Raw genomic sequence first — 72,089 nt, 5'->3', positions numbered from 1 at the left:
ATGTTTGCTTTGATATTTCTGAATGTTTTTCTTTATTTTTTCTCGTTTCATCTCCTCACCAGATGGATTTTTGTTTCGTTTTGTTTTGACAAAATAACAATATTGTGTTTGGGCACAGACGTTACAAAGTAAAACGAGCTGTCGCAAAATACCAATAACGAAATATCGTTGTGTCAAGTGCACTTGATTGACAAGGTATTTAAGCTAAAGTCTGTATGCTAACAGGCGGCTGGCTGTTCACAACATGCATATTGTGACATGGAGTTTGACACACACACACATGGAACTCTCCTCAAAATAGACAAAATATTAAACAAGTGTTGTTGTGAAATTGCACTTCTATGCGGCACATGCACGCTAATACACTTGGGAATAATGTGATAGAGAGTGTGTGTGCGTGTGTTTGGATGTATATGCTCGCATAATTGGATTTTCTCGCGATAACATCCTGTCACCTGCCGAAAGCATGTCCAAGACTTTTACCTTTGCTCAAAATTTATTCGATGCATACACACCCGTAATCACCTGGGTGTTTCACTCTTGTTTGCCGCTTCATAAATATGCATTCGAACCATGTGTCGACTTTTGGCTGGCTGGCTGTATGATGTTAGATGTTAAATTGACATATTAAAAGAGAAACGACATCTTTCTCACCTATCACTTTATGTAGATGATAGCGGGTGTACTCTACAGTGTATTCCAATCAGTGACTGCATTATAAATGCGAGTGATAGTGAGCTGGCAATAGTATGTGTGCTATTATATGTGATATTCTTTATGTAATGTTCCATTGGAGCATTTGGGCGAGAAATTGAATGGACAAAACGAACAATTGGATTTGGGCCAAATTACATCTATGGATTCTTTGTTCTATAAGAAATTATTTGCACCTTCAAAAATGATTCTTTAATAAATCCACGCCTATTGTAGTCCCTTAAAAATGATTCTTTAATAAATCCACGCCTATTGTAGTCCCTTAAAAATGATTCTTTAATAAATCCACGCCTATTGTAGTCCCTTAAAAATGATTCTTTAATAAATCCACGCCTATTGTAGTCCCTTAAAAATGATTCTTTAATAAATCCACGCCTATTGTAGTCCCTTAAAAAAGATTCTTTAGAAAATCCACGCTTATTGTAGTCCGACTTTATGGACTTCTGACTTCTTTATGAAAGATTTTCCCATACGTTGCTCATTCTGGAAATACGCCTATTGTAGTCCCTTAAAAATGATTCTTTAATAAATCCACGCCTATTGTAGTCCCTTAAAAATGATTCTTTAATAAATCCACGCCTATTGTAGTCCCTTAAAAATGATTCTTTAATAAATCCACGCCTATTGTAGTCCCTTAAAAATGATTCTTTAATAAATCCACGCCTATTGTAGTCCCTTAAAAATGTTTCTTTAATTAATCCTCGCTTATTGTAGTCCGTCTTTATGGACTTCTGACTTCTTTATGAAAGATTTTCCACGTTGCCTTCTGGAAATTGTAGTCCCTTAAAAATGATTCTTTAATAAATCCACGCCTATTGTAGTCCCTTAAAAATGATTCTTTAATAAATCCACGCCTATTGTAGTCCCTTAAAAATGATTCTTTAATAAATCCACGCCTATTGTAGTCCCTTAAAAATGATTCTTTAATAAATCCACGCCTCAGTTGGCCCTTGAAAAATATTCTTTAATATATCCACGCCTAAGTTGGCCCTTGAAAAATATTCTTTAATAAATCCACGCCTCAGTTGGCCCTTTAAAAATATTCTTTAATAAATCCACGCCTCAGTTGGCCCTTGAAAAATTATCTTTAATAAATCCACGCCTCAGTTGGCCCTTGAAAATATTCTTTAATAAATCCACGCCTATTGTAGTCCCTTAAAAATGATTCTTTAATAAATCCACGCTTATTGTAGTCCGACTTTATGGACTTCTGACTTCTTTATGAAAGATTTTCCCATACGTTGCTCATTCTGGAAATACTCTCAGCTTGAAAATTCGTCTATTAAAGTATCCTTTCTAAATTGCTCTTCTATGAAAATCGCCCCAAATCTGGGGAGATTTTCAGTAGAAAGGTTCATATCTGCACACGTTTGAATAACATCACATACATATGTAACCATTTATGTTTGGCCATATCAATTGAACAAATTTCTCGATGTCACCGATGTCACAATAAGATCACAAAGTGAGTCGATGAAACGCTTCTAAGTGTTGCTGAATTTCAATTATTAACTTTGACAAAAGCCTTACAGCAGCTGTTGCAACTTGAGTGTGAGCTCCATGCCCCGTCAATACACACAAAATGTACACACACACCTTTGCACCCAGTGAATGACATTCTAACGGCATTATTAATTTTTCAGCAAATGGGTAGTTGTCATCACTTCACAGCTTCACTTTACAAATAGATTTAAACAGCAGTAAAGTGGATTCGGTGATGGATGGATGGACGGACCAGCCGACGGACCGACCGACCAGCAGTCCGGTAATTGTATCGTGTCGTAGTCATCACTTATGTAAGTCAAATCTGAGGGAGTGAATATCCGTGTGTGTATGTATGGGATTGTGTGACCACAAACTATGTACAAGATCGATAGAATGACTAGATAACAACAACAACAGCAATCGTTTGACTACACTATGGCTAAATCTATACAAGGGTACGTATGAGTATTAAAGTGTAGAGTTTTCGTTCGTACAGCTGCAGCAACACTCATACGCCAAAGTGACTTAAATTCTTCGTTCTTTCTGGGTGCTCTGCGATGGTGTTAGAATTTATGAAAAAACAACCAGCACAGCTACTAGCTACCATTCATCGGATTCTAGGCAAGAGGCTTTTGTTATTTGCTGAATTGCCTGAAATGACTTTTGACAATTTGAAATTGTCAACTGTCGTCTGGTATTCTATTCGAAAGATTGCTAAATGGACTTGAAACTTGTTTTGCAGATAATTCAATTAGGCTTTTGTAACATTTTGTGTGCGTGTGTGTTTGATTTTGAGGAATATGGAAGTGACTGCTGTAGTCATAGACAAAACTTGTTGTTCGTATGCGATTTGTTAAGGAGGCGACACAGCATGATCTCTGCACAGAAAGAATTCATTGTAAATTGAAAGAGTTGAAATTGCAGAAACCAAAAATGGGAAATTGACACGAAAGGAAATACGTATTTCGGTTATTGAATTATTTGGTATGGTGAAAACCTTGAATTATATTCTAAAGATTGTATTTAATTAACATATATTTAATTGGACTTTTTTGTAATTTTAAAACTGAATAGGGGCACTAATAAAAACGTTTATATGTATATACGTTTATCTATATATATAAAAGAGTTGCGTTATAAGTGACTGACTGATCATCAACGCCCAAACGAAACGGCTAAAGCTAGAAACTTGAAATTTGGCATGTAGGTGGGGTTTAGTGAGTAGGCGTGTGATAAGACGTGATTTTTGGAAATTCGTACTAAAAGGTACTAAAAGGTACTAAAAAGTACTAAAAACTGTATTACGCGGGAATGGTTAGATGTAGAACTTTGAAATTTGGCACGTAGCTTTGCCTATGGAGAACGGACTTGAATGTGTGAAAAAATTTTGGAATTTAGTACTTAGATGTACTAAAAAGTTTTAAATATTGTATTTGAATGGGAATGGTGAAGATTCATATCTGAAACTTGGTATGGAGCTTAAGCTATTACAAAGAGAATACTGTGCAAAAATATTTTTTGGAAATTAGTACTAAAAGGTACTAAAAAGTACTAAAACAGTATTACTCCGGAACGGTTGGAAGTAGAACTTAGAAATTTGGTATGCAGCTTTGTCAGTGATAAGCAAATCAGAATTTGTGAACAAGTTATGGAAATTAGTACTAAAGGTACTAAAATGTACTAAATATTATACTACGATGGAAAAGGTAGGTATAGATATCTAGGTATAGATATCTAAAAGCCATTAAAAATAAAATGATGTGCAAAAATATTTTTTGGAAATTAGAACAAATATGGTACTAAATAGTACTAAAAACTGTATTACGCCGGAACGGTTGGAACTACAACTCTGAAATTTGGTATGCAGCTTTGTCATTGATAAACAAATCAGAATGTGCGAACAAATTTTGGAAATTAGTACTAAATTTACTAAACAGTACTAAATATTATACTACAATGAAACAAATAGGCATAGATATCTGAAATTTGGTATGTAACTTAAGCTATTACAAGTAGAATGATAGGCAAACATTTTTTGTTTTTTAAATGAGTTCTAGAATATATTAAAAAAGTTCTGAAATTTCACATATAGCTTTAACTATTACAAATAGAATGCTATGAATGGTAAAAATATAAATGTAAATTTAGAGTACAAAAATGTCCAACTATTAGTACAAATAACAGGCTTGGTTTATTGAAAATTCGTACCAAATAGCACCAAAAATACACACATTGTATACGGCGGTACAGCTGGATATAAAAAAATGCTTTTGGCAACTTTGTTTCACATTTGTACTTAAAGTACTAAATATTGTGTACGACAGAACAAGTAGAGGTAGAGTCCTGAAATTTTGTATATTTTGTTTATACAAATTAAAATAGTTTTTTTTTCTAATTTTTAGTAAGAAGTACTAAATAGAAAAGGTTAGAGAAAGATATCCGAATTTTAGTATTACTTTTTGACTATGGCAAATAAAATGTTTTATCGAAATATTTTTCAAATATTTTTAATAAAAATTACTAACGGTTATATGAAATATAGTTTCGAATCCCACATGAATCTATACTACAGCGAATGATAATATGAATTTTGGTTAAAATTTCCAATGTAGTGAAAAACGGTCAAGACTTCAAATACAAATAAGTGAAACTATGCAAACAAGCCGCTGAACATCACAAGTACTAAAGTGTAGGCACTTTTTAATGCTAAAGTTTCAAAATTTTCTGAAATAACAGTACTGATATTTCCAATGATGTTTCCAACCACACTGGAAATATATTATACAGCATCGACCTTTTGAAGCCCATTATTCATGGCTGGATCATTATTATGATCCAGCCATGAATCAATTCCATTGAGTATTTTGTAATACGTAACGCACCAGAAATACTAAATTTCTGCAATTTTAATAGAAATCTTCACTATAAAGGCAGGTCTCTGCATAAAAAATGATGCGCTGTGCAAGATTGTAATTCGTACTATAAGGGTACTACTATAAGTACTAAAACGAACTAGATATTTTACCATTAGTATTAAATTACCGAAAGGGACAAAAAAGTTAACAGAGTATTATAGAAATTTTTACATTAGTCCATCGGGAGGATCGAGAAAATTGTAAACTTACAGAAAATATACAATAAGTAAGTTGTACATGATTTAGTAGGATAGAAGCATTACTTTTCTGTGCGAAAGAAATACGGAGTAAGAAATGAGATTAAAACAAACATATTAATGTTTCAAAATTTATACTTAATCCAAAAGTATATTGTGTATCTAAATTAATGTTAATTTATTTAACTATAAAAAGTTTCGCTAACAACGTAGCGGGCCTATGCTAGTCTATATATATAAAAGAGTTGCGTTATAAGTGACTGACTGATCATCAACGCCCAGACGAAACGGCTAAAGCTAGAAGCTTGAAATTTGGCATGTAGGTGGGGTTTGGTGAGTAGGCGTGTGATAAGGCGGGGTTTTTGGAAATTCGTACTAAAAGGTACTAAAATGTACTAAAAACTGTATTACGCGGGAACGGTTAGATGTAGAACTTTGAAATTTGGCACGTAGCTTTGTCTATGGCGAACGGACTAGAATTTGTGAAAAAAAATTTGGAATTTAGTACTTAGATGTACTAAAAAGTACTAAAACCCTATTACGCGGGAGCGGTTAGATGTAGAACTCTGAAATTGAGTATGCAGCTTTGCCTACGATAAGCTAATTGGTGTGTGTGAAAATTTTTTGAAATTTAGTACTAAGAGGTACTAAAAAGTACTAAACATTAAATTTGAATGGAATCAGTGAAGATTCATATCTGAAACTTAGTATGGAGCTTAAGCTATTACAAATAGAATGAGGCGCAAAAATATTTTTTGGAAATTAGTACTAAAAGGTTCTAAAAAGTACTAAAACTGTATTACTCCGGAACGGTTGGAAGTGGAACTTTGAAATTCGGTATGCAGCTTTATCAATGATAAGCAAATCAGAATGTGTGAACAAATTGTGGAAATTAGTACTAAAATGTACTAAATTTTATAATACGATGGAACAGGTAGGATTAGATATCTGAAATTTGGTATGTAGCTTAAACTATTACAATTAGAATAATTTATAAAAATATTTTTTGTACTAAACTGTATTAAACTTTTTTTTGTACTAAACTAAACTGTACTAAAACTGTATTACTCCGGAATGGTTGGAACTACAAATGATAAATAAATCAGAATGTGCAAACAATTTTTGAAATTAGTACTAAAGGTACTAAAATGTACTAAATATTATACTACTATGGAACAGGTAGGGATATATATCTGAAATCTGGTATATACCTTAAGCTATTACAAATAGAATACTATACATAACACTTTTTGGAAGTTAGTACTACAGTGATGATAAAAAGTATTAAATAATAAAATAAAATCCAACTGGTAGAAATGGAAATATGAAATTTATTATGTAACTTACTCTATTGCAAAAATATTGCTATGCATAATTCTTTTAAAACTGGTACTAAATACTGTACTATAATGAAACCGGAAAAATATAAATCTGAAACGCGGTACATATGTATGTGCCTATACTATGCTATACAGTAATATATTATTGCAATTAGTACTAAAATGGTACAAAATATTAAATTATAATGGAAAAGTTAAAGATTGAAATCTGAAATTTAATATGCAGCTTAACTAATAAATTGTAAAAAATATAAATGTAAATTTAGAATACAAATATCCAAATCTTAGTATAAATAAGAGGCTTGGTTTATTGGAAAATCGTACTAAATGGCACCAAAAATACAAAATATTGCAATGTGTGGGGAAAAATAGAATTCTGAAATTCGGTATGTAGTTGTGTATTTTATAATCAAATAGAATACGAATGGATGCAAGTAATGAATGTTGTGTACGGTAGAATGGATAAAGATAAGAACTGTTATTAAATACTTATCTGGAACTATGGCTATAAACATTGATACATAAATATTTTGCATAAATAAGTTCTAAAATGTACAAAAAAGTATAATTCATTGTATACGGCGGTACGGGTGGATATAGAAATTGGGTAAAAGGCTTTTCCTATGAAAAAAATGATTTTCGCAATTTTGTATGACATTTGTACTTAAAATACTAAATATTGTATACGACAAAGGGGATAGAGGTAGAGTCCTGAAATTTTGTATGTATATTTAGCTATAACAAATCAAAAAGGTAATTTTTTAAATATTTGTAGTAAAAGGTAATAAATAGGGAAGGTTAGAGACAGATATTCGAATGTTAGTATTTACCTTTGACTATGACAAATAAAATGTTTTATGGCAATATTTTTCGAACATTTTTACTAAAAATTACAGTTATATGTTTCCAATCCCACATGGATCTATACTACAGCGAATGACTATGAGAATTTTTGTTAAAACTTCCAATGGTTTCACTCCAACATGCCGCTGAACACCACTAAAATGTCTAAAATATTAGTACTGATATTTATTTCCAATGATGTTTCCAACTACACTGGAAATATATTACACAGCAGCGACTTTCGATGTAATCATTATTGGGCTGGATCTTTATATCGAGGATATACTAAAAACCCGAAATTTTTTTCAATTGAGGATTTTGTACTAAATTTCTGCAATTTTAATGGAAATATTCCCTATAAAGGCAGGTCTCTGCATAATAAATGATGCGCTGTGCAAAATTGTAATTCGTACTATAAGGGTATTACAATATGTACTAAAACGTCCTACATATTTCACCGTAAGTATTAAATTAATGAAAGGAACGAAAACGGTCAAAAGACGTATTATTGTACTATTTGCATTGGTCCACCGAGAGGATCGAGAAAGTTGTAAACTATCAGAAAATATAAAAATAAGTAAGTTTTACTCGATTTAGTAGAATAGAAGCATCAACGTTTCTGCTCAAAAGAAAATCCGAGTAAAATCTGAGATTTAAAAAAAAATGAAGACATAAAAACTTTCTAAAATGTTTCAAATTTATATTTAATCCAAAAGTATATTGTGTAGCTAAATTAGTGTTTATTTTTTAACTATAAAAAAGATTCGCTAACAACGTAGCGGGCCTATGCTAGTACACGTATAGATTTAAAGCGTTATAACTCTTATAAGTCGTTGTCATTCGAGTTGTGATCCATTTCTTATTGGCTTCAGGAGATGATCGAAAATATTGTTGTTTGCCGGTGTTTAATTTAGATTTGTATACAAATAATACTTTTTATTGCCCCTGTTGTGATCTTCAATTATTAGTTCAAATGTATGCGCTACGGTTTATGGCAACCTTGGGTTAGCGCTTTTGACGTTCTAACATAATTATTTGCCACATGTTTTGCCGCCTTATTTAAGCATCAAGGAGTACAATACTGTCATTCGGACAGACAACTACACATATCGTTGCGAGCACATATCGTTGTGCATAGAAAGGTAATTTCGTTACTATCTACTCAACCTATCAATGAATATTGAATTACAATTAAGAGAACTATTGTTTTTTACTTTCTTCTTCCACTTTCACGGCTCTATTACACCCCCTACCCTACGGTTCACTGCTAGACGCATTCGGCGTACCGACTCCCTTCGGCGGAGCCCCTCTGAGCTAAACAACCGAGTTTCTGGTGCCAGAGACAGTACATTAATATATTTGTCTTTGCAACCATATTTTCTTCTAAGGATTAAAAATCTTTTCAGGTTTGCAGGAAATTAAGAAATTGTTTTTTTTTCTTTTTCAATCTTAAAATAGTGTCCTTTATGTGTATGCTCCAGGATAAAGGGGATATTTTCTGTTGGTAAAACAGTATGTTTACTTTCATTTTCGCCCCTTCAGACATTTTACCAGTAAGGAAAGTAGAAAGTCGGTCTGGGCCGACTATATGATACCCTTCACCACTTTGGGTATATTCTACATATGTATCCTAACAATTAACATGAAATTGAACGAATTTAAATATGCTATGCTAAATTTAATTTTATTCGGGCAGATTTACAGGCGTTTTCGTACAATGGGATACATTTATGTAAATCGATTTACAGTACACTTATTTCACGCTATTCTGTATGCCGCACTGTTCAAAATTTAACCTCAATTTGATACGAAGTGCAAAAATTCGTGTCAATCGGACAAACATTAGGATTTTGGTGCATAATTTACCTAAAATCAGACGAAAATATATAAGTGGGACCAATATCCAAATCTGAACCGATTTCAACGAAACTTGCCAGGAATTAATTTAAATTAATTTCCGATTTTCACAAAACTTAGCACACATCATTCTAGGCTCAATTCAGTACGCTATGCCAAATTTCTTGGAAATCGAATGATATATAGGGACTTTGTGTGATCATTTACATTAAATCGGGCGAAAATATATATGGGAGCTATGCCTATATCTGAATCGATTTTCACCAAACTTAACACACATAATTCTAGGCATAGCGTACTTAATGCCAAATTTTGTGGAAATTTTGTGGACCATTTACATTAAATCGGGCGAAAATATATATGGGACCTATATCTAAATCTGGACCCATTTTTACCAAACTTAACACACATCATTCTAGGATTTATTCAGTACATTATGTAAAATTTCGTGCAAATCGAAGCCTATATAGGATCTTTGGTGCACCGTTTACATTAAATCGGACGAATATATGTATATATATATATATAGGGAACCGATTTTCCCAATTTCAATAGGGTTTGTCCTTGGACCAAATAGAAGAGTTGTGTTAAATTTCTGACATTCCACAATATCGAGAATGTGCTGCATGCACATTATCGACAAAATTGCGTTGGCGTGATCCGATATGAAGGAGCTCGCATTGTCATGGTACACAATGATTCATCTTTTCTTGTTCGTTTTTCGAATTGGCCGTCTTAAGATGATCAAGCGGAACATTTCCATATGATCAGTTTAGCAGAAGAAACAGGCTATCATTTGGTTCGAAGAGCTTTATACAAGAATAATTTTTGTAAAATTACGATCTAATAGTACTAGGCTATATTTAGTACATAGCTTGGCGTACCCAACTATGGTGTAAGTGTATTATAGATTTGTGTGGCCACAAAAGGTTGTAACGCCGATCGTATTTCTATCATATCTCTAGCTGAGTCGATCGACAAATATTTCGCCCGTCTGTGCATTACAATTTGTAAACATGGTACAGGCATCAGTTATGGACTAATCGCCATGAAATTTTGTATGTAGGAGGGGTTCTGGCCATGGAAGACCCCTACTGCCTTCTGATCGGTTAATATTAGGTTGGGGAAAAATAAATCCATTACGCCGGTCGTCGAAAATGTCGATAAAATCGGAGAAATGATCGAAGTTGACCGGCATGTTAGCAGTCGTAACATCGCCCAGGAGTTAAAAATCGACCATGGAACTGTTTTAAACCATTTACGCAAAGCTGGATTCAAAAAGAAGCTCGATGTTTAGGTATCACACCAATTAACAGAAAAAACAGGATGGATCTGCGAAGCCTCGGTCAAACGGAATGGGATAGACCCATTTCTTAAGCGTGGTCAATTAGCAGTGAAACACCTCAAATGGTGGCCAAACCATGACTAACGGCTGGGAAGGTTCTGCTATGCATTTGGTGCGACTGGAAGGGGGATGGGGGCCAACAACAACTGGACCGTTTGAAGATAGCAATTGACCAGAAACGGCAAAAATTGGCCAACAGGAGAGGTGTAGTAAGGTGTCTACAGTGACTCGCCAGAAACTTCAGGAGCTTGGTTGGGAAGTTTTAATACATCCGCCATACAGTCCGGACTTGGCACCAAGCGATTATCATATTTTTCTTGCATTACAAAATTTCTTTAATGATCAAAAATTGGTATCTAGGGAGGATTGTGAAAATCGAGTACTAGAGTTTTTTCGGCAAATAGATAGCAGGACTTCTATGAGAGAGGCAATATGAAGTTACCTTTAAAATGGCAACAAATCATACAAAAAAAAAATTCTTTTCCCCATTCCAATATTTATAGGGATCAAATGGACCAAAAACTTTATTTTTGTCGGTTTTTCTGGTCGCTCTAGAGGCTACAAGCATGACTTTTTTGGTGAAGATCGGTCAATATTTAGCAAGTCAAATTAACCCTTTCGTGAGAAAAATTACAAAATTTGTATTCTTTGACATATATATTTTGCTTAAGGTTATGGCCAAGGACGACACTTATAATTTTCGATGATGATCATGTGGTATTTCGGTGATAAAATGGACCGAAAACTGTTTTGTCTGGTTTTCTAGTCGGTGTAGACGCCACTATTATAAGCCGAAAATCGAATAAGTTGATCACTCTGTGATCTGACCAACTAATTCGAAAAACTGTCCTGATAATGACTATTGACGGGCCAAATGGATTTGTGTAAAATAACAACATTTGAATTTTATGGAGTAATTTTTTTCTCTTGGAAAAATGTTCGCGAAATATTTTCCAGGCTTGGAATATAGGTGTAGTTGTGTAGGGTATCATATGATCAGCCCCGTTGTTGTTTTTAATGGGCGAACATTTCGATCCTTGAAGCAGTAACAAAATATTTAAATCGAATTTTGCTTGAAAGCAAAAGATTTTCATAGATGGATGAATTGGGTCATATGCTCTTAGCGTAGTTACTCATCACTACAAAACAACAAGAAATAATATAATTGCAATTTTTTTATTAAGGGGACCCCCCCCCCATTCTCGGGGTCAAATATTTTTTTGATATAATTCGAATCTACACTAATTCAAGAATGTCCCTACAAAATTTCAAGTAAAAATCTCAAGAACTCTTGAAAATATAGCCGATTTATTGTGTCAGCATCAAGGGACGGCTAAAGAGGTTCTCAAACTTTAAACGCGTTTTTCTCTTTTGTGAATGGCGTGCACGATAACTCAAAAACTAATAACCCAATCAATTCCAAATATTTACACGTTTCTCTGTGAGTGTACCTCTCTTTTATGCATTTGTTTATGAATAACTGTAGCTTTAGTGTGATGGTGCTTGACTTAAGCTAGGTTTTACTGCCGTATAACATAATCGATTTTATATATCCTTCGAATATTTTAAGCTTGTTTAGCGCCACCGAACACAAAAGTTTGAAAAAGTTTGCCTTAACTTTCGTGGCAATTGTTTTCTTGATATTAATCACATGTCCAACATTACGAGCCAGTCTCTCAAGCTCATATAATTTTAACTACTTTTTGGAAGACAGATATCGTCATAATCTAAATCAGGGAGTTGTTGTGAGAGACTCCATTTATACGTATTCTCTGAGATTCGACTTCGTTCATTATATACAAGCGATACAACATATTATAATATTTTCTATAACATTAGAGGCAAAGATATGGAGCAAGTAACAAGAAATTGTATGCAGGCTCGAGATTTAGCATTAAAGACCTGTGTTGGTGCTGATGTGTATGGTATCACATGTAGTCTTCTTGTTCTTCATGATGATTTGGTTCGATACAATGCATATCGAATTTATCTCACAACACATCTCCTCTATTATTAATAGTTCTAGTTCTATTCTATTCACTAAGAATACCCATTTCCATTCATTGTAAATTTAGTTTCCTTTCTTTGGAAAGCATTGGAAAATCTTTCAAACTATTTATTTATGCGAGCTAAAGAATTATTTTCCGTTATCCACGCACTTTTGGGTTATCCATTAGAGAAAAGACGAGGTAGGAGAAAAGGACATAGAAAGTTGGTCAGAGAATAGTTATGAATAGTTGTAAATGTATTTGCAATCATTCTTCTCTCACTCACTGACTGACTGGGCGACTGACTGAACAGTTTCCATTCAATGGGAATATCCGTTGTCAACAATTCCCATTGTTAAAATGGAACTTCCTTGTAGTTTTTTTTATCAATTTTCCATAGAAGAAAATAAATATCAACAAAATAGAAAACAGCAGCAGCAACAACAAATGGAAATACATTTCTTTTGTCACTGAGAGTGTACATGCATATATGTCTATGTCTATGTGAATGTGTTGGTGTGCTAAATAATAGACATGAATGCGAAATAAAAAAATAAAAAACTGTCATTGTATTGTGAACGAGAGCGAGAAAAAAATTCATGGCTCGAACACAAAAATGTGTATTGCAGAACATTTCTTCTTCAACTGACATTATTACAATTATTGTTAACGTTGTTGCTGCCGTTGTCATGACTGCCATTGTTGTAGTACAGCTGAATATAAAATCGTATCTATTTATATAATTTTTTTTCTTTTTTTGATTTTGGGATGTGCAAAATTCTAAACCTCATTCCACAAAAAAAAGGAAACTCAAGACTACAACAAAACTTTATTCGAGTCTTGCCAAACATCAAAACAGGAAACAGATAACACTGTCAATAGAATTTTATAAAAAAGAACGGAATCTCAATACACTTAATAGTGGTATAAATCTGCATGCTCCACAAACAGGGTGCCGCATAAAATATATGTGTGGAAATTGAATGTTAAGAACCTTTAGAAATATTTTTAATGCCCTCTTCCCCAGAATCTGTATTAATAAAAGAGCTAAATTATTGACTGGCTATAGGATTCCTAAACGCCCAGACGAAACGATTGAAGAAACAGTATTAAAATGTTGGGCATAGGTCATTCGTAGTGCAAATGTCTTAGTTTAGTTTTTTTCTTGGAAATTCATTAAGAGTGACGATCACAGAAGGTGTGTAGAATACATGTACCAAAGAGTTTTGGAGATTCTGAGAATCTAACTATAAGTGTACAAAAACACTAAATATAAACGGATACAATGGAAGAGTGTACTTATGTATACGAAACGTACTAAACCGGGTTAGCTACTCTCATCATCCGTTGAAATAGTTAGCTGATATGTGCCCATAAAAAGTATAAAAAAAAACAACCAAAAAGAAATAAAATCCCCCTAATGTTGACGACCCCTGCAAACGTGTAAAGGACTACGAACAGGCGTAAGTAAATCAAATGATTACGCACTGCATTGCAGCTGCCATGAAACGGGATTTGGCTGCAGGAGAATAAAAGACCTCGTCTCCAGATTCACGAATTGCTATAATCCGTATAAAATCCAAATTCTTCTTCATCAGTTTCATTTGCGCCCATGCTCCAACGGAAGACAAGATGAACAGACCAAAGACATTGAAATGACATTAAAATTCTGCTAGGAGATTTTAATGTAAAAATCGGAAGGGAAAATATTTTTGGTCCCACCGTCGGAAAATTCAGCCTCCATTAAGAAACATCCGACAACCGTATGAGATTGATTGACTTCGTGGCAGCAAAAATGGTAGTTAGCAGCACCAGACTTAAGCATCTCGATATACACAAGGCCACCTGGATTTCTCCTGATCAAACAACGAGAAATCAAATTAATCATATTGTGATAGACGGAAAACATTCGTTCAGTATTTTAGAAGTTCGATCGATCCGAGGAGCTAATATCGATTCGGTCCACTACCTTGTAGCAGCCAAGGTTCGCACTCGTCTTAATGTAGCAGCAAAGGTGCGATCTAATGTAACACGGAAACTCGATGTCGAAAGCTGCAAATACAACAGGTAGCAGAAGGCTACTCCGCTAAACTTACCCACCTGCTTGACGAAAGCTCTCCGTGTCCCGATAATAATAAAGAATGGCAAAGAATTGCCCACTCAATACAAACTGCAGCAAAAGTAACACTTGGTTACCAAAAACCAGGATCAAGAAACCAGTGATACGATCAGGAGTGTCATAAAGCTACTGATGTGAAAAACGAAGCGTATAGGGCAATCCTGCTGACAGTAGTAACACGTAATGCGAGGGAGAATTATCGGAAGGAAAGGAGAAATGCATTTTTAGAAAACAGAAAACAAATCGTAAAATCATAACGAAGTATGGAGGAATAATTCATCAAACCGAAGGCACATCCTCCTGGTTAGATGAAAAAGGAAACCTGGTGACAGATACAGACAGCGTGTTTGGGATCTACATTTTGCAAAGCTTCTGGTATCAAATAGTGGCGTTGAAGAAGATACCCCAGAACTAATGAGATATGACGTTATGGATTGTATACCACCTAGCCAAAATGAGGTCAGAATAGCAATCAATTGGCTGAAGAATAATAAAGCTGGTCAGGAACATGCACCAGCTGATTAGTACAATTTGGCTAGAGGAATGCATGAACGATGATCCTGTGTCCGTGCAGAGAAAATGAGACAAGGCTATATGTGCCAACTATAGAGGAATAAATCTCCTTCCCATCGAATATAATGGGTCCAACATTGCGAGGTGGCTGTTACCGATCTTGGAGAATGGAGAAGGATTCTGCCAGAGTGGGTATGGCAGTAAATAGCGAGACGACCAAGCTGATGGTATCAACGCCCAAGACGTCCAGTAGACTCGGATCAACTTTGGAACTTGAAAACTACAGATATGAGATAGTCAAAGATTTTATATACCTCGGTACGCGATAAATAAAACTAATGACATCAGGATTGTGTTGGCCAGCAGATGCTACTATGGTGTAAGTAAGCAATTCAGTATCATGGCCACCTCTAGCCAGACCAAACTCACACTCTACAAGATGTTGATACTACCCAAACTGGTGTATAGATCAGAAGAGAATGGAGTGTTTGAGAAAGATCTACGGACCGATCTACGACAACAGTGAATATCGGCATCGAATGCACCACGAGCTATACCATCTACACACGGACATTGATAAAATATCTTATCGAGCTGCAGCGACTACGGTGGCTGGGTCATGTTGTGCGAAAGCGAGCCTACTGATGGTTCACGCAGAAGGGGAAGGCCACGAATTCGATGGAAAGATCAAGTGAAGGATGACATATCAAAGCATGGCCTTTCAAATTTTTGGATTTTTTCTCTAAGCTAAATTTGTAGATCTTATAAAGCTGAAGAGAAAAAAGATATTTCAAACCCACCAAGTCGAAAAACTTAAAACAGATTTAAACAAAACTCTTGGCTAAAATTAAAAAAACAAGATAGGGGTTTTTCTTCTACTTTCAGATTTGGGGGTATGGTTATATGTGGGCGATACCATAACCCGGATCTCTATGTACCATCGATCAGCATTTTATTCTGGGGTCTTCGACGATTATTTCGAGGTTTTTCCAATGGAAAGACAAATTTAATTTACACTCCACCTTAAAAGGGAAGCCATGGCAAAATTTAAATCAAAATATCTTCCTTCGAAATGTACGCATATTATGTGTTCAGTAGTAAAAATTGCAAAATAATTTATATTTCTAAATATTTTGAAGTTCCCTGCCACTAAAATTATTAATATAAGTTGTAACAACCATGGTTAAATCTTGAGAGCAAAGTTCAACATATATGTACATATAAAATATAAGGAATTTATTTTTCAATTCCTAATTAAAAAGGGTTGCCATCATAAAATTCTCAAATGAAACTTATTCAATTTATTTATTCCATGTCGTGAGTGGAAGCGAATAAATAAATTGAATAAGTTTCATTTACATTTCTGTCACAAAATTTAAGGGCACCCTGTCTAAGATAATAGTTCACATCCATTGATGTCATTTTCGGTCGGTTGGTTGGCTGTCAATGCCCTTTTTAAATGACACGTATCGGACAGGCGAACTTACATACAAAAAATGTTGCAATGTTCTTATTTGCATGGTGGTCTTGAGTATTTCATTGTTGTTCTTGTTATTATTCGATTGTGCTTCGAAAAGGGTGGGGTCTCCCAAGATGCTGACTGGGTGATAAGAGAGGTCCACTTATACGATGTCAATTTATTACTTTTATGTTTTTTGAAATAGGTTATCGTTGTTGTCTCTTTGCAAATCTCACCGGATAACATTCTGCTTAAAATATTGTAGATGTCAAAATGTTGACAATCAGTTTAGATGCATAGACAAACCATTTACACACACAAATATATTTTAATATATTGATGCTATTTTGTGGGAGGTGGGGGGGGGGGGTTAAACATATTGAAAATATCAATGGCCTCAATTATTTTTGGTGCTTTAACATGGTTACGCTTTAATGAAATCCACAGAAAGAGTGGACAAACTAATTTGCATAATGTTTTTGTAGTTGTTTGTGTAAATATGTATAAACTTTTAGGAACATATTAATTTAAATAATTTAATTTTAGAAATTTATGTGGAAATCGACTGACTCTATTTAGTAGTTCTGTGTTTTCAAAAAAAAAACTTTTGTAAAAGGATAAGTTTGTGGTTTTTTTGTGATAAATTGAATTTAAAAGTTGATCGCTTTTTTTTCATTTTGCTGAAACCTAAAAATCATTTTATACATTTTACATATTTGGAATAATTCCAAGAATTAAAATTCATTGGTGGTGTACTGTAAATTATATTTGTGGTTTTTGTGATTAGATTAGCTACACTGCTAATCTAGAGTCACAAAAGGAGGACACTACTATTAGCACGGTATTTTTTAATTATTTACAATAAAGAAAAGTTTTGGTATTTCGGCTTGTTGGCATATATATATATTCAAGTTTTGGCAAAAAAGTCGTGCTCATTGTCGGTATGTGGAAGGTTTGGATGCGAACTTGACGTGGTATTCAGTTTGTAAATAGGGGTTTACACTTTGGATTTTTGTGAGCAACTCTGCAGAGTTCTTAGGAGAGAGAGCTATGAAAAGTGTAGAGGGGAAATACATTCTTACCTTGGAATGCATATAAACACATTGACGACACCTACTTAGTGTATAGAGGCTATTTTTGTTTAAAGATACTAGAAATTTTTCATAAGAGCGATAGAGCATGTATAATTTAAGACAGAACTTGGAAATCATATTTATTGCTAACTAGCATATGTCCGCTACTTCATTAGCAGATGTGAGAATTATTTAAAAATTTCAAAATTTTTACTTTGCTTTCACAGAGAATTGATTCCAGGAATGAAGCTCTATCATTTCACCCAAAATTTTATTTCCCGATTTCAGGATTCCAGCTCTTTCGGTTCACCCAAAATTTAAATTGTACCAAATTTAGTACACATTAGTGTACATTTCCAAAACCTCCCAACATAGCCTAATAGTACACCCCAACAGTGATCCTAACTTCAAATTTCAAGATTCTAGTTCACCTAAATCCCCATTTGGTACTATTTAGTACACATTAGTAAAATTTTCCAAAACTTACTACATAGCCCAATCCTACAACCCAACAGCTAACTAACTCCTAACTCAAAATTTCAGAATTAGTACAAATTTCCAAAATTTCCTACATAGCACAATCCTACACCCCAACAGTGATCCTAACTTCAAATTTCAGGATTCCATCGGTTAACCCAAAATTCAATTTGTACCAAATTTGGTACCATTTAGTACTCATACGTATGAACTTCTAAAACTTCATCCATATACCAATCCTACAGCTCTATCGGTTCCCTCAAAATCCTAATTTGCTACCATATAGTACATATTAGTACTAATTTCCAAAGCTTCCTACATAGCCCAATCCTGCACCCCAACAATGATCCTAACTCCAAATTTCAGGATTTCAGCTCTTTCGGTTCACTCAACTCCACATTTGATGCCATTTAGTACACATTAGTACAATTTTCCAAAATTTCCTACATAGCCTACTCCTATATCCTAACACCGATCGGAAGTCTAAATTGTATGATTTCAACTTTTTTGGTTCACCCAAAATAGAAATTGTACCAAATTTAGTACGCATAAGTACGATTTTTTCAAACTTCCTATAGTATACAACCAATGGAAATTTTATTTGCCGATTTCAGTATTCCATCAAAAATCAAAATTTATATTGTACTAAATTTAGTACACATAGTACTAATTTCTAAAACTTTATACAACTAACCAAATTTAGTACCATTTAGTACTCATAAGTATGAATTTCTAGAAATACAACTATACACCAAACCAACACTCCAATAGTAACCATATTTCCGAATTTCAGTTTTACAGCTCTATCAGTTCTCCCAAACCCAAATTTGGTACCATTTAGTATGAATTTCCAAAACTTTCTACATAGCCCAACCCTACACTCTAATAGTGATCCAAACTCTAAATTTCAAGAATCCAGCTCTATCGGTTCACCAATATCAACATTTAGTACCATTTAGTACGAATATCCGAAATTTTCTACATCTCAACATACATGGCACTAACTCCAAATTTCAGTCTTCCAGCTCTATAGGTTCACCCAAGTCCAAATTGTATCACATAATAGTACGATATAGTTTTTTTTTACACAATAGTTTAAAATTTCCAAAAATACGTACATATCCCAATCCTACACTCCGACGGTAATGTTTATTTCAAATATCAGGACTCCAGCTCCATCCTTATCTCCAAATTGAAACTGTACCAAATATTGTACCATATAGTACTTTTCGTATACATGAGTACACACTTCCAGAACAACCTCCTTATATTGTCCCTACTTCTCAACATTGATTCGCAGTACAAATTTCTAGATTTAGCTCTTTCCGTTCACATGCTATACAATTGTACCATATTTAGTACATTTTATTACTTTTCAGATACTTATAATTCTAAAAAATCCTTTGGTTCAGTCTATTCTACACTATATCGGTGACCCTCATTGCAAGTTCCAGAGTTATAGCTCTACCGATTCGCCAAATACTAATGGTACCATATTTAGTACTTGTTAGTACTTTTCGTTCTGTTCCAATACCCTGACACCTTTGGATAAAGAGTGACCCCCACCCAAAATTTCAAGATTCTAGTTTCAGCCATTTCGCCTACGGAAAATTCAAACTTTTGTAAACGTTACAAAAAGTCAGTGAGGTTAGTAGACCTCTTGACTTAAGAGGTTGTAGAACCCCGAAATATTTGTCCGTTTAGTATTACGGTTGCAGTTCAAAACTCGTTGCAACAAATCGGTTCTGGTCAAGGAGGATGATAATCCGAAGAAAATGAAATTTAACACAGAGTAAACAAGCAAATCTACGAATTTAAATAGACTTCCGAATTAAGTTGAGAATGACGTTAGTCCGAACTCTATGCCTTTCTCGCCTTCTAAAATATGTACTTTCCGGGTCGATTAGATCTCTCTCTAATCGACCCTCTTCATAATTTCTTTTGAGTGTATTACTAACACAATTGTAAAAGCTCAACAACTCTTCCACTTACTTACCATTAAACTTGAACTGATTATCGGCCTATGCCTATCTATTCTTATAATTTACCGCTACGATAATGAACCGGCCTGTGGCCGCCAAACAGGATTCGTTTGAAGGCCTGCCTAAACTCCGGACTAAAAATCGTGTAGATGACGGGATTCAGTGTTGAATTGAAATAGCCCAGCCACAGAAACAGCGACGCTACACCATCGTTAATTTCACAGGCTTCACAGAGCGGCAGCAGTAGAGCCATGACAAAGAATGGCAGCCAACAGACGACAAAAGCTCCCGTTATGATGGCCAGCGTTTTTGCCGCCTTACGTTCACGTTTCGCTTCTAGTGTTTCTTTCCGTTTGGTGACCTTATGCATGGGATTTGCTATGCTGGACAATTGTTGGGGATTTTTGGGTCGTGGCAACGGTGTCGCCTGTTGACTGGAGGTCGAAACGGAAGCCGGTGTTGTGTGCGAGGTATGTGCCGTGGGGGCAGATGGTGTGGCGGCGTTTGGTGTTTGCGGTGATAAGGCTGATATGGAGGTGATGGTTGTGGCATTGGAGGCACTGGTGCCAGCACCACCGCCTCCTCCCGCTCCCACCACTGTTTTATTAGCCGTTGTGGCTATTGTTGCTGTCGTCGTCGTCGTCGTCGCCACCGCCACTGTCCCTGTTGGTGGAATGGCAGCAGCCATCGAGGCTGGCACCTCGTTTTGTGTTTGTTGTTGTACTTGTTCCAATTGTTGTTGCAATTGTGGATCGGCCAACACTTCGGTGTCATCAACTTGCTGCTGCTGATGATGATGGCTATTGTTGTGCACCACAGTTGAGGACATGCCATTGGCCGACACTGTCGTGACATTCACAGCATCTGCAGGCGTTGAGGCTGTAGTTTTAACCGGTTCCAGCGGATTTTCCACCACTGTCACCGGTTGTGTCAGACATTTGCTTGGCGCTGATGCTGATACCGATGAGGATGATGACGTTTGTTTCGCTGAGGCATTGCGTTGTTGATTAGCTAAAGCTACCAGGTGGGATACAGTGGCAATTTGTGTTGTTGATGATGTTGATGGTATCTGCAAATAGAAGAGAATAAATGATGAATTTATTGTGGGTTGATAATGGGTGTTTATATATCTCATAGGCGTTATGTTGAATAAAAGAAATGTTTAAGATTAGTTAATTGAATTTTCGTTAGTCTACATTTCTTAAAAGAGGCTTAGCTACACTTTAGGTATATAAGTATCTTTAAATTTGGCTTTGTAATATTTTTGAAAAAAAAATGAAATGTTTACATAATTGTGATGTAAAGAAAACATAGACCCATGTTTTCGTGTTATTGTTCTCCTATTGCACACTATTCACATTTTTTAATACAATTACCCAATTTGTTCATTTAATTCAAGTAGACAAATATTCAATGTCTGTTGACATTTTAAATATTAAAAAAACGAAAATGTTTTCTGCATTTTATCATTACTGTTTATTGTTGTGGTTGTTGACATTGTTAATGGTGGTGGTGGAAATGCCCCAAGAAAATGTTTGCGAAAATGTAATTTATTCCATTGTTTATCTTCGTTTCACTGTTGCTGCTTCTGGCTGATGTAATGATAATTTTTCATAGGTCATATCTCCTCAGTCTTCGGCGATTGGCATTAAGTGAAGAGCATTTTAACATTATGAGTAATAATAACAAACGCACACACACACAAACGCCTACACACGTTCGAGAATGGAATCCGTAAATAGGGTATAGTGTATGTCCGTATAATGTATTTTTAAATGTTCCATCTACAATGGGATGAAGTGTGCAATATGATTTGCATGCCATTTGTAATATCTCTGAATCATCGGAATTGTGTATTTTTAGACAAGTTGGTATTTCGTATTTTTTTTTTGCAAAGGTTTGAAAATGCCATGTCTATGGTTCAATTTAAATTGGTACATATATCAGATATTTAATTTCGTCCGATTCCATGTCAATGGTCCTTCAAAGATGCTACGATTAAATTTTGTTTGATTAAGTTTGTAATACCGATTGCAACATCTCGAAATAATCGTCGGAGATGCATATTGTATTTCAATTCTTGATCAGAATAAAATTCTATGACGATTTATCCATGCCCGGCTGTCTGTCCGTCCGTCTGTTGAAATCACAGTACTGAAGATAGAGCTTTGATATTTTGCTCATACCTGGCTACACTCCTATGATGTTTGGTATTGCAAATGGAGTATATATCGGTCCATCTTTAAGGTATCGGTACCGCCCAATATTCTGAAGTTTTGTGGGATTTGCAACGACAACTGGGTCGAGAATATCCCTACCAAAAATCAGTTCACGGTTGAAATAGCTCCCATGTAACGGTACCACCACATTTTCGTTATTATGAAGATTTTAATCGCATGTTACCACCAAAGTAACAGTAAGTTCGCATTGCGGTAGACTAACATTCATATATAAATTATATAGATTTAAAAGTGATCAGAATTCCAACTTTCCAGTATTTGTGTAACTACCCAAAGGTTCCACATTTAGTTCCATTCAGCACTTTTCCAACACATAATTACAAAAGTCTACCTTTATATATCAATCGTGCTTATAATTTCACTAAATATAGTACCAGTTAGTATCAAAAACCCTTTGGTATTTCCTTTTAACTCCCCGTTAGTGAGCCAAGCATTCCAAAATTCCGTTACCCAAGTACAAATTGTTCCAAATTTACTACATTTAGTACTATTTGTACACATAAATTCGAATTTCCAGAGCTGTCCCTCAACCGTACACTTAATCAGTAATTTAAATTAAAAATCTCAGAATTCCAGGTCTATCCATTCATCCAAATCTAAATTATACCAAATTTATAACCATTTAGTACTTTTCATACTTATAAGTAAGAATTTCTAAAACTACATCAATTCTACACTCTATCAGTAATCTTAATACCACCATAGTCCAAATTGTACCAAATTTAGTAGTTTTCGTACTCATAAGTACGATTATATTAAACTATCTCAATCGTGCATTCAGTCCTGTCAAAATTTAAGAATTCCAGCTCTATCTGCTCACCAAAATATAAATTGTACCACATTTGATACCACTTTTCGTACCCATAACCCAAAACTATTTCAGTCCTACAATCCGACAGTAATTTTAGTTGCAGGATTACAGTTCTACGCATTCACCAAATTCCAAATTGTAACAAATTAAGTAAATTTTGTACCCATAAGTAAGAATTTCCAAAGCTACCCCAGTCAGCACCCCAATAATAATCTTAAATCCACATTTAAGGATTCCAGCTCTATCCGTTCACCAACATATAAATTGTACCAAAATTAGTACCATTTATTACTTACAACAGTAATTTTAATTATAAATTTCAGGATTTCAGCCCTACCCGTTCACACAGATCTAAAGTGTGAATTTTCTTGGTTAACTCAATAATGTTTTTAGCAGTAATCTTTGTACACATACAATCCAACAAGAATTTTAATCTCAAATTTCAAGATTTCAGCTCTATTCATTCACACAAAAACAAATTGTAAAATTTTTGGTACCATAAGTACGAATTTTCTAAACCTCAAGCCTACACTCCAACAGTAATTATAATTCCAAATTTCTGGAGTCTAGCTCTATCCGTTCACACATAATTCAGTTGTACCACATATATTACAGAATAAGTACAATATTTCCATATCTCAATTTTACACTCCAACAGCAACCATTATTCCAAATTCAAGGTTTTTATTGCACCAAATCTGGTGCCCTTTAGTACTTTTCGTATATATAGAAAAGGAATTTCTAAAGCTATCTCCATAGCTCAATCCTCATCTGTAATCCTTATTCCAAAATTTCGTTTTTTAACTCTATCCGTTCACCAGAATTCCAAATTGTACTAAATTTAGTAACATTTAGTACTTTTCGTACCCATAATACGAATTTCCCAAACTACTCCAATCCTACAATCCATTTTAACTCTAGCTATATCTGTTCACATAAATTTAGTACCATTTAGTACTTTTTGTGCACCAAAGTAAGTACCTCAATCCTGTACTACAATATATAATAGCACGGGTAGTATCAGCGTTTTGTAAAGTGTGAGTTTGGTCTGGCGGGAGGTGGTCTGTTTCTAAACTGCTTACTTAGACCATAGTAGCATCTGTTGGCTATCACAATCCTTCTCCGAATTTCAAAACTGATGTCATTCGTTTTATTTATGGCGGTACCAAGGTATATAAAGTCTTCAACTACCGCGTAGCTGTAGTTCTCAAGTTCCACAGTTGGTCCGAGTCTACTGGACGTCTTGCGCGTTGATACCATCAGCTTGGTCTTCTCGCCGTTTACTGTCAGACCCACTTTGGCAGACTCCTTTTCAATTTGTTCAATGGTGGCTGTTACCGATCGCAGAGTTCGACCCATTATATCGATGTCATCGGCGTAGGCGAGTAACATGTGTTGTTTGGTGTACAGAGTGCCATTTCTGTTCACCTTTGTATCTCGTATGACCTTTTACAGTAGGATGTTAAAAAAATCACACGACAAACTATCACCTTGTCTGAATCCTTGTTCGGTATTGAAGGGATCCGATAGGTCTTTTCCTACTTTAACTGCTGACCTTGTGCCACTTAAAGTTATCCTGCATAGCCGTATTAATTTTGCAGGAATGCCGAACGTAGACATGGCTTTAAACACCTCTGAACGGATAGGGCTGTCGAATGCGGCTTTATAGTCGACAAATAGGTGGTATGTGTCGATGTGTTTTTCGTGGGTCTTTTCCAGGATTTGGCACAGTTTGAAAATCTGGTCAATGGTGGATTTGCCAGGTCTGAAGCCGCATTGGTATGGTCCGATGATGTCATTGACCATTGGCTTCAATCGTTCACACAGCACACTGGATAGCACTTTATATGCGATGGGAAGGAGACATATTCCTGTATAGTTGGCACATATCGTCTTGTCTCCTTTTTTGTGCACGGGAAACAGGATGCTGAGGTTCCAATCATTGGGCATGCATACATCTAGCCAAATTGTACATATCGGATTTTATGGAAACTGTCACATTTATTTATGGGATATATATATCCGAACGGAAACCTTGCCCAAAACTTGATTACAGATTGGCCTTGGGACGCATTTTAATGTGCCTGAACATTGAAACTAAGTAAGCCTAAATAAGGTGCATATCCGATTCTTTCTTGTCGAACCTAATAATAAGTTTATATCTTAAAAGTAAAAATAATTGCTGCATTGTTTTTTGCTGATTTTGAATCAAGGCTTTGTAATGGCATTTATATAACCAACCAAACATAAAACAGGGATTCATTTGTGGCACCATTTACTTGAATTTATGGCCAAGTTAAAACAAACACAGAGAGGCTACACACAGGCAGACTACTCAGCAGATTGCCACTTCAATGAACATTCATACACTTAAAAGATCGCTCTTGCTCGCCCCCCCCCCTCTCTTGGCAGCATTTAACTCCACTCATTTGCCTGGTCAGGGTAATTGCAAAATGGACAAGTAATGTGTTGTGGCCGTTGTTGTCGTTGTTGTTGGCGAGTAATGGTGGCTACTGCTGATGCTCAAGTTTGAAAAGCTTCATTTGGACAATCACTTGTTCGTACGTCCGTTCCTCACTCACTCACTCACAGACTGGTTCACTTAGTCATTTATTCATCCATTCACTTACAGTGAATTATACATATTTGACTCACTTGTGTGCCACTTTTGGTCCATTCATTTATTCATCCATCCATCCGTCTTTCCTCCGACCCATCCACATATACTTACAGCCACTTATTTTCATTAGGTTTTTGTTTGTTTATTTGTACTACCACTGTTGATGTTCTTGTTGCTGTTGTATGTGTGTCCTAATTGTATATTGTATGCGGCACCACACACACACACAACGCAATAAAAACAGATTTCGAAAATATATATATTTTTGGAAAAGTTTGAAATCATACATGCAAAATATTTCTGTAGAAATTCAGATCTTTTGCCTGGCCCACAAATTAGCATTTTAAATCACTGTCAGACGCACAAATCATCCAAATTGCAATCATAAATTTAAGAGAACAAATGCCTCTTCATACATTGCAAACATCACCACCTCCCCTCCAATCCAACACATAGAATGAAGAAAGATGTTTGTGGGTTGACACTACAATATTGCCATTGGCCATGGCATTCATATTCTGGCCGACAGTCAGTCAGCCAGTTTGTACCACTGTCTACGTTTTATAGTTTAAATAATTTATAATATGGTCTATGGTTAAGCAAATATTCATTCATTTAGAATAACATGTTTATGCATTCTCTTTAATTTGGATGGAATTTTGTCGCACAGTGAGTAGAAGAGGGTAGGAATTACTTTGAGGAAACGGTATGCGTATAAGTAACGTCAGACATTATACGCCATGTGGCACATATTGTCCATTTGCGTATGTGCATTATGTGGCATCACGTATACGCAATAAAATGGAGAAATATGGCAAGCATATTTTATAAGAATCATTGTCATCAAAAAACCAACTTCATTTGAACACTTAAAAAAAGTGTCAAAATGGGTATTAACAATTAAAAAAAAAAACCAGTGAGCGGAGCAGTATAGTCGGACGGGGCCGACCATACAATACCCTACACAACTACCACGGAACTCAAATTTTCTGCGGATGTTTATTCCGAGCCTGGGCAATATTTCGTGATATTGGCATCCTCTTGTCCGATTAGAGGTAAACAGCACCTCTTCCTCACACTGACATATTTTCCGAATATTACGAGTATTCAGTACAGCTATTGTCCAGATTCCCTTCACCGTGGGTTGTGTTGTGATGTTCGGCTTTCATTTGTGGTATATATATCGACTCGAAAATAACACAAAAAATTAAGTTTTCGGTCCACTTCATTCCCAAAATTATTATCTGATCATCACCGAAAATTATAGGCTTTGTCCTTGACTATAACTGGAACCTTATGGAACATTTCAAAGCGATAAGCGCTATAGTTCCGCGCTCTAGAGTGATAATGGGTTACTAAATAATATACGGATACGGAGATACCTGTAAATATTTAGGTGTAACTCCCACATCCGAGCACATACAACATTATAATGGGTATTAATTTAAAGGTCAACCACTCCTCTTGGATATAATATCAACTTCTCGGGTCTATGTCATTCAGGGGTAAATATATACGCTATAGAATACAAATTTTGTCATTTTTCACACAAAAGTCAGGGTTCATTTGACCCCTAAATATTAACCAATCTTTATCAAAAGAGGCATGCTTATTCTTTGGCCCGATCCCCTTCTCCATGTTCGGGTCATTATTGCGGCCTCTGGAGGGACCAGAAAAACCGACAAAAATTTAGTATTTGGTCCATTTCATCCCCTAAATATTAACCGATCTTTCCCAAAAACAATAGGGGTCTTCATTGGCCAGAAACCATCCTACATGCAAAATTTCGTGAAGATTGGTCCATAACTGTGGCCTGTATCGTGTTTACAAATTATAATGGACAGACGGACGGACGGACGGACACACATGTCTAGATCGACTCAGCTAGTCGAGATATGACGATCGGTATACTTAAAGGTGGGTCTAGGACCAATATTTCGCGGCGTTACAAACTCTTGGGGCTGCACAAAGCTATAATACCCTGACAACATAGTTGTGTAGGGTATAAAAACAGATGGAGTGTAGAATATATCAAAGGATTTTTAGAACATTCGAACTACAAGTATCCGAAAAGTTCTAAAGTGTAAAAAATTTGGTACAATTCATAACATGTGAATGTATAGAGCTAAAAACTTGAACTTTGAAATGCGAATTAAGGTTGAGAAGTAGGTTCGACATGTATACAAAAAGTACTAAACTGTACTAAATTTGGTACAATTTGAATTTAGAGAAAAAGATGAAGCTGGAATCCTGAAATTTGAAACTAAGATTGGGGAATGTGGGAAGGTTTCCAAGTTTATCTTATCAACATTTTTCACAGGGTACTGAGTTAAGTCCAGTTTGATATTTGTAAAGTTTTGTTGAAATCGGTTCAGATTTAGATAGAGCTCCCACATATACTTTCGTTCGATTTTAGGTAAATAGTCCAACACACACCCAATAATTGTCGGATTGAGACAAAATTTTGCACAGCGAACAGAATATGTCTGGTTTGGTGTATGTGAATCGGTTCAGATTTAGATATAGCTATCATATATAATTTCGCCGGATTTTATGTAAATTGTGCACATAACTCCCAATAATTTTCGGATTGAGGCAAAATTTTGCACACGTACTGAATTAAGTCTTGTTTGGTGTATGTGAAATCGGCTCAGATTTAGATATAGCTGTCATATATAAATTCGTCAGATTTTATGTAAATTGTGCACATAACTCGCAATATTTGTCTGATTAAGGCAATATTTTGCGTACTGTTGTAAGTCCAGTTTGACATTTGTGAAGTTTTGCTGAAATCGGTTATGATTTAGATATAGCATCCATGTATAGTACCGTCCGATTTTAAGGAAATGGTGCACCAAACTCCTAATATTTGTTCGATTAAGACTCAATTTTATACATCGTACTGAATTTAGTCCAGTTTGACGTCTGTGATGTTTTGCTTGACACATGTGAAGTTTTGTTGAAATCAGTTCAGATTTAGATACATCTCCCATATATAATTTTGTCCGATTTTTAGTAAATGATGCACTTAAACTCTCAATAATTGTCCGATTGAGACAAAATTTTGCACAGCGTACTGAATTAAGTCTTGTTTGGTGTATGTGAAATCGGTTCAGATTTAGATATAGCTATCATATATAATTTCGTCCGATTTTATGTAAATGGTGCACCAAACTCCCAATGTCTGTTCGATTTAGACAATATTTTGCGGAGCGTACTTTAAGTTAAGTTTGATATCTGTGTAGTTTTGTTGCAATCGGTTCAGATTTAGATATAGCTCCCATATATATTTTCGGCCGATTTTATGTAAATGGTGTACCAAACTCAGAATATTTGTCCGATTGAGAACAAATTTTACACAACCTACTGAATTAGGTCCAGTTTGATGTATGTGAAGTTTTGCTGAAATAGGTTCAGATTAAGATATAGCTCCTATACAAACGTTGTTTTGCCTTATCAATATTGCATCAATATAAGTTTGTTAAAAAAACATTTGCCACTAATAAAATAAAAGTATTAACTGGTACCTCAATGCAGGCCCAAGCACATAACAGTTTATAATTTGGTGGAACTTATTTCCTCAAATGTTTTTTTCAATAGGAGATCCTGTTTTGTTATTGCTCCAACGTTTTTACAATATCTTATTTGTCCCTTTTTGAAGGATTCTTAATTACAATATCATTTTGTTCATGTCCAACTGTCCCTTTGATTTTTATATTGACATAGAATGTTAATTAGTTAATGATCGCATTATTAGTATTAGAACATACACATATTTTATGAAATTAGAGGTTTTGATCTAACTAACTCAATAAACCATATGCCTTAAAAAACAATAATTTATTTAAACATTAAAGCTCGATACCAGGGATGGTCCGTGTGACGACTTTTTAGGATTTCGACTGTCAAAATGTTGTAAACGTCGAAAACGTCATTTACCTGTATAAAATGTAATATATGTAGTAAAGGTCATTTATTTCAATATTATTACCATATACAGTTATTTTCAGGAATATATATTATTTTTACATATATCTGACTATTCCTTACTAGAACTGATAAAAATTCTTAACTTTTTGAAGAAGAACATTTTGAAATTTTATATGGATTTAAGTAAACCATACGTAATTTCCAAATTGTTTAATGGAAATAGCTATTTTGTCAAAAACATAATGGTTTTGGATAGGTTTCCTACGTTTCTGACGTATGTATTATACGTCGGAAATGTATGTCACAGTTTCTGACGGACCATCTCTGCTCGATACAGAAATTGGGGAACTGTAAATATTACTTAATATATTTGTTTCGGCAGAATCCCACAATTAGTTTGCATATATTCCTTTTCTGACCACATAATTGTCAAAATTGGTGTAGACGTTCTTAAGTTATAAACGATGTGACTAACAAAACGTTCGATTATTGAAATTTCCCGACTTTTTGATGTTTTTCTCAACATTTTCTTCTTAAAACCATTCCAATGCAATGACAAACAGCAGAAGGAAAACGTCAGTGAAGTCAGTCCAGTCAATACACCATGTAAACATTTTTCACATCTTTAAAAATACATTTGGGGAACCATAATGGTACATATAAGTTAGACACAAACAGCATGTAATACGGAATTACCTCCATGTAGGATTCGAATTCAAATGTATCCTTCTCGAATATAAGAAAATGTTCAATAATACCTTCGTATTTTGTTGTCGTATTTATAATCGTATATAGCGTATATTCCTGGTGTTGTTTCCTATTAAGGACACTATCATGTTTCGGTCAGTGGCCCTGATATCACATGGGATATGTGTTGTATTTATAAATACAAAACAATTTGTTCCATTATTGTGCGCTTTTAAGCATCCTTATCCTAAAATACTTGGAAAGTAGTAACAAAATATACATTTAATTGACTTTAATTCGGTATTCCCCATAGGGTTAGAAACTTTCCTCATAATTGCCGGTATAGTTTTTGGTATAGGCTCCACATAACCTATACATACCATGCAAATTGCTTCACATAACATGACTTATATTTTCAAACTAAATAAATCTTGACAATCCAATTAATTGTGGGGAATTAACATATTTTGAGAATATTCTATAATTGACAATTACTTAAAGATATACGCTGCCCATTTTCGCCCAAAATATGTCCAAAAAGAAGTACGAAGAGATGAAACCATAAAGGTTCGATATAAAATGCGTGGAAATGCTAATATCTTTCAAAATATATTTTGCAATATTTTCGCGGATTTTTCTCAAAATGTTCTTTCATTAAAACCTTTCCACTTCGATTACAGACTACTAACAGCAATTTTAAGTCAAATCGTTCCATCCGTTCCTTTAAAATAATTTTTGCAAGATTTTCGCGGATTTTTCTCAAAATTTTCTTTTATAAAACCTTCCCACTGTAATTACCGACAACTTAGTAGTATACATTGGCAATATTGCCAATTTTGTAATATTCCATTTTTTAAAAAAAATCGGCTTTTTTGTTTTCGTTGTACATCAATGATTTTTGTACACATATAGAAAAAAATGTTCTGACTGCAAATCCGTTCGCGATCAAATTTTTGGTTGATGCGCACAAAAATTATAGAGGTTTTAATTTTGGGCATAAGAAAAAAATCTTAAAATTACGCCGTTTATTGTATTGACCAAAAACGTTGATATATCACTTCCTTCGTAAAATAAGAATATGAATATATTATAACAATCGCGAAAAAGTTGCACATCTTCGCGAAATATGAGAAAAATAATAAAAATACAGGAGATTACGTCAATATTTTCATTATATTAACGGCATGTATTTACCTAAAAATTAATTTAAAAATATTTTCATAATCTAAACACCATTATGAACCAATTGATATGAAAATCACGCAAGTCCGTGTAGCGCGACAACAAAACAAGTTATTGAGGAAAAATATTTGTTTTCTGGTTCGAGGAAATAATGTCATCGTATTTATTTTTTGTTTTTTTTTTTTAATTTTATACAAGAAATTTCAGAAAAAATGTTGGAGTTATTCTTCTATGTTACCCGAATTTCACCGACAAATTGACATATATAAAAATCACTTCTTGTGTATAAATATACACCTTAAATCTTAAAATAAAACTATATTATAAAATATGCATTTTAAATTGCGTCTAAATCGCGTAATTCTGGAAATCATTTGATGCGCATGCATCAATTAACCCAAAACTATTCTCACTTTCTCATATACTTAGGTAATTCCCGAGTTATGAAGGGGTGAACCTCGGCTTCAATATGTTAAAAAATTGGAAATATTGCCCATATATATATAACCAGTGAGCGGAGCAGTATAGTCGGACGGGGCCGACCATACAATACCCTACACAACTACCACGTAACTCTAACTTTCTGCGGAGTTTTATTCCGAGCCTGGGCAATATTTCGTGATAGTTGCACTCTCTTGCCCGATTAGAGGTCAACAGCATCTCTTCCTTACACTGACATATTTTCCGAATATTTCCAATATTTAGTACAGCCCTTCTAATTACTTATCCAGGTTCCCTTCACAGTGGGTTGTGTTAAAATGTTCGGCTTTTGGCAATTGATCGACACGAAAAACACACAAAAAATTAAGTTTTCGGTCCACTTCATCCCAAAATTATTATTTGATCATCACCGAAAATTATAGGCGTTGACCTTGACCATAACTGGAACCTCAGAGCTATATTTGCGCCCTCCAGTGTGGTAATGGGTTACTAAATAATATCTGAATAAGCAAGCACCTGTAAATATTTACGTGTAACTCCCACATCTTAGTACATACGGCAATTGGTATCAATTTAAAGGCCAACCACTCCTCTTGGATATACTATCAACTTCTCGCGCCTATGTCCTTCAGGAGTAAATATATACGCTATAGAATACAAATTTTGTGATTTTTCACACAAAAGTCAGGGTCCATTTGACCCGCTAAATATTGACAAAACAGGCATGCTTATTCTTTGGCCCGATTCCCTTCTCCACGCAAAAATTCACGATGTTCGGACCATTGTTGCGGCCTCTGGAGCGACCAGAAAAACCTACAAAAATTTAGTATTTGGTCCATTTCATCCCCTAAATATTAACCGATCTTTCCCCAAAACAATAGGGGTCTTCATTGGCCAGAACCCATCCTACATGCAAAAGATTGGTCCATAACTGTGGCATATATCGTGTTTACAAATTATAATGGACAGACGGACGGACGGACACACATGTCTAGATCGACTCAGCTAGTCGAGATATGACGATCGGTATACTTAAAGGTGGGTCTAGGACCAATATTTCGCGGCGTTACAAACTTTTGGGGCTGCACAAAGCTATAATACCCTGAAAACATAGTTGTGTAGGGTATAAAAATTGTTTGTTTGTATGTTAATGAGATTTACACAGTATGTCATGACGTGTCCTGACTTTTAAAATTCCGCGTGGATGCAGAGTTATAGCACCAATAGTGAACACACCTCAAATAGTTCTATATCTATCTACAGGATATTGTACATATTAGCATCTCTTGTATGTGTTCAAAGTGGTAAAGTGGTGGTTATTGGTTTCATATCGCTTATAGTAACAATCCGATATCGCGACTAATTTCTTCGGATCCTTGGCAGTCGTTCTGATTACGTATGTATATATATGCTTTACCTACAACTACAGGATCAGGAATCACCGAGTAAGGTATATAAAAACAGAAAGGAAATAAATATTGTAGTGCATCGAAATATTTGGTGAATAACCTATTGAGTCATATCCCATCTGCCACCCAGTTTCGAAAAATTTAACACATTTAAAACCCTTGTTCATAAACCATAAACAATCTTATCAAAACACAGCGTTTCACTTTGATTATAATTTCCATCATTCCACTGTTAATCACAAGTAAATAATTTAAATATTACATTTGTGTTAAATATGTGTTTTTACACCTGAACAATTTCGTGGCAGGCTCGTACACACACACGTGTTGACGCATCACGTATTTTTGCCATTTGTAAAAAAGAGACAAATTCATTCATGACATCAGTCCTTACATTTTTTGGAAATAACATCAGGTAGTTACACCCTAAATCAGTGTTTGTTTCATGATTAGCAATTCCGTTGATTTGTGAGCCACCAATACTCACACACGCACGCACTTGAGTCCCTGGGTCCTACTAAAAACCAATATTGGTTTGGAATTCATTCTCTGACTCTGCCGACGCACGCACTCTCACACATTTATTTTTCATCCTTAAATCATTTTGATTGTGGTTAACATTTTTTCTTTCATTTTATTTCGTTTTGTTTTATTGGATATTCATTTTATTTCTTTGTATTGTCGATTTGTTGTTGTCGTTGTTTTTGCTGTTGTTCTATTTGCAACGCTACTAACGGAACATTTACAATTTCATTATTTCCTGTCTTCCTTGTTTACGTGATAAAAAACGAAACAGGATACTAACAGAGATATATTTTGGCATGAGTGATGCCATCAAGGACTATCTTGTTGGAACATAAAAAACGCGGTACACACACTCGAAGTTAAATACATAAACGGAAAGTATGTAACGGCGTTGTTAAGATGAGCTATATCGAATTTAATATACACTTCAATATGAAATAAAAAAAAAAATAAACCCAACCACCGGATTTTAATGGTGTAGTATCTTATCAGTAGCTAAAATAAAAAATTGTCAGAAATTATCACGACAACGTTTAACGCAGACTTTTGCCGTACCCGTCGCCACCAGTTGGCGTATGGTGTGGTTAAGCGATTATTGACGCAATATTATACCCTGCGTGTAAAATATCTGTATAACTCCTTTATTGATGAATTCCCAATGGACCCAAATTAACTTCTGGGGTGCTCCTCTAAAACAACAAACAAATCCCAAGGGACAAAATCACTATTAAGTAAATATTGCAGATTCAGGACCAATAAAGATGGGTGTCGTTGATTTGCATGCAAGTAACTCCAATTTTGGTAATGAAGGTAAAAAAGAAATCACAGTATCAGAGCTTCCTTGAAGGAATTCTCTTTCAGAGAATTTAATATAGGTTTTTGACAACATGGTGATGAAGCATCATTCTATACCCACCGTGTGGGTTACCTGTTCCAGCGGCAAAATTAGACACGACTCCTCCGCTAAGACATCGGGTCGAATCGTTAGTCCACGATTGAGTTTCAAAATAGTCGTTTTTGGGATTTTCATTGCATCCAGAATAAGTAAATGTTTGTTCCGCTTTTTGGTCCGAAGATGTGATTGGACCTTACTTCTTCAAAATTTATGTTATGTTCGAATGTCTTCGTGATTTTGTATACCGTCCACCAGTGGAGTGTATATTAAATTAGTCATTCCGTTTGCAACACCAATATTCACCTGAGCGCCGAAATGTTCACCTGTTGAAATCACGGATAATTTGTCAATCCCACGGCAGCGGGTTCTACGACACCGGATTGACCCGATTTATTTCGGCCAGCGGCTGCCAACCCAGTTATATATGTTTGTATTGTTTTTCTGTTTTGGGAGCAACATATCCCGGAATGCTTGCTCCGGATTCTTTTGGTCCGTGCCGGGATCGAACAAAACCCCGGACCGTGGTTCTGTTCGGTTTGCCAGAACATCATTCACCACAGGTCAGTGTCGGTGAGATGTAATGGGTGCAGGGAGTGGGTGCACTTCAGGAATTGTTCCGGGTTGGCCCGGTTGCGAGACTACAGCGATAGGGATTACGTTGCCTCGTGCTGCGACAGCGCAATCCCCAGTGAGTCTTCGTCTACGTCGTCGTCTTCTTCGTCGGAGTACGGAACTCCACCGCAGTCTCCCGAACAGCAACCAAGTATGCAGCACTTAACACCGCACGTTGCTGTTCCCACCCCTGATAGTGCATCGTTTCTGCAATTTAATTGCAACGGTCTTCGAGGAAAAATAGATGAGATAGTGGATTTCATGAATCGGAAGAATATTTTGGTCGCGGCGGTGCAGGAAACCAAGCTCAATGAAAATTGTAGCCTACAGCGTTGTGATGGTTACAACGTTCTGAGGAAGGATCGCACCAGAAGTGGAGGTGGAGGCCTAGCATTCCTTATGCACCACTCTGTTCAATACAGGCCTATCTCGCTTGAGCTTGACTCTAGTGACCCATACATGGAATGTATGGGGGTAGCAGTTAAATGTGGTACTGCCGAGGTAGAGGTGCTTAACGTGTATATACCGCCGATTAATAGCTGTGAACCGCGTTATTCGCCCAACATTAGTTTTCTATTGGAAGGCAATAACCGTCTGGTGCTAGGGGACTTCAATGCCCACCACGAGTTGTGGCATTCCGTCCTAGGTAATGACCAGAGGGGAACAGTGCTGGCAGAGCAAATTGATAGCTCCACGTTCTGCACGGTAAATGAGGATGCCCCCACCAGAATAAGGGGAGAGTGTCACAGTTCGCCAGATATAACCATTGTGTCACCGGGTCTGATAAATGACGTCAGCTGACAGCCCGTCATTTCTCTTGGATCAGACCATCTCCCCATAATCGTCTCCATCAGCAGACCGCCCGATTTCGTCATCTCTGAACGCCGCACTTTCCTTAACCATAGGAAAGCCAACTGGCAAGGATTCAGAGAGTTCACCAAACAGCGCTTCAGAGAACTTTCCATTCCTTCTGATGTACGGGTAGCAGAAAGGAAATTCCGAGGCATCATCACCGCTGCAGCTGCTAGATTTATACCTGCTGGTCGAATACCCGAGATGAGACCCAATTTCCCAGCAGAAGCAGTTGTTCTGGCAAATGAGCGTGATGAGCTCCGTCGATCTAACCCAACAGATCCCAGGGTCAGGGAACTTACGTTGGAGGTCAGCAGTTTAGTCGCGGAGCACAAGCGGAATAAATGGTTGGAGCACCTGAAGAGTTGCAACATTGGTACCGGAGTAAGTAAACTGTGGGCAACGGCTAAGTCGCTCTCGAACCCTGGTAAGAAGGATGATAGGACCTCAGTCACATTTAACGACGAAACTGTGACTGATCCGAAGAGGTGCGCAAGTCATTTTAACCGACAGTTCGTCGAGCATCCCGAGAGCGACAAGGCGAAGAGAAGAGTACTTCGTCGTATAAGATCTCTTCCAGCCGAGGAGGTACCACCACAGTTTACAATGGGTGATGTTGCATGTGTCATCCGTAACGCGAAGTCATCAAAAGCGTTGGGCCCAGATGGAATATCCATGTGTATGCTGAAGCAGCTGGACGAGCCAGGAGTCGAGTACTTGACCAACGTCCTCAACTTGTCGATAGCCACCCACGACGTCCCCGAAGCCTGGACTATGGGCAGGGTGGTCCCGCTACTGAAGCCGGGAAAGGATGCCAGCAAAGGTGAATCGTACAGGCCAATTTCACTTTTGTCGCCAGTAGCGAAGACTCTCGAGGCGTTACTCCTCCCCAGCATTAGAGAAAGCTATCCAGTTGCGGATCATCAACATGGATTCCGTAAGCAACACAGTACAACAACAGCGTTGCACGCCATTTCCACGCATATAAGTAGAGGACTTAACCAGAACCGGCCGTGCGATAGAACAGTGTTGGTAGCGCTTGACCTATCAAAAGCCTTTGATACTGTCAACCATGCCACGCTGTTTGAGGACATAGAGAACACTTCCCTCCGGCCGAGTTTGAAACTTTGGATAATCAACTATATGTGTGGACGCCAGTCGTACGTGGAGTTCCGGAACAAGAAGTCCAAACCCCGTAGAGTTAAACAGGGAGTTCCCCAGGGTGGAGTGATTTCTCCGGAACTGTTTAACCTCTACCTTTCCGGTATTCCACGCCCTCCGGACGGCATTGAAATCGTTACGTATGCAGATGATTGTACGATTATGGCGTCGGGTCCCATTGTTGAAGACATATGTGTGAGGTTGAACGCCTATCTCATCGATTTGGCAGCCTTCTTCAAAGCGAGGAATATGAAAATATCCGCCTCGAAGTCGTCAGCCACACTATTCACCACATGGACTGCGGAGATGAGAATGCCGTTGAATGTGCAGGTCGAGGGGCATACAATTCCGACCACCAACTACCCCAAAATACTTGGGGTCACATTCGACAGCATGTTTAAATCGTCCGCGCAAACCACAGCTATCTGCGATAAGCTGAAAAGTAGGAACAAGGTCCTCAAGTCGCTTGCCGGCAGCACTTGGGGCGCAGATAAGGAAACCTTGTTGACCTCTTACAAAGCGATAGGTCGGTCTGTGGCTAGCTATGCGGTTCCAGTGTGGTCTGCGAATTCTAGTGATACGCAATGGAGAAATATTCAGACCTGTCAGAATGCCGCCCTGAGGACAGCGACAGGGTGCCTCCTCATGACACCAGTGGACCATCTTCATGAGGAGACGAAGATCCTTCCCGTACGTCAGCATAGCAATATGCTTTCGTTGCAGTACCTGCTCGGGTGTTTCAGGGACGATCATCCCAACCATCATATGGTGGATAGGACTCCCCCACCCAGGCGTGTCAGGAAGGATCTGCATGATCTAGAGAGAGAGGTCCAACGATACAAAAGGGAGCCTCTAGATCAAGTTGCCTATCGAGCAGGTCTGAATGGCATTCATACAGATGCAGTAGCCGCAGCGCTGAACGGTTACAAAGTGAATGCCGTCCTCGGAGCTCACCCCCCACCCATAGCAGCTGAAGAACGTCAGCTGCCTAGACAAACCAGAGTAGTTTTGGCTCAGTTACGTTCTGGATGGTGCAGTCGGCTCAATTCGTATTGGGCACGGATTGATGACCAGGTGCAGGATGTCTGCCCAGCATGTGGTACAGGCCCTCATACCACACTGCACTTGTTCAATTGCCCAGCCAAACCTACTCACCTCACTCCGGAAGATCTGTGGTTACAGCCAGTGGAGGTAGCTGCATTTCTGAATCTGGAGACAGAACTGGAGGAAACATAACAGAAAACATGCAATTCATATAAACTGCTACAACAACGACAACGGATAATTTGTAGGGTAAATGGGGAATATCGGTACACCCAAATATTCAGTATTAATGGGCTTTTTGACACGTTTTCAACCAAATCAGAAGGGATTCTTATTGAGCAGAAACTATTCCTACCAAAAAATTATCAATATTGGCCTATGTTTCCGACTAGCCGCCAATAATGGTATCCCCCATTATTTCATATTTTAAGGGGTTTCGGCATGTTTTTCAACCCAATTCGCTCGCCGAATTCAAATTCTTATGCGGTGTCATCATCTCAATACCTTCTGTTTCGCTAAATATTAAACCAGTAAGGAAAGTAGTAAAGTCGGACTGGGCCGACAGACGTCGCCTTTTCGAAAGAACATTGAACAAATTGAACGAAATATATAAAAGAACTTTTGTGCACCATTTCTATTAAATCGGACGAAAAAATATATGGGAGCTATATTTAAATCTGAACCGATTCCCACCAAACTTAGCACATATAATTTTAGATTTAATTTAGTACATTATGTCAAATTTCGTGCAAATCGAAAGATATTTAGGGACTATGGCGAACCATTTACCTTAAATCGGATATATGAGATCTATATCTGAAACGATTTTTCCGAATTTCAATAGGGTTCGTCCTTGGGCCAAATAAACGAGTTGTGCCAAATTCCATCCAAATCGGATGATAAATGCGACCTGCACTTTGTTTACAATTTAATATCAACAGACGGACGGACATGCATAAATCGACTCAGAAAGTGAACCATGGGTCTATCTCGTTTCCTGTTGCCTGGTGATTACAAACAATAGCTAAATTGTCTTAGAATTTTATGCTTTGTAGGGTATAAACTATCAAGATGGTGGAATACGTCTATATGGGGAGATTTGTTACCAAATATATTAGTTATCAAAACTCTTAAAATGCCTTGCAATGTCAAATGTTTTCCAAAAGTCAATTTTCTGTGACACAACAGCCGTTTCCATACGATCTTAGGTATCTATGTCACTATCTTAGACAGTCGAATTTGTTATCACTTTTCAAAGATTTAAGTTCATCGATTGGAAATCATTGTAAACAACACAACACATTTGTCGTACCTTAAACCGTACCGTTTATCATAAACAATGTAGAAGTTTTCAATGGAAATGTCCGAAGGCGTATATTTGTCGTTGCCAAGTAAGGTCTAGAAAATCCCAAACTTCTTCACCCTATTATTGACCAAAAAAGTGGAGGAATTTTACGGTTTCTCCTGCCAGCATACATGCTTCTAAAAACTTTAAGACGCTCAACTATTTTATAAAACGGGATATTTTTCCAATAGACTTACATTGGATCGCCTCCGATTAATATTTCGGGATGCTACAAGCGAAAATACTTATATAACTTCCCTATTTTTGCTTTTTGTATAAAAAAGGTACTACAGCCTCATTTGATAATGTAGGGCACACACGAAAAAACAAATAATTCAACATAAGTGCGTTTGAGTGGCATTTGAGCGTGAGCGATGTGCGTATGAGGATTTTATAGCCATAGAATGCGTTAATAAATTTTATGTTCTTCACAGGACCAACATGAATAATGTCCATCGTGGTTCTCCTTGCTCATGTCTCTTGGCCAAGAAAATAAATAAACATGGTCAAATTACTTGGCAAAAAACACCATCAACAACAACAACAACAACAAGGAAAAGAAAACATTATTAATGTGGCTGTGGCTAGGAGCAACGTTGCGAAGCGAACACCGACCATAGAAGATGTAATAAATTTCATCTTCATTTATTATTTACCTGAGTGCGTATAAATTTATGTTAATATAATGCTGTTGCCCCTACTTCACCACCCCATCCCACCTCACACAACCTCACCTCATTGACCTCCCGCTCAAGTATCTCTTGCTATTGATAAGCATTTCTTTATTTTAACTTTGTTGTTGTTGTTGTTGCTATTATTATAAACCATTTGGCCATGTTATATTATCGGCCCGAATATAAACGATGCTATTCATTGCATTCATAATTTATTTCATTTGTATTTTGTGAGTTACGAGAGATGGGTTGCAGATAGGAAGATATTCTGTATGTAATTGACCATTAGATCCGCTTGCTCCCGAATCATCATAATTAACATTTTCATATTTCAATGGGGGTTTTTGGAGTAGGGAAGATGCAATGATATGGTAGTGGATGTTGACGATATGAGTAATGGTTATTTCCTTACCAGTAATGGGTGGTCTATCTTTGTCAAGGGACTACAGAAACATATCTGATTTATGGTTATGGCAAAGGGCCATTTTTGTAGACGTTGTATGAAGAATTGTTATAAGTAGGAAATAAATGAAAGCAGACATTCAATGATTTCAATTCCTTATTTTAATACCCTACACAACTATGTTATCAGGGTATTATAGCATTGTGCAGCCCAAAAAGTTTGTAACGAAATATTGGTCCTAGACCCACCTTTAAGTATACCGATCGTCATATCTCGACTAGCTGAGTCGATCTAGACATGTGTGTCCGTCCGTCCGTCTGTCCATTATAATTTGTAAACGATACAGGCCACAATTATGGACCAATCTTCACTAAATTTTGCATGTAGAATGGGTTCTGGCCAATGAAGACCCCTATTGTTTTTGGAAAAGATCAGTTAATATTTAGGGGATGAATGGACCAAATACTAAATTTTTGTCGGTTTTTCTGGTCGTTCCAGAGGCCGCAATTATGGCCCGAACATCGTGAAATTTTACACGGAGAAGGGGATCGAGCCAAAGAATAAACATGCCTGATTTGATAAAGATCGGTCAATATTTAGCGGGTAAAATGTACCCTGACTTTTGTGTGAAAAATGACCAAATTTAGATTCTATGGCGTATATATTTACTCCTAAAGGACATAGACCCGAGGAGTTGATATATCATGATATTGATACCAATTATATTGTCGTATGTTCTCGGATGTGGGAGTTACTCTTAAATATTTACAGCTGCTTACGTATTCAGATATTATATAGTAACCCTTACCACACTAGAGGGCGGAAATATAACGCTGATCGATTTGAAATTTTCCATGGGGTTCCAGTTATGGCCAAGGACAGCCACAGTTATAAGCCGATCATCACCATACAACCCACACTGAAGTCAATCTGGACAAATAATAAGAAGGGCTGTACTGAATACTAGTAATATTCGGAAAATATGTCAGTGTATGGAAGATGTTCTGTTGACCTCTAATCGGGCAAGAGGGTGCAAATATCACGAAATATTTCTCAGGCTCGGAGTAAACTTCTTTAGAAAGTTAGAACTCCGTCGTAGTTGTTTAGGGTATCGTATGGTCGGCCCCGTCCGACTATACTGCTCCGCTCACTGGTTTCATTTATTTTTCAGGGACAAATATTTCCGAAAATTATAAACTTCCAAATTAAATAAAAGAGAAAGCAAAAATATCCCTTTTTCTGTGACAGTTCTATGAATATTTTATATTAATTTCCCCAAAACATTGCTGCTTAAATAGTTTTCATTCGCACACATCATACATTCCGTATACATTTTTATCTGATTAAATTCTTATCAGTGAGTGTGGTTGTTTGTTGCTTGTTCTGCTCATTGTAGTTGAAAATCTAATTAGTTTCATTAATATTAAGTAAAGTAATTAAAAAGTAATATAATCTGTAAATATAATTTCACATGAATTTTAGTTTTATGAAATTCTTTTGTTGTCGTGTAATAGCCATGGCAACAAAAGGCTTTTGCAGACCACAATATTATGTATGCGGTGCAGTCCTACTTTTTTTAATTTGGAGTGAAAGAAGCCATTGTAATGAAAATGTATTTTTATGAAATGGCATCAGGTACTATTTAATAACAGAACAGGTAAAGTCAGTAAAAATAGTCAGACAGGGATGGCTATATAATACGCTATAACACTTTTGGTATATACAAGATATGCTCCTAAGATTCTTATTGGAAGGTACATTAATATATGATTTGAAAGAAGTAAAAATGATGTTAAGTTTGGCCCGGCCGAACTTTTTGTACCCCTCACCATGAGGATGATGTCGAACTATCTAAAATTAATGTGGGCTCCTATGAGAAAACTCATGATACCATAGGAACTTAAACATATCGAAAAATACTTAAGAAAAAGGTTATTAAAATGCTCAAAATATCTACTAGTGGGGCTATAACGAAACGGAGATCAATATTAATATTTTTTATACCCTCCACCTTAGTATGGAGGGTATATTAATTTTGTCATTCCGTTTGTAACTCATCGAAATATTCATTTCCGACCCTATATATTCTTAATCAGGGTAAAATTCTAAGACGATCTAGCTATGCCCGTATGCCTGTCCGTCCGTTTGTTGTAATCACGCTATCTTCCGAAAGAATTGAGATAGGGTGCTGAAAATTTGCACAAGTTTGTCTTTTATCTGCAGGCAGGTCAAGTTCGAAGATGGGATATATCGGTCCACGTTTAGGCATAGCTCCCATATAACAGTAACTCCCAATTTTCGGTATTTTGGGGTTCTTAGCGCGTTTTTCATCCGAATACGCTTAAATTTTGTGCATTGGGTTCTTATTGGATACTTAATGTCTCCACAAAAAATTTTAAATATAGGTCCACTTTTTTGATAGCCCCCATATAACGGTACCTCCTAATTTTCAGTATTTTGACGGTTTTGATCGTACTTTTCCACCGCATTGACTGTAATTAAGTATTTTGAGTTGTTAATATGTACCAAATCTCTCCACAAAAAATTATAAATATAGGCCAATTTTTTCGGATAGCCCCCATATATTGAGCGCGTTTTTCAACCGAATTCACTGAAATTTGGTACATTGGGTTCTTATTGGGTACTAAATGTCCCCACAAAAAAGTTATAAAGATAGGTCTACCTTTTCTGGTAGCCCCCATATAACGGTACCTCCTAATTTTCAGTATTTTGGGGGTCTTGAGCGCATTTTTTAACCGAATTTGCTGCAATTTGGTATTTTTTAGTCGTATATGGTAACAAATCTCTCCACCAAAAATTATTAGTATTCGCCCACTTTTTGGGGTAGTCCCCATATAATCCCATTTTTTTATATTAAAATCGTTATCTGATTTGTTCCGTGTTTTGGGTTTTGTTCTAAGACCCTGTTGTAATCTTTTCACCTGCGTAGGATATCGAGATGAAAAACTAGAACGTAAGGTTCGATAAAGAACTATATATATGAACTACAACCCGCATTTAGACCCAGCCCCAGTGCGGGAGGTACCAGAAGGAGTGGACCGATGTTCCCAATTTTCGAAATTTAACTAAGTTTGGAAGAAATAGTACGATGGATGAAAATCTACATTTTTTGAAACGGATTTTGTCCAAAGAAAGATGGGGTCTAAAACAAATATATTTCGACGAGGCACATTTTCACCGTGTCAAAGTGTATACAGCCTCATTAGCCATAAAGCTGAGGGTGTAATTATCCATTAAAAATTTTTGAAATTTATATTATGGTGTACATAATCGGTTTGTAGAAATGTCGGCATATGTCCACTTTTTGGTATTTTCCCTATATTTTCGTTTCAAGTACCTGTTAGTATATCTATGGTGGAGGGTATCCAAAGTTCGGCCCGGCCGAACTTAACGCTTTTAATAGTAAGATTTGAAAGCCAATGAGAATACAAAATGCCAAATTAAAATCTTAAAATAGCGACTTAGGTCAATATTTAAAACTTTTAGTACGGAAAAGTTAAGGACATCCAAAGTACAAAATTACAGCCAACATGGTTGAAAAAACGTTTCCAAAATACCGAATACTGGATGTACCATTATATGGTGGCTACCCTGAAACTCGAGCCAATATTAATAATTTTGGTACGGATATGTGTTATTCAATGAGGGCGCAAAATCTCAAATTATAGCCAATTCGGTGGAAACCCGTTTCCAAAATCGTCAAAATACCGAATATGGGAGGGAACCAAAAATACAAAATTAGAGCCCAAATGGTTGAAAAACGTGTCCAAAACACAGAAAACTTGGGGATACCATTATGGAGAGCTACCCTGAAACTTGGGTCATTAATAATAATTAACGGTACGGATATGTGTTATTCAATGATAACCCAAAATGCCAAATTACAACCAAACGTGCCCAAAGTCACAAAAATACCGAATTTTGGAGGTACCGTTATATGGGGGCTACACCAAAACGTGAACCGATATATTCCATTTGCTATACCAAACATCATAGGAGTACTAGCTATGTCTGTGCAAAAATTTCATAGCTCTGATTTCAACAGACGGACAGACAGACTAACGGATATGCGTAATTCGACATAGTACTTTATACTTTGTAGGGTCTCCGGTGAATATTTCGAGGTATTGCAAATTTGATTATATACTCCACCTTAACAATCGTAATAATCGGAGAAATATCGAGAGATTTTCTTAACTTCATTTGGTACCCTATTTAAAATCTCGGACGAAAAGATATATATGAGATCTTATTTTCACCAATTTCAATAGGATTTGACCTAGAGCCAAATAAATGAGATGTGCCAAATTTCGTCCTATTTTCCTCATAAATGCGACCTGCACTTTATTTACAACTTAACATGGACAAACAGACCGATGGACATGCATAAATCGACTCATGTATATTCTCAAAAAGAACCATGGGTCTCTCATTTCCTTTTGCGTGTTACAAACATATGAACAAAGACATTATACCCTATTCCACAATGTGATGAAGGTTAAAAATGGACCGATGCGTCGCTAAATTGACAAATTCTAAATCATTTTTGATATGTTGCTGAAAATTTGCACAAAATCTTTCTATACCAATGGGAATTAGAATATACACCAAATAGTTTTATGGTTTGCTAATGTTCCTATAGAAGGGTACCCCCCATTTTCGGTATTTTGAGGATTTATGCCACGTTTTTCAAGCAAATTATTTGTACTTTGATATTTTTATACTTATACTGACTATCAAATCTTCATGCATGGTAGCCCCCCATTTAAGGTTACCCGCTATTTTCCTCAAATGTCCACCAGAAGGGTACTGACATGTAGTAGCAATAAAGCCCAAACCTACTATGTTATACTTCTGCGACTTCAGGGGATATACTAAATAGTAGACAAGTACAGATAATTTTCCAGGAGGACTTTGTAATCCACCCCATAGACAATAAAATACTATATTTTAGAAACATTCAATAGGAACTTTCAGAAAAGTATCAATACCCAAAACCTGGACCGATATTGATAATTTTTTGAATATCCAAAATGCTGTAATCTGTCCGATTTTGACCCTTTCCTTAATGGTCGGCATTGCAAATTGGGTATATTGTTTCGCACATTGGTTCCATATAACGATTCCGGCTTTTTTGGATTGTTTGAAGTTTTTTGCCCCATTTTCCCACAAAAGGAGTTGATACATGTAGGCCAATGGTTTGACATAGTCCCCATATAAAGGTTCGGCTCAATGTTTGGCATGTTGAAGTTCTTAGCCGCATTTTCAAGTAGTAGGCCGTAAGTTGACATTTTGGTTTCTTGGAAAGCCAACAAAATCGCTGCAGAATATTTTGCTGCCTTTTTTTTAGGTATATAGCAGATTTATGTTGCATTTTCAAACCGTAATCGCTGTAATTTAGCATTTTCTTGGAGGTTGAATAATTATCCTTACTCCGTTTGACGACGGTGCACAGTGTCACGACCGCGGCAAAAAATGGTACATCGGAGGACAAATGAATAGAAAATACTCCAATTAGAATGAACATAAAATTTGATGTTGATACACAAAGTAGTTTTGTCTCTATAAAGGTTCAAATCTGATAATTGTTGGGAAACTGAATTTTTACCACATTTTCGAAAAATCGATATAGCTTTCAGATGCTCAAATGTTTGAATGGATGTTAAAAACTAGGATTTCCTGGATTGGTATGTAGTACTTAGTTAATATAATTTGTAAAACAAATTTTAACTATTTTATTGGCCAAGAAAATGAAATTTTCAAGACCCATTATATTTGGAGGTATATCAAATCTGATCTGTCCAATTTTTTGTCACTTTTTCTCTAGACCAATTATAAGCACTTGTACAAAATTTCATCCACCTATTCTCTTTCTATTTTTGGCCGCTGTTAATATGAACTTGCGACATAGTGCGACGCGTAGAGTTCAGGAATCTGTGCTGTCTTGATTCACATATTTTGTCCGAATCTTATAAATAGTACACCAACTACTCTAAGTCTTCTTGATTAAAAATAATTTGTATAGATATATAGATGGATTGCTTGAATTTGTCCTCTTATAAGAACAAATCACATGTTTAATTTCGTCAAATTTCACGCCAATGGTCCTTCAAAATTGCAATGTCACAAAGAAGGGAAATATATCCCAAAAGATGCGAAAAACTAAAAATTTCTTTAGTTCGCTACAACCATACCAAACTGTCTGGCATAATCAATCAATTGGACTTACCGATATTAAAAGTAAACCAGTGAGGGGAGCAGTATAGTCGGACGGGGCCGACCATACGATATCCTACACAACTACCACGGAACTCTAACTTTCTGCCAACGTTTATTCTGAGCGTGGGCAATATTTCGTGATAGTTGCACCCTCTTGCCCGATTAAAGATCGACAGCACCTCTTCCTTACACTGACATATTTTCCGAATATTCCCAATATTGAGTACAGCCCTTCTAATGTTGTGATGTTCGGAATATAATTGTGGCCTATAGATCGTCTCGAAAAACATGAAAAATTAAGTTTTCGGACCACTTTTTTCCATACCTGGATCCTCATTGAACATTTCAAAGCGATCAGCGCTATATTTCCGCCCTCTAGTGTGGTAATAGGTGTGGTTAAATATTGAAGTGTAGCTCCCACATCTGAGTACCATATAATTAGTATCAATTTAAAGGTCAACCACTCCTCTTGGATATGCTATCAACTTCTCGGGTCTTTGTAATTCAAAAGGTAAATATATACGCTATATGCAGAATACAAATTTTGTCATTTTTCACACAAAAGTCAGGGTCCATTTGACCCGCTAAATATTGACCGATCTTTATCAAAACAAGCATGCTTATTCTATGACCCGATCCCCAAATTCGTGGTGTTTGGGCCATAATTGCGGCTTGTGGAGCGACCAGAAAAACCAACAAAAGTAAAGTTTTTGGTCCATTTCATCCCCTAAATATTAACCGATCTTTTCCAAAAACAATAGGGGTCTTCATTGGCCAGAACCCATCCTACATGCAAAATTTCGTGAAGATTGGTCCGTAAATTTGGCCTGTATCGTGTTTACAAATTATAATGGACGGACGAACACACATGTCTAGATCGACTCATCTAGTCAAGGTATGACGATCGGTCAAGATATGACGATCGCGGCGTTACAAACTCTTGGGGCTGCACAAAGCTATAATACCCTGACAACATAGTTGTGTAGGGTATAAAAAGTACATTATTTGGAACTATGACATTATGTAATCAGGAAAATGACATAGTTTTAGCGTAAACTTACATTCTGTAGTGTTGACGGGTTATTTGGGATACCATGTGTATTTTGTTTTGCAAAATAGTCAGGCCGAATCGCAGTTTGTTGTTTTTACAAAAACAAATATTTATTGGTGCGGAAAACTGTACTTTCGGATCTCGCCACTGATCCTCATAAGTTCCTTTAGTTTTTTTGTTGGCATCTTTCTCCAACTCTAATTTGTATCCTACTTATTAATTGTACTCTAATGTATCATAGAATTTTGTTCAAGTTTGCGACTACATGAAAAAACCATCTTAAATGTGATTCAAATTAAATATGAGTAATGTGAGCAGACTAAAAATGCAAAAAATAGTAATTAAGAAAATTAAATGCGAACCGATTTTAATTAAATGTGGTAAAACTTATTTGAGGATAGTTGCGGATGCTAGTATCAATTTATCGGACGTGTGTTGCGGTAATTATTTGATGTCGGGTGATATCGGATCTGCACCAATTTTCCCATTTTTTATAGGGTTAATGATACGACCAAAAATAATAACAATAAATGCGATTTCTACGAGTTATAATCAACTTTTACTATACATTTCCCCTATCCCCTGTCTTTTATTTGCCCATATGGATGTATCCATCAAATAAAGGGTATTATATAGACGGTCCCGTCTGTCTTTGCTTATCACTGGTTCATCAATGTATAAATGTAACACAATTTTTATTATAACTGATATTTTAAGCCTAATGCTTCTCTAAAACTAGTAAGGAATGTCGGACTGGGCCGACTATATGACATCCTTCACCACTTTGGGTATATTCAACACATGTTTTTATCAATTTCAGTACGTTGTGTCAATCGGCCTTATATCTATATCTAAATCTGAATCGATTTTCACGAAATTTACCACACTATGCCAAATTTCGTTCAAATCGTAAGATATATAGCGACTTTAGTGCACCATTTACATAAAATCGGAGGAACAAAACATATATGGTTGTGTAGGGTATAAATACATAATAATGGCAGAAGTGTCACGCGACGAACTCTGTATCACGTTGTTAGTTGTTGCATAAATTTTGTAAATAATGTCAATATTCAAACTATTTGCAATGTTATTGTTTCAAGGAATGCCAATCTATTCGTGTATATAATATGTTTTTTATAAAACTTTTATGGAAATTGAAATTTTCAAAATTTTTCCCCCTTACTATTAGGTGATATCAATTCAAGTGTACAGATACCAACTAAATATTTCTACGAAAATTTTAAATATTCATGTTCTTTTTTCTTATTCCTCTTCTACTTCTCGGAATGACTTGTTAACGCAAATATTATCTCTTCGAAAGTTTCATCATTTGGCATTCCCTTCATTTCATCTTCGCTTTCTGAGAATATTGTAAAATTATCACTTGTTATTGTCTGGGGATTCTAAGTATTACCCGCCCCGGGAGAATTTCATCGAGATGTATACTCAAACATACGTGTGTGTGTGTGTGCGTTTGTTTGTGAAAACAATGCCATAATGTAAATGAATGTTGCCAAAGTCTGTTTGTCATTGTTGTGCAAAAATGAAGTGTTTTTCCAATGAAAGAGTTGAGAACGGATGAAGTTTTACAGTTATCTTAGCTAGTCATGCTGCTGATGATGATGACGACTACGACAATGATGCTGCTACTGATGTCGACTTCTATTCCCTTGTAATAACAATAATTTATTTTTAATTAAATAATTAAACTTTAATTTGGCATTGAAATGGAAAATTGCTTAGGGATTTCTGCAGGAATTGAAAAATATTCACTTGTAAGTTTTCATCTGGCCGCAAAGGCTCGAAGGAGTTTTCCATTAAAATTAAACGAATGTATGTTAGATTGTTTGTTGGACATTGAACCGAAAACTTTAACATAAATCAACAGATGACCAAACACAAAAGTTAATGACCACACACAAACACACACGCACACACACATATATATCTACATATACATATGTGTGTGTATAGCCTCTGGAAGTTGTCTGCATAAATGTTTACCAAATTTAGAATTGTTTGTCCTTGTTTGTAGGACATTAGAGTCATTAGGAGAACCTGTTTGAGAGCCTAAATATTAAATAAATATTTAATTTGTACACCAGGTGGGGGGAATAGGAGACATCGTATATATATATATATATATATATATATTGTTCAAAGTATCAGAGACAGTGGGCGGACATGCGGACTAACATTCTAAGGTATTGAAGATATTTCGTCGTTATATTTCCATAAAATAAATTTAATTCACACAAATATGTCCCTGTTTTGGGAAATTAATATAAATCGAATTGTAGGGAACCTACACAAAAGGATCCCAAAGCACCCACTGTGTACACGTCGACAGGTTTAAATGGAAATTTTATTTATGTCCGTATGGGATGGCCATTTGTATTAAGCATGTGTGTGTCCTGAGACCACCACATATATTTATTTCATTCTTCCATTCCATTGAGATTCATCTCAACTATCCTTATCATATTTTATTCAATAATATATTCTTTCATCCTGCCAATATTTTCTTTCATTTCGTCCTTCGTTTGGCTGTTGCATTTTAATATGTCTGCCTGAGTCTTAAGACGAGCGTAACGTTGTATGATATCCCATATCCACATCTCCGTCACTTCTACTTCTGACTTCCTGAATATGAACAAGGAAATTGAAATGACTTTGGTAAGGAACCGGCTATGAAGTGTGTTCGTTGATTGGTGCTGGTAAAACTTGTGCGTATGTGTTAAAAAGGTAAATACATAAAAATGTTGCACTTAAGTGGGGGAAACTATAGAAAATCGTTGCTACACTTGCAATGAGTGGGAACTTGCGAATATGTCAAAATGGGGGAATATATGGAAAAAGAATTTGCTTGTTTTTTTGTTTAAAGTGGGAAAATATTTTGAAATTACGAAAAAATACTATATTTTTTGAAGAATTGGAATATATGTCCGATTCTATAGCAAATTAAATTGAACTAATTATTGATGAATAACCAGTAAGGAAAGTAGTAAAGTCGGACGGGGCCGACTATAAGATACCCTTCACCACTATGGGTATATTAAACAGGACTATTAACATGAAATTGGATGAACTAAAATATGTGATATATGTGATATATTAACATGAAATTGGATGAACTAAAATATGTGATATATGTGATATATGTGATATATATATATATATATATATGGAAGCTATATCCAAATATGAACCGATTTCAAGCAAACTTGTCGCAGGTTAGGTTATACTAATTTCACTACGTTTTGTTCATATCAGCTATATAATGGTTCCTTGGTGCGTCAATTACTTAACATCAATCTATAATATAAGGTAGCTATATCTAAATCTCAACCGATTTTCACGAAACATGACACACATCATTCTGAATTAAATTCAGTACGCTATGCAACATAAGAATTTTGTACGCTATGCCAAATTTCGTGCAAATCGAAAAATATATGTGGACTTTGATGCACCATTTACATGAAATCGGACGAAACTATATATGGGAGCTATATCTAAATCTTGACCGATTTTCACGTCATGATATCTTTCCATTCGTGCAAATGGAAAGATATATAGGGACTTTGGTGTACTATTTACATGAAATCGGACGAAACTATTTATGGGAGCTATATCTAAATCTGAACCGATTTTCACGAAATTTAACACACATCACTCTAGGCTCAGTTCAATACGTTATGCCAAATTTCGTGCAAATCAAAAGATATATAGGGACTTTGGTGCACCAATTACATGAAATCGGACGAAACTATATATGGGAGCTATATCTAAATCCTGACCGATTTTCACGAAACTTGGCAGACATCACTCTAGGCTCAATTCAGTACGTCATGCCAAATTTCGTGCAAATCGAAAGATATATAAGGAACTTTGGTGTACCATTTACATGAAATCGGACGAAACTATATATGGGAGCTATATATAAATATGAACCTATTTTCATGAAATTTAACACACATCGTTCTAGGCTTAATTCGGTACGCTATGCCGAATTTCGTGCAAATCGAATGATATATAGGGACTTTGGTGCACTATTTACCTTAAATCGGACGAAAATATATATGGGAGCTATATCTAAATCTGGACCGATTTTCACGAGTTCTCAAAAGAAACTATGTTTCTATCTCGTTTCCTTTTGCATGTTACAAACATATGCACAAAGACATAATACCCTGTACCACAGTGTGGTGAATGGTATAAAAATATTGAGAAAACAAATTACAAAGTGTTTATGGTGGTAGATATTCCCGAAATAAAATATTTCGAAAAAAATCTGAGTAGTTAATCGGCTAAATTTTGCATATGTTATCAGAAACGAACATGGATTCTGAGAATATATTTGGTAGCAAAATACTTTGTATTTTGTGTAGTTTTCACTCCAATATATTTCCAATGACAGTAACAACCAATTGTAGGGGTTGTCTTTGTCTTTATGTTTGTTTGGTGTACAGAGTGCCATTTCTGTTTACCTTTGCCTCTTGTATGACCTTTTCTAGCAGGATGTTAAAAAGGTCACACGAAAAACTGTCACCTTGTCTGAATCCTTGTCACCTTGTCTGAATCCTCGTTCGGTATTAAAGGGCACCGAGAGGTCCTATCCGACTTTAAATGATGATCTTGTGCCAGTTAAAGTTATCCTGCATAGCCGAATTAATTTTGCAGGAATACCAAACGCAGACATGGCTTTAAACACCTCTGAACGGATAGGGCTGTCGAATACGGCTTCATATTCGATTTGCCAGGCCTGAAGCCGCATTGGTATGGTCCAATAATGTCATGACCGTTGGCTTCAGTCGTTCACACTGTACGTTGGTAGCACTTTATATGAGATGGGAAGGATACTTATTCCTCTATATTTGTCACATATCGTCTTGTCCTCTATTATGCATAGAGTCGATTTATTCTGTCTTGTGAACAAAGTACAGATCGTATTTATGATCCGAATTGGATGAAATTTGTCGTAGGTCACTTTTTGGGTCAAAGAATGAACCCTATTGAAGTTGGTGAAAATCGATTCAGATTTAGATATAGCTCCCATATATGTGGGATCGTCCGATTTTATTTAATGGTGCACAAAATTTTGCACACCGAACTGAATTAGGAAAATATTGACGTATGTAAAGTTTTGTCTAAATTGGTTCGGATTTAAATATATCTCCCTTATATATTTCCTTCCGATTTTACGTAGATAGAACACCAAACTCCCAAAGTTTTGTCCGATTGGGACGAAATTTAACAAATTCGTTAAAATCGATTTAGATTCAGATATAGTTCCTAAAAATATTTTCGTCCGATTTTATGTAAATTGTGTACCAAAGACCCTATGTTTGCTTAATATACATGAAATTGTGCATAACATATTGAATTGATCCTGGAATGATGTGTGTTGAGTTTTTTGAAGTCGGCTCAGATTTAGACATAACTCTCTTTATAAATATTGTTCCAAACTCTTTATTGCATAGAGTCATCTTTGTCTGCAGGTATATCAAGTTCGAAGATGAGCTATATCGGTATTGCTTAGACATAGCTCCTATATAAGGGTACCTCCCAAAAATATATTTATATTCACCACCTTTTTGGGATAGTCCCCATATAACCCCCTCTTTATATTAAAATAGTTAACTAATTTGTTCCGCATTTTTGAGGTTGTCCCCGTATTCCATAGGGGAATATTATGTACTCGAAATTGTTAGTTTATACCCCACACCGTATGAAATTCTAAGGCGATTGAACCATCTGTTGTAATCATTCTACATAAAACGTCAGGTTCGAGGATGAACTATATCGGTCCGCATTTAGGCCGAGTTCCCATATAATGATACCTACCGATTTTTGATATTTATATACCCGTCACCACACTGTGGTACAAGCAGAAGGAATGGAGTTATACCCATGGTTCCTTTTGAGAATATGCATAGAATCACTTTCTGGAACGATTTATGCATGCCCGTCCTTCCGTCTGTTGATGTTAAATTGCAAACAAAGTATTGTTCGCGTTTATAATCCGATTTAAATGAAATTTGGTACAATTCATTTATTTGGCCCATGGACGAACGCTATTGAAATTGGTGAAAATCGGTTCAGATTTAGATATAGCTCCCATATATTTTCGTCCGATTTTATGTAAATAGTGCACCAAAGTCCCGATATACCCTTCGATTTGTACGAAATTTGGCGTAGCGTGTTTAATTGAGTCTAGAATGACGTGTGCTATGTTTAGTAAAAATCGATTCAGATTTAGATATAGCTCCCATATATATTTTCGTTTGATTTAATGTAAATTGTGCACTAAAGACCTAAAGTTTGTCCGATTGGCACACAATTTTGAAATCGGGTTAGATTTACATATATTCGTCCGATTTTAAGTAAATGGCACACTAAAGTCCCATAGCTCGGCTGATTGACGCAACGTACTGAAGTTAATATAAATTAATCTGTGGCAAGTTTCATTGAAATCGGTTCAGATTTAGATATAGCATAGCTTCCATATATAATTTCGACCAATTCATATTAATTATACACCAAATAATCAATGGGTGTCTGATTGACATTAAATTTTAAACATCATAACGAATAGCGTGTGTCAAGTTTCCTTTTAATCGATTTGCAAAATGGCATGTGTAGCTCCTGGTGTTCGGTAATTCCTACACGATGTAATCAATATTGGTCCCGCTTTAGGTATAGCCTCTAGGGACATACACATACAAAAAATGTTTTACTGCATTGAAATAAAATTGTTTGTACATTGGCGATGACCTCATATAAGTTTGCCCACTTAATTGCAGTATTTTGAGGATTTTATACACATGTTCCTCCCTGCCATGCGTTGTCAATATCGGTCCACGTTTGGGCGCTTTTGAGATATTATTTTTTTTTTCATTTCAAGTAACTATCAGTATACCTATGGTGGAGGATATCCAAGGTTCGGGCCGGTCGAACTTAACGGCTTTTTCAGTTGTTAAAACTTTTACATCTCATATGAAGCGAGTCGAATATCTATTATCATCGAAAATTTGCACAACGTAATATTTTTACCGCACTTAGATTATATCTGATGATGGGGCCCGTTGGTCTCTCCCTTCTGCTACTACATCACAGTGTAAACATTTCTTATGTTTATGCCTTCGATTTATTTTCATCGACTCAATTTCGATTTTCACAAATTTTCACTGGTCTGGTTAAAACTACGGACAAAAAGTAAAAAATATAGTTAAATTCGGACAGTTGGAAAAAACTTAATAATACCTAAAAGCTTTATTTGAGGGCTATATCGTAACATGGTCCTATATAGACAATGTTCCACAAAAATGTGTTTTACGCTCCTAACCATAGGCTAAGGGTATATATTTGTCGGTTATAATTTATCAATTTGGGATTCTAATGGAAAATAGTACAAATTTCCTTAACACAGATTCACTCTTTGCTATACCCTTCATGACACACCTGTTTTATTGTTATTGCTTATAGCCAGTTTATATCTACCTACATTGCTTGAATTGCCCTTACCGCTCCAAGGACAAGCACATAAGAAGAAGAAACAACAAAATGATGCAAAATGTACAATAAAAGATACAGGAAAACGATGAACACAAAATGGCCTAAAACGTTTGAATTAACATAACGTGGACATTAAGTTAATTTAATGCTGGATAAGAATGCTCTTCGGTAATCGTTGTGCCAAGTTATGGGCTTGTCAGTTCCACTCCTGTCGTCCTTGTTGTTACATTTTTGTTGTTGTCGTTGTTGTTGCTCAACACCCTTCTATTCCATTTTGCTACTTCCTTCCTGGCTTTTTTGTTTTGCTTCCTTGTATTTGTTCCCTTTTTTAGCATTCCATTATCTTGGCAATGGGGTAAAGGGATATTTTGTTGAGATAGCCCACGTTAGGTCACAGTGTGTTGTTGCCGCTGCTGTTCTCCCCGTTCATCTGACAAGCAGAAAAAGGTAACATTTACCTGCGCTTTAACCCAAAGAATTAATTTATTTTTATCTTTTTTAGATCCACTTCACTCCACCCCTCACGACCATCACCATCGCCACCACCCAAAAGCCTCACAAGTCAAGTTCATTCATTTGAATGGTCGTTTGGTCAATCTTTTGATACGGCAAGTCAAGTACACCGGTGACTTTTTCAACAATCGGAACCTCTGATAATACCCACCACTTGATAAGAGATTGAAAGGCATTCTTTGGGGATGGCCCCTTAACTTTGATTTTGTGAATAGAATTGAATTGAATGGCGTGTTCGGAAGTTTGAAAATGGTTTTGTTGCTAATTTTGTTGTTTTTCTTCCAAACGCATTAAAACGTTTCCATCAGCATTTTGGATATTGGGGTATCGGTAAAATGGGGTTAAATTGTATTCATTTGACACTTGGGATTACATGTCTACATGCGACATAATTGTTTGCAATCATGCCTAATCAAGAAGAAAAATTCAAATTGTCAAATTGTCTTATCGCTTGGCAAGTTCTGCCAATGCACATTCCAATATGCCAAAAGGCAATCTATGTAAATGTGAAACGTTGACTTGAAAATTTGTCGTTTTTGTGTTCAGTTCCTAATGAAATTCATTGCCTGTTGTTGTCGTTGTTTTGTCATGACTTTGTTCAGCTTAATTTTGTTATTGATGCATTAATGTGTAAAGCGAATATTTAAATGAAGTGTTATTTTTATTTTGGGGGATATGTTAATTGATGATATATTTTACCAAAAGCTTGAATAATGCAAATGCATATAATGGAATTAATTTCCTTTTTTTCTTTAAAGGATTTGGATATTATGTAAAAGATCTTTCTTTCAAAAGTAAGGAATTTAAAAAAGGATGTTAACAAATATGTTTTCCTATACAGGGCTGTGACACTAAATCTAGGACTGTTGAAGTGAAACGAATTCCATATGTATTTCCAAACATTTTCATTTGGTATACATTTTCATGATATCGAACGAAAAAATATATATGGGAGCTACTTCAAAATCTGAAGCGATTTCAACAAAACTTAACACACATAATTTTAGATTGAATTCAATACGCAATGCAAAATGTTGTGAAAAGAATGGACATAGAATCTTTGGTGCATCATTCCCATTTAATCGGATGAAAATATATATTTCTTAGTCTGAACTTAAAACACGTCAGTTTAGACTATTTCGGTATGCTATTCAAAACTTCATCTCAATCGGAAATACCTTGAGAGTTTGGAGCACCGTTTACCTAAAATCGGATGAAAATATATACAGTGACGATCAAAAGGGAGTGTAAAACTAAAATGAAGAAAGTAAATTCCAAAAAATTTGGTTGTATTTCATTAGTTATTTTGTACTTAAGTATGGGATTACGCATGCATATTTGGCAAAGACAAAATACAAACGGTATAACAAATAACCCGCCAACACTACTTAACAAAACACCTTAAAATTGGAAAGGTAACTCTTCAATTTCTACGAAAAACCACTAAGAAAAGATCAAAAGTCGGACGGAGCCTACTATATGATACCCTTCACAACTTTGGGTACATACATGGGATGATAATGTGTACAATATCCTGTAGTTAGAAGAGACATATCATCTTTGGAAGACCATTAAAATGGAATCGGGCAATTTTTTTTTGAAACGACTACATGATACCCTACAAGAGATGTTAATAGAATCTTTGGAGCACCATTGAGATGGAATCGGGCGAAATTAAATGTGCTATCTAGATAGATATTTAAACAAATTAAAAAAAAAACATACACATACCATTCTGAAATCAATGTAAAATTGCATGTCAAACGGGCAGACTTGGATTCTTTGGTGTACCATTTGTATGAAGTCGAGTAAAATTATGTATGGGAGCTATATATAAACACATGGACCTAATTGAGCAACCGTTGCTCCACCATTTGTTTTTTGTTATCACTGTATATTCAATTTAACAGCCTTTGGTGCACCATTTACATAAAATCGAACGAAAATATAAGTAAGACATATATCAAAATCTGAACCGATTTCAACAATCTTTATCACACATCATATTTTTCTCAATTGTATTCGCTATGCAAAAATTTGCTCAATCGGACAAATATTGGGAGTTTGGTGTATCATTAACAAAAATCGGACGAAACTATATATGGGAGCTATATCTAAATCTGAACCGATTTTAACAAAACTTCGCTGACATCAGTCTGTACCTTAATCAGTACTCTGTGCAAAATTTTGTCCCAATCGCACAAACATTGGGACTTTGGTGCATCATTCACAAAAAATCGGACAAACTATATATGGGAGTTATATCTTAATCTGAACCGATTCCAAAAGAACTTCGCATACTTAAGAATGGACCCGATTTAGTGCGTTGTGCAAAATTTTATACCAATCGGACAAATATTGGGAGTTTGGTGTATCATTTACATAAAATCTTTCGAAACTATATATGGGAGCTATTTCTAAATCTGAACTGATTTTACCAAACTTGGCAGACATCAGTCTGGACCTAATTCTGTATTTTGTGTAAAATTTTGTCCCAATCTGACAAACATTGGGATTTTGATGCCTCATTCACATAAAATCGGACGAAACTATATATGAGAGCTATATCTAAATCTGAAGCGATTCCATAAAAAAACTTCGCATACCTAAGTATGGACCTGATTCAGCGCGCTGTGTAAACTTTTTTACATAAAATCGGACGAAACTCTATATATCAGATCTAAATCTGAACCAATTTTCTCCAATTTCAATAGGGTTCGTCCTTGGGCCAAATAAATGAACTGTGCCAAATTTCACGGACGGACAGATGGACATGCATAAATCGACTCAGAAAGTGTTTCTATGCATATTCTCAAAAGGAACCATGGGTCTACCTCGATTCCTTTTGCCTGTTACAAACATATGTACAAAGACATAATACCCTGTACCACAGTGTGGTGAAGGGTATAATAAAGTTTTTTGTCCAAAAACAACTGGGTTCTTCATTGATTAAAACCGGTCCTACATGCAAAATTTCGTGAAGATTGGTACATAACTGTGGTCTGTATCGTGTTTACAAATTATACTGGACAGACGAAGGGACGGACACACATATCTAGATCGACTCAGCTAGTCGAGATTTGACCATCGGTATACTTAGAGGTGGATCTAGGACCAATATTTCTCTACGTTACAAACTCTTGGGGCTGCACAAAACTATAATACCCTGACATAGTTGTGTAGAGTATAACAATACAATACAAAATGGCATTCTCTTTGTAAACTTTTTACTCGAGAAATTTGGCCGAGTAATAATGGTAAACAGGAATACCTACTTCGGATTGGCTGTTATGTTGGCATATTTACTAGATTTTCGTTCCTGAACTTTTTAAATTATTTTGTACTCTGAGAGCGATTTTGAAGTGTTTCTCTTTTACTAGCCTTACTATTAAAAAAGAACTGGAACAGACCAATAGTGTTTCTATACCAAATATCAATTCTCTGTCTCTATTAGTTTAATTTTTATTTTACAAAGCCATAATCTTTAAAATCGTTAGCACATTTCAAAATTATTGGATGGATGGCAATAGATGGCAATATTTTAAAATATATATAACAGCCAATCAGATGGCAGTACTTCAAAATATACATAACAGCATTCCTCTTTACCATTTTTACTCGCACAAATTGTTCGATCAAAATAATAGTAGATTCTTTTAAGTTCTGGAACGGAAAACGTTACAATATTTGAATTTCAGGAACCAAATGCTTCTCTAGTTCGTTCCCTAAATATTCAAAACCACGACTTTGTGCCAACTCTACACATAAACAGCTATCTCGAAACCAAGATTCAAGATTCTAATACACTTACAAATTCTCTCGTTATCTAAACCCTACATAATATAAAAAGGGGATCGTATTTGTAACGACATGAATTATACGCAACACAGCCTCTATGTATTTCCACAAACTATTTTACCTTACAGAATTTTATAACCCAAAAAGTAAGCCAATTTAGCTTAGGGGCTAAATGTAAATACCTAAAATGTTTATCATTCTATTGCAATATATTTTTGAAATTTGCCAAACAATTTATTAACCGATATTTGCTTTTCCCACCTGTATCCCATATTTATTTAATGAAACAAAGTGTACAATGTTTCGTAGAAAAATGTCTAGCACCTTTGCCGGCTGTACATCGTTGGCATTTTGTAATTTCAGCTCAAACAAATGTCAATTCAGAGAACACACATTTATTTTATGCCTACATAATTCCGATGAACTGGATTCAATTGATGTTCATAATCGTAAAAAACGAAACGAAAAAATCCAATGAAGTATAACATCAAGGAGAGGAGGATGGTTGGCAAGTAAGGAAAACATTTGCTGTGGTAATGGCATAAAAATTATGTTGCAAATTTACGACCGTATTGAAAATGAGCATTGAATCCCAATCAACAAACAAAAAATAGTAACTCAAATTACAACAATGCCAGTTGGTAGGCAACGCTCAGAAGTCTCTCTCCCTTGAGTGATTGACTTCTTTATGGAGGACGTTTCAGAAACATTCCCTAAGAAATGTAAAGGTTAATGTAAAAAAATAGACGAGAGTTATTTCTTGCAATTATTATAAACGACATAAAGCTCAACAAAGGAAAATCTTTTGCGGTTCAATTCGTTTAACGTTGTTTTATGACCCAATGTTAATACCATTTTTTGACATTATTTTCATGATAGGTTTTCGTTTTTTTCGTTTGTTTGTTTATATTTAACTATGCCGTAACAAATAAATTCCAGATAACACACAGTTCACAAGTTACCACTTCAACCCAAAATGTCATAAAAAAGTGAGACCGTAATATTTTCAAGAACCAGAAAATAATACTTTATTAAACTTACCTGCCGACAATGCCCCAGCAAGAAGAAAAACAAAATCGATGAATAACATATAAATTAACCATAAATTTCAAATGAATTTTACATTCGATTTCTTCTGCTTCTTCTTCTTTTTCTTGGTCGTCATCTTCTCGGGCCTTTGTTATCGCCATTTACCTGCCATGGGGGAGAGAATGACATTCCTTCTTGAGACTAGACAAAAATGTTTTGACGTTCAATTTACTGGCTGAAGTGTTTTGTAAATATTTAAAGGTAAACTTTTTTACGATGATTGAACTCGGGAAAACACAAAAAAAGGAAAAGGTTATGTCTGTGACAATGTTGATATTGAAATTATTATCCAATAAATATTTTCGTATGTCGGCTGTTTTCCACTTGGGGTCATATTAAAGAGTTCTTATGGGAATTATGTGTTCATATTAGATTAGATTATATGGGTTGGGGAAAATGTAGTACATTATGTCCTCCACGATATACTGGAGTGTATATTAGATATGCCAGTCTGTTGGCATTACCTCAAAAGATTTACCTGAGGCCCCATAAAGTATATATATTCTTGATCAGAATAAAAGTCTTTGTCGATTTAGTACTAGAGCTCGCAGTATAGAGACAGATAAGATATAGATTTGAAATATTGCTCAAACATTGCAACTACTCCAAGGATGCACTATGGGTAAAAAGTATGATTTTTGGCATAAAGTCAATTATGTTTGTTTTCATATTTTGAAATGTAACTGATTTCCTAAATGTAGACACCCATATTAGAAAGAAAACATTTAATATCAATGCGGGTGGCAACCCTTTTTTTGCTGGCGAGCTTTAAAAGTCACATTGTTTTGGTACAACTGGCAGTAAAAGTCAGCCAAGTTCGAGTGCTTGTAATTTGACAAAATTGAAAAAATTAAAATGTGTAATTATGGAAAACGTTAATGCAGGTATGTAAAATTAAGACGAAATGCCCTTTTGTCATATTTGTCTGTTGTTGTAATACTGTGAAATGTTTTGTTTATGTATAACTTTATATAAAATCTATAAATTGTAGTTTTGTTCCGTGGAGTGTAACTTGTGAATGGCACAGCATTGCAAAAAGGTGTAAATGCCAAGTTATTAACAAAAGTGTGTTAATTAATGAGTAACTAGCCTTTTTTGTTCTATTTTGTGCCAACTCGTGTTTTTTACTGACAAACATGTGTTTGCCCATGCAGCGCTTATTGAAATTTGGAGCAGCAAAAATCGCTCAGAAGATGCACTTGTGAAATATGTGTTACAGAATATCAATAATATCAGTTTAAATGAAGACCAAATGCGTTGTTAATTACATAAATAAGCATTTGCCAAAGTTCAACCGTAAATTAGAGCGATTTAAAACTAAACATTCAAAATGGCTTAGCAAAAGTATAATTATAGTAATGGACGAGCAGTATGTCTCCCCAAAAAAATACGTCGCCCAAAATTAAATTATGAAAATGCTGGGCCTAGGCTGAAAAGGAAATCAGCCTCCGAAGTTGCTTCACAAAATACGCTATGTCATTGCTGCTACGGGTTAAGCCAAAATATCCAACGACAGAGACATGGCCTTTGTTTTGAATGAAGCAGTCAGTAATGGAAATATAGCCGAAGTAAGGAGCAAACATTTTGTTATATGCAGTTATATGAAATAGTGCCCCAAATCATATGAAAATTAGTAGGTCATCTTGGGAGCATAAAAAATTATACAAACCAAATTTCACTTCAATAGCTTTATAAACAAAAAAGTCGGGACAAATCGCCAGATCGGCTATATGGCAGCTATATGAAATAGTGCCCCAAATCATATGAAAATTGGTAGGTCATCTTGGGAGCATAAAAAATGTATACAAACCAAATTTCAATTCAATAGCTTTAAAATTAGAGTTTATGCCAAAATAAACGTAAAAAACCATAGTGGGATGTATGTCTGGGTTATATTGGTCTACTTTTTAGGGTAGCCTTTCTACTTTGATATTATCATAACATCATTGATCATGTTTCGAGTTATAATTTGGTATTTTAGTTCTCACTTCGTGGAAAATATTTCTACTGAAAGTGATCAATAATAGACCAAAATTTTTTTCGAATTTAGTTGAATACCGCAAGTATTAATGTGTTGGCAGTTTTAAATGAACATGTTTTAATTTTAATGTAAATCCTCCATATAAAGGCAGGTCTCTGCATAATAAAGTACTATGTACTTTAACACTAGAACGCCGAAGGCGGTCATTTTGACCTCTTTCCAATTTCAAGTACAAAAGCAACTGTGCATTTAATGACACTTTTTTTTTTAAATATGGTGACTTTTTGTACCTCATAGAATTACGTTTATTATAAAAAATCACCAAATTTTAAAAAAAAGTGTCATTAAATGCACAGTTGCTTTTGTACTTGAAATTGGAAAGCGGTCAAAATGACCACCTTCGGCGTTCTAGTGTTAAATCTAAGATTTTCTTAGAAAATTTAAGATATGATAAGATATACTTAATCTAAAAGTATTTTGTATAGCTAAATTAATGTTTATTTATTGTAACGTTTAAAAGATTCCCTAACAACGTAGCGGGCCTATGCTAGTACTTTATAAATAAATAAAAAAAACAATTAAATTTTTTACAATTCTCCCTTAATACTTTTTTGTAGGACCATATGAGTACTATCAGTCGTAAAACAAATTGAGAGCCTCCGGTTTTCAGCCTTTTAAATACCACAAAAGAGCGCGTCTTACACGACTTTCAGTGGCAAAATCAAACTTTAAATGTTAAATAAATCGAAAACAATTTAGTTTTTTACAATTCTCTCTTAAGACTTTTCTGTAGAACCTTAGGAGTACTATAAGTGGTAAAAAATTGAGGGCCTTTAGACATCAATGTTAATAATGGGAAAACTCTGCGAAGTGTGTGAATATTTTGACCTTTTAATATTCTTTACATGACTAAGATATATCTAGCATTATTATCGCACTTTCAAAATTTACCATATCCTTTATTTGCGAAGGATTTTTATCGGTCACTCAAGCGAAGTAACTCACGCGGCATTCCTGAGTTTTCAGTTTTTATTTCTGCAGTGTCTGCATTTATAGTCTTTAAATTAGTATTTATGCTAAGAACAAGAAGAAAAAATGACAAATGTGGTCTTTCTTTGTATTTTTTGCCTTTACTTTACGTATTTAAGCACAATTAAAGAAACAAATTCTTCGACTTTGGTTTACCTTTTGCGGAAGTGCCTATATCCTTTATTGCAAAGGATTTCTCTAGGTCACTCATGCGACGTAACTCACGCGACATTTTTGATTTAGCAGTTTTTATTTCTGGAGTATTTATTGTAAGAACAGGAAGAAAAACATAATAAATGTAGTATTTGTTTGTATTTTTGCCGTTACTTTACGTATTTAAGCACAATTAAATAAACAAATTCTTCGACTTTGTTTTACCTTTTGCCGGAAATTCCCATATGTGATCTTTATACCATTCTGGGCCCTATGGTAAATTTCATTTCATTTAAGCAAGTTTAGAGTCGTTTGCGTACAATGGGACTAATTTATGTAAATCGATTTAGAGAATACTTGATACATGCTGTTCAGTAAGCCGCACTCTTCAAAATTTAATCTCAATCAGACACCCGTTTGAAATATGTATGAAGGCTGTGCATCTGTCTGCATCCGTCGATACCTTGTGCAAATATATATATATATATATATATCAGACCGATTTTCTCGAAACTTAGCACAAATCATAATAGAAATAATTTAGTACGCTATGCCAAATTTCGTGCAAATCGAACGATATATAGGTACTTTGGTGCACCATGCATATTGGAGCTAAATCTGAACCGATTTTCTAGAAACTTAGCAAACATCATTATAGATTTAATTCAGTACGCAGTGTAAAATTTCGTGCAACTCGAGAGGTATATAAGGACTTTGGTGTACTATCTACATAAAATTGGACGAAAATATATATGGGAGCTATATCTAAAACCGATTTTTCCCAATTTCAATAGGGTTCGTCCTTGGGCAAAGCAAATGAGCTGTGCCAATTTTTTTCCACATCGGATCATAAATGCGACCTATACTTTGTTTACAATTTAACACGCACAGACGGACGGACATGCATAAATCGATTCAAAAAGTGATTCTATGCATATTTTCAAAAGGAACCAATGGTCTATCTTGATTCCTTTTGTCTGTTGACGTGCTGACCTTGTAACGATTAATGTTATCCTGTATAGCTGTATAAATTTTGCAGGAATATCGAACGCAACCATGACTTTTAAAACCTCTGAGTGGATTGGGCTGTCGAATGCGACTTTATAATAGACGAATCGGTGCAATGTGTCGATATGTATTTCGTGGGTATTTTGGATTTGGAGCAGTATGAAAATCTGGTCAATGGTGGATTTGGCAGTCCTGAAACCGCATTGGTATGGTCCTAAAACGTATTGACTATTGGCTTCAATCATAGAAAGGAGACTTATTTCTCTATAGTTGACACATTTCGTCTTGTCACCATCGGCACCTGCTGCTTTATTATTCTTCAGCCGTTTATTTGCTATTCTGCCCTCATATTGGCTAGGTGGTATACAATCTATACCGTCATCTCTTATTGGCTCTGGGGTATATTCTTCACCGCCACTATTTCATACCAGAAGCTTTGAAAAATTGTCATTCCAGATCCTCAACACGCTGTCTGTATCTGTCACCAGGTTTCCTTCTGCATCTATACAGGAGGATGTACCTGCACTAATGCCTTAAGTTTGGTGTTTTACTCGTTGGTAAAATTTCCGGACTTCAATCTGACTCCTGTACATTTCGATTTGCTGATGCACATGTTTTTCATGTTCCTTCTTCTTTTTGATACGTTTCTCTCTCTCCTTTTCCCCCTATGATTCTCTTTTGCATTGTGTGTTGCTACTAATTGTAAGGTTGCCCTATACAATGCGTTTTTCACTTCAGTAGCATTATGACACTCCTGATCGTATCATGTGTTTCTTGATAGTGGTCTTTGGTACCCAATTGTTGCTTTTGCTATTTGTAGGAAGTGACAATTCCTTGCCATTGTGTTTCTATGTTATTATCGGGACAATGAGTGCTTTCGTCAAGCAGGTCGGCAACCTGCAGTGTTTGAAGCTTTTCGACGTCGATTTTCCGTGTTGTGTTAGATCGCACCTTTGCTGCTACAGTAAGACGATTTCGAAACTTGGCCGCTTTAAGGTGGATGTCCGAATGAATATTCGCTCTTCAAATCGATAGAACGCTTATGAATGCCTTCCGTCTATCACAAAATTATCGATTTGATTTCTCGTTCTTTGATCTGGAGAAATCCAGATGGTCTTGTGTATATCGAGACGCTTGAATTTGGTGCTGCTTACTACCATATTTTTTGCTGACGCAAAGTCAACCAACCCCATGCCGTTGTCGGTTGTTTCTCCACAACGGTGGGCCAAAAATATTTTCCCTTCTGATTTTTGCATTAAAATCTCCTAGTAGAATTTTAATGTCATGACAGGCAGTGGTCATATGCTGTTTCTATGTGCTCGTAAAATATATCTTTGTCTTCCGTCGGAGTATGGGTGCAAATAAGGCTAATGCAGAAGAATTTCGCTTTTATATGGATTATAGCAATTCGCTCATCTACTGGGGTGAATTTGGAGATGAGGTCTTTTATTATCCTGGTAACCATAAATCCACAGCCAAATTTATGTCTCTATTCGTGGAAGCTATAATACGTGCAGAATCGTCTGATTTACTTACGTCTGTCCCATTCCATCGCAATTCCTGTGAGGCAATATTATCGGTTTAGTACTACTTGACTACATCTATCAAAGGGAAACTGCACCTGTTCTATACAACGTGCGCACATTCTAAGTGCAAATTCGCATGGTCGTGGTCCTTTATACGTTTGCGGGTGTAGCCAACATTAGGGGTAACTAACCAGACGCCAAAACCCATTTTTTATAGTTCTTGTGGGTGAACTCGTGGCAGATATCAGCTTAATATGATGGTGATGAAAGTAGCTACCCCTCAGTTAAAACCGCGGGGAGGCCAGTGTCCACAATTAGGATGAAAGGGAGACCAAGATAAGCCTTGTTTTTGCCATTTTAAAGCCAATCAGAGCCGTTGCTTGGTATCCATCATCCCCTACGCCAAATTGTAACCGTGTCAGACAATTAGGAGTCATTTTAGAAATATCCTATGTCTGTGCTAGTACATATGGCCAACGGGAGTAATTGCCAAATTGCAACCGGAATCATTATATATCCTATGTCTGTTTTGGCACCGATTTGATCCAAATTTTGTATATCATATCATTCCTTCCAAACTTCGAACAAGGAAGATTGAGACTATCTAGATCATATTTCCCGACTCCGACAAATATAATACAGAAGTCAGGATAAACATCGAAAACTAATTTTGTTCTCAGTGATAGGGAGACCAACGTTTTTAATATCTACTCATTTACATACCATGAATAAATATTTTGTCAGCACATATTTGTGCTCTTAAGTTTACAAATAGGTTCAGACATGAAGTACCACCCTCTCTACAACTTTCTGAACGGTTCGTAAGGACTCATATATTTACGAATTGAAATTTCTATAGTATCTTTTGTACAAAACCAAAGTTATGTAATTTAAGTCATGTATTGTATTATAAAAGTTAAATACGCATTTTTATTCTTACAAAAAAAAATTGTAAGAAAACTTCATCCCACAGAACTTCTAACTACTAAAATCTCTAAAATATGGCGTATTTCAATTAGTGCGTAATGTTGTGTAAAACATTAACCTTTTCAACTTTGCAAATTACAACCTGATCCTTTGCAATAGTCGTATTTCGTCGTCCTCGGTGGAAAATCCTTCTTCGATGTGCTCACATATAGAATTCTATTTCTTATTAGGGACATGACATGTTTAAGGCGCATAAATACAACCAACCCTCATTATGCCAATTAGAATGAACAAAAAAAGGCAAATTGAAACATGTTGTTGTAATTCTTTGTAAGACAATATGACGAAGAAAAAAGAATAACCGAACCCAATAATCGGCTAAAGAGCCATACTCCTGCCGAAGGTTTAAATGAATACAATATTTACAGGATTTAATGGTATTTCAGTAAAAGATCTTGAACAAGTGTGTAGGTGAGTGTGTGCGGCTGTAAGTGTGATATTCTATAGATATCCATAAATACTTTCACACACACACACTCCCAAAAACCTGTTAAATTTCCATTGAACGAACGAATAAATGGTCGGTTGCATAGTCCATCTTATATGGTAATTGGATACTTTACCTCTTCGGTATTATTTAAATTGGTGATGGTGTTGGCAGTAGCTGCTACAGGCGCTGATGATGATGTCGACGATAATGTTGTTGTTGTTGGTGGTGCTGCTGTCGTCGTTGTCGTTGCTACGACAGCATGACCATGACAGTGACTGTGGGTGGCGGTGGCGTTGATGTGGCTGCCAGCAGCATTGGCCACCTCAATGCCAGCACGACTTTTACTATCCACATTACTGCTACTGAACTCGGTGTCTTCCACTTCGACCGTGTTGACAGTATTTGTTGAGTTGCCTTCGACCAAGCCCAGTGTGGTGACCCGACCCATGGCCATGTTGGTCTTAACATTTGTGAATTTGCCAAAACGTAACCTGAGACGTTTGCGTTTCTTCTGTGCCATCAAATCAGGCTAAAAAGAAAGAAAGAAAGAAATGTTGAAAATAAAAGGCGATTAACTTACAATACAATGAGAGAAAGACACACGCAAATACACACACATGCAGACACACTCATTCCTTTTGCAGGAATAAAGGACATAAATAACAAACAAATAACAAATATTGGTACGTCGGTTTTTTTGTCTGTTTGCAAGGATAAAAGAAAGGCATCAAGAATCAAGTAACCGAAAGCCAAAATCAAAATCATGGCAATCGGGTTTCCATTGCAGAAACCACAAATTGAAGGCCATAAATGACCGAACAAAACGACTGAACGACCGACCCACTGACCGCATGCCAAACGGACACAGATGGGTTATTAAACATGTCAGAGAGTTCTTTTTCCTCTAAATGTAAATAGACAAAAATATTTAGATTGTTGTGGGGAAATTGAATAGAAATAAGCTGTTTCATATTTTCTTCGAAGTTGATATATGTTTGGAAACAATATTACGATGTGCATAATTTTTAATAAGTGCGGCCATTTGCTTTGTTTGTTATTATCATCCAGTAGGAAAAATAAACATTTAAAAATCGACTCATTGAAGTCTAAATTGATATTTCGATTTTGAACAAACCGACTATATAAAACCCTGCACCACTTTGGGTATATAAATTAGATCTGCACCAAGATTTAGGGGTTAGTACCAGAACGGAAAAGTTGACTTAGGTCAGTTTATTGATCTATGGAGCTAGTGACCCTTTGCAGTTCTAACTATTCAAGCGTCGATGCTTCAGTTCGTAAATTCCATTGTGCAATGCGCGTCTGTTTCATGTGTCAAAGTCATTTCCATATAATCCTGTTGTGGTTCATTATACCCCACCCAACTATGTTGAAAGGGTGTTGTAGCTTTGGGTATCCCCAAGAGTTTGTAAAGCTGCGAAATTGTGTAATTCGTTGGTCGGCCCAGTCTGACTATACAACTCCGCTAACTGATTTTTATTTATTTTTATTTCGTTAATCGGTTTTACTTCAGCTAAGTATAGGATTGGTCTATTGTAGATTCTTTTGGGTAAAGGGACTGCCATCTAACGCTGCCTAGAAGCTGCGCATCTGGAAATTTATAGTTGTGGTTGGTGTCCTTGCTTATATGTTATACCTCCACCATAACGTGGGTGTATATTAAATTTGTACTCCCTTTGCAACACCTCGAAAGATTCATTAGTTATCTGTCTATGCGTTGTCTGTCTGTTGAAATCACAATAAACTTGGCAATATTGATGATATAACGATACCCCACAACATTTGGTATTTTGAGGCTTTTGGCCATGTTCTTCAACGTTCTTCTAATTTGATATTAGGGACTCTCATTGAGGAGAAAATCTCCCTAGCAAAATTTGTTAATAGTTAACCGTGACCTTCGTCCCCAATATGTAGGACACCTTTAGCAATAAAATTGGTATTTTGGATTCTAAAAGATGTTTCTAGTAAGTACTATTACCATTGATCCATTACTGTACCCTCCAATATTCCGCATTTTGGGAGGATGCTTCGAAGTGGCACCTTACAAATTTGCCCCCCAAATGTCAGTAGTTTTGGGAAGTTGGATTGTAAATATAGGTCCACTCTTTCAGATAGCCCCCATATAACGGAATTCCCGAATTTTCGGTATTTTGAAGGTTTTAAGCGGGTATTTCCAGCGAATTCTCTAGTATTTTGTAGGCGTATATGGCAACAAATCTCCCTCTATCCTCTATTATATTAAAATAGTTAACTGATTTATTCAGCGTTTTGGATTTGTCCCCATATAGCCGTATTTCACCATCGTATGGGGGATAATTTGCACTCGAAATTGTCAGTTTATACCCAACAAAGTTAGGAATTCTAAGATGATTTAGCCATCTGTTGTAATCATTCAACAGATGAACTATATCCGTCCACATTTAGTCCTAGTGCCAAAATATATTGATACCTAACGATTTTCGATATTTTTAATATTTAGCACGAAGGAAAGCATTGTGTTGCAAAAATGTTAGCATCGAAAATAATGATAACTCCAAGTTTTTGGTGATTCCTATACGATATAATCAATATTGGTCCCGTTTTAGGTATAGCCTCCAGGGACGTACGCATACACAAAAAATTTGTTTCCGAAAGGAAAAATTTCATATTGAACCAGCAGCCAACACCCCACCCACCGAATTAAAATCCTGTGATAGCCTCTTATTCGCAATGTATTTTTGTAAAGTGGAATTGTTAAAGGACAATCCTCTTGAAAGTGGTAAGGATCGGTCTGGATTTAAATATAGTTCCCATATATTTTCTCCAATTTCATGCACATATTACATTATTGTCATCAAAATATCAAAGTTATATATTTTTTCTATGAGTAGATATTATTCAAATACCCAATTTGATACTCATATTTTAAATACATAACCCTTTTTGTAAACAAGACATTTGAGAAGAGTTATGATTGTCTATTTTCTTCTCTTTCGTTTCTATTTGTGCGTTTCAAAGAAAAAATGAAAATAATAATAACGCTTCTGGTGGTTTACTTTGCTTTGTTTGAAATTCTTCATCTTCACAATTTTTTCTCTCCTACGATATCCCCACTTTGTCCAACGACAATCAAAGCTAAAGTAAAGAAAATTATGAGCAAGGATCTATGGCAAACGGCAAAACTTTCAACTAAACTAGCCAACGAGTGAAATGCATAAATTTGCCACAAATTATGGGAAATAATTTCGAAGACAGCAACTGTTTGCAATTCGTTTAGCAAATGTTTTGGCTTGAGACAGGCAACTCTTTCGCAAATTATTCGAAGTCATGGCGTTGCTCAAACAAAGACATCGAAGAAAATAAACAAAAAAGGAACCATTTGCAGATGTAATAAGTTTTGTGTTGCTTCATTTGCATATCGCGTTGTTGGCCGGAAGCTATTTATTGCGTTTCAGGTCTGATGAAATGTTAGTGTCAACTAATTTGGCTGCAGCAACAGAAGTAACAGCCGTCATTGGCATTTTTGTTAGTTTTGCATTTACACACAGTGACAACCTGTCACGTTATAATTAATTAATTTAAAATGACATATGTGTGTTATGTAGAATATTTTCTAAAATAGATT

At 35.8% G+C, this 72,089-nt stretch overlaps 1 protein-coding gene across 1 annotated transcript; it reads right to left on the bottom strand.

The window, feature by feature from the left end:
• Positions 1-20,360: 20,360 nt before the first annotated feature.
• LOC133336853 (5-hydroxytryptamine receptor 2A-like) lies at positions 20,361-68,993 on the bottom strand (the record flags this gene model as incomplete). Its single annotated transcript, XM_061545126.1, has 2 exons — positions 20,361-21,376; positions 68,598-68,993. Coding segments are annotated over 2 exons (1,410 nt in total), but the record flags the coding sequence as incomplete, so codon positions are not given.
• Positions 68,994-72,089: the final 3,096 nt, after the last annotated feature.

Source organism: Musca vetustissima, unplaced genomic scaffold, assembly GCF_032173495.1.
Source record: "Musca vetustissima isolate MV318-11 ecotype Yass unplaced genomic scaffold, APGP_CSIRO_Mvet_v1 utg74539, whole genome shotgun sequence".
NCBI lineage: Eukaryota > Metazoa > Arthropoda > Insecta > Diptera > Muscidae > Musca > Musca vetustissima.
This window is presented reverse-complemented; position numbering and strand designations above follow the sequence as displayed.